General features: G+C 44.7%; 4 protein-coding genes across 4 annotated transcripts in view; 1 reads left to right on the top strand and 3 right to left on the bottom strand.

The window, feature by feature from the left end:
- Nucleotides 1-14,908: 14,908 nt before the first annotated feature.
- Nucleotides 14,909-19,570, bottom strand: LOC132353980 (F-box only protein 27-like). The gene is made up of 4 exons (XM_059905478.1): nt 19,131-19,570; nt 18,795-18,890; nt 16,085-16,220; nt 14,909-15,052 (listed from the first exon to the last, which is right to left on the bottom strand). The coding sequence occupies exons 1-4, from the start codon at nt 19,568-19,570 to the stop codon at nt 14,909-14,911; spliced, it is 816 nt and encodes a 271-aa protein (XP_059761461.1).
- Nucleotides 19,571-25,740: 6,170 nt separating this feature from the next.
- On the bottom strand, nt 25,741-31,304 carry LOC132353979 (F-box only protein 27-like). The gene is made up of 6 exons (XM_059905477.1): nt 30,953-31,304; nt 30,633-30,726; nt 30,461-30,556; nt 27,048-27,183; nt 26,249-26,377; nt 25,741-25,890 (listed from the first exon to the last, which is right to left on the bottom strand). The coding sequence occupies exons 1-6, from the start codon at nt 31,302-31,304 to the stop codon at nt 25,741-25,743; spliced, it is 957 nt and encodes a 318-aa protein (XP_059761460.1).
- An 8,474-nt stretch (nt 31,305-39,778) lies between these two features.
- LOC132353978 (F-box only protein 27-like) lies at nt 39,779-50,752 on the bottom strand. Its single transcript, XM_059905476.1, has 6 exons — nt 50,713-50,752; nt 50,072-50,443; nt 49,819-49,930; nt 49,641-49,739; nt 40,608-40,743; nt 39,779-39,922 (listed from the first exon to the last, which is right to left on the bottom strand). Exons 1-6 carry the CDS (start codon nt 50,750-50,752, stop codon nt 39,779-39,781), a joined length of 903 nt encoding a protein of 300 aa, XP_059761459.1.
- Nucleotides 50,753-63,688: 12,936 nt separating this feature from the next.
- Nucleotides 63,689-64,617, top strand: part of ACP7 (acid phosphatase 7, tartrate resistant (putative)) — a 12,366-nt gene continuing 11,437 nt past the window's right edge. Inside the window, 1 exon segment of the mRNA XM_059905474.1 lies at nt 63,689-63,795. Within this exon segment, the coding sequence (XP_059761457.1) occupies nt 63,689-63,795 (107 nt within the window).

The raw sequence follows: 64,617 nt of genomic DNA, 5'->3' as shown, positions 1-64,617 counted from the left end.
TGGTCTTTCCTCAAGACTGTCCACGGTATTGGCTCTGAACAAGCAGATAGGCTGGCACTCTTTGTTCTGAGCAGGATCTGTTTTTCTTCTTTCTTTCTTTTTTTAATATTTATTTGGCTGCGTCAGGTCTTAGTTGCGACACGCGGGCTCTTCATTGTGGCACGTGGGCTTAGTTGCCCTGCAGCATGTGGGATTCTAGTTCCCCAACCAGGGATTGAACCTGAGTCCCCTGCATTGGAAGGCGGACTCTTAACCACTGGACCGCCAGGGAAGTCCCTGAGCAGGACCTGTTTCTATACAGTCAAATCCAAAGCCTTTCGTCAGTGTGGCTTAATAAAACCCCAGCTTATTTTTTTTAATAAATTTATTTATTTATTTATGTTTGGCTGCGTTGGGTCTTCCTTGCTGTGCACAAGTTTTCTCTAGTTGCGGCGAGCGGGGGCTACTCTTTGTTGCAGTGCACGGGCTTCTCATTGCGGTGGCTTCTCTTGTTGCAGAGCACAGGCTCTAGGCACGCGGGCTTCAGTAGTTGTGGCACACGGGCTCAGTAGTTGTGGCTCGCGGGCTCTAGAGCGCAAGCAGTAGTTGTGGCGCACGGGCTTAGTTGCTCCGCGGCATGTGGGATCTTCCTGGACCAGGGCTCAAACCCGTGTCCTCTGCATTGGCAGGTGGATTCTTAACCACTGTGCCACCAGGGAAGTCCTTAACTGTTTAATTTTCTTTGGACACTCAACAGAAGCTTCTAAAAAGCGAAACCTTCCCAAGTACTTAACTCTTACAATAAATTACAATAGTGTCAAGATCTTTTAAATATTCTAGTACCATTTACTCTGTTTGAAAAACTCCCTTTCACGTTTCAGTGACAAATTACAAGTCTAAAATAAAATATTACTCAATTAGACACTTCAAGTTGGAAGACTTACATTTACAGGACACATTGGTCACATTTTCTCCTATGCCAAATTCTCTTAAACATTTCAAATATATTAAATACCAAATATCCCAGATGATTCTTAAACATAACACAAAAGTATTAATTCTGTGGGTTCACCTGACTTTCTCTGATTGTAAGCCTTCTTGCAACTAACTGGGCATTAAAAGACACTCTTAAGGAAAATTTTACTAGTGAGGTGAGGTTGATTCTTGGCCAGGAATTTGGGACTGGAACAGGAGCTCTGACTTGCTGGTTATGAAAAAACCCACAGGGCCCTTTATAAATAGTTACCAAAACAAAGCGGCTTCACAGGCTACCAAGTTCTTGTCCCCTGGGTTGCATCCCAGGTCGGGGTGTACCATTACCTGCCATGTGTACCATTTCACAGCCAGTGAAATCAGAGGAAGTCTGCGGCACTAGATGGGTTGTTCACATCCGGATTGGCATCAGCTGGTCTGTCGACTGCCCAGCTCTATTCTGCATTCTTTCCTAAGACTCACTGTTGGGCCTGGCCATAACCCCTGGAGATAGTTAAATGATGTCCAGTGTGTTAATGGCATCATGTAGCATCCCTTTGCCTGGCTCTGCTCCTGGCCAGGCTGAAGTCAGGGCTGTGACCCGGAGATGAACAGGGATGTCTTAGAAGGTCCCACAGGGATTGGAGATCAGAGATTTGGAGATTGTCCCTGGGAGGGATCAACTCTCACTATTATGTCAACGGAATGGGAGTGTGGCAAGGGTACAACCAGCCTGGAATTAACCACCCTGGGTGTGGGGGGAGCAGCTGAGCTCAAATTGTTTTTGTTTTTGTTTTTGATTTGGCGGTGCCATGTGGCTTGCTGGATCTTATTTCCCTGACCAGGGATTGAACCCGGGCCACGGCAGTGAAAACGCTGAGTCCTAACCACTGGACCGCCAGGGAATTCCCTAGGTTAAAATTCTTAAAAACCCCAGAGGCCCCATGGCCTGGAGGAGGGGATGCAAGGGGCCGACGTGGAGGAAGATCAGAGATCAGGCTCTTGGGGGGGCGCTGGAGGGGGACAGTGGAAGGGTGGCAGGACGCTGGCCAAGTGAATTCACAGCCCAGCCAAGAGGGGGTGAGGAGGCAAATGAGTCAGCCTGGCCATGAGCACCTACCGCATGCAGCGCCTACTATGTGCGGAGCACCTTTCTGGGTCCTGCTGTCTCCGAACTAGATGAATCATAACTGAGGTGAGAGGTAATCCTGCCCGGGACCACAGCCAGCTGGTGGCAGAGATGGGGCCGATTTTGCATGTATTTTGAAGGGCTCCAGAGCACGTGGGCTTAGTTGCCCCGTGGCGTGTGGGATCTTAGTTCCCCGACCAGGGCTCGAACCCGTGTCCCCTGCATTGGTAGGTGGATTTATTTATTTATTTATTTATTCATTCATTCATTTATTCATTTATTTATTTATTTATTTATTTATTTATTTATGGCTGTGTTGGGTCTTCGTTTCTGTTCGAGGGCTTTTTCCAGTCGTGGCAAGCGGGGTCCACTCTTCATCGCGGTGCGCGAGCCTCTCACTATCGCGGCCTCTCCTGTTGCGGAGCACAGGCTCCAGACGCGCAGGCTCAGTAGCTGTGGCGCACGGGCCCAGCCGCTCCGCGGCATGTGGGATCTTCCCGGACCAGGAATCGAACCCGTGTCCCCTGCATTGGCAGGCAGACTCTCAACCACTGTGCCACCAGGGAAGCCCGGTAGGTGGATTCTTAACCACTGGACCACCAGGGAAGTCCCAGATTGAAATTCTTTATGATTGTTTAAATGTTAAAATAAGGATGCTGCTAAGTGTTCTACGAACCCCAGGACAGCCCCTTACGGCCAAGGATCAGCCAGGCCAAAACGGCAGTAGTGCTGAGGGTGAGAAACCCTGCCCTAGAGACACTTGTGCCCATGACCCCAGAGGCATGTACGAGAACGTTCATTGCAGCAGTGAGTAATAATAGTCCCCAAACTGGAGACAACACGCATGTCTGTCAAGAGTGGAAGAGACGCACATATTGTAGTTTATTCACATAATGAACAAAATTAACAAGCGATAGCTATTTCATCAAAATGGGTGAATCCCACTTCGTTGCTGAATGAAAGAAGCAGGTCACAGAATACATGCTGTATAATTCAAAAGAAAATATATATATATATATATATATATATATATATATATGAAATACATAGATACAAAACACTAAACACACACACACACACACACACACACACACACACACACACACACCAAGAGATTATTACCAAAAATCAAGATGTTGATGATCTCTGAGTAAGCTGGAAGGGGAAAGACGGGGAAGGACCCACAAGGGGCTTCTAAGGCACTGGCAATGTTCTATTCCAGAACTTAGTTGGTGGACACATAAATATTTATTTTATTTTTGTTTAAAAATAAACACACATGGGACTTCCCTGGCGGCGCAGTGGTTAAGAATCCGCCTGCCAATGCAGGGGACACAGGTTCGAGCCCTGGTCCAGGAAGATCCCACATGCCACGGAGCAACTAAGCCTGTGCACCACAACTACTGAGCCTGCGCTCTAGAGCCCTCGAGCCACAACTACTGAAGCCTGTGCGCCTAGAGCCGGTGCTCCGCAACAAGAGAAGCCACCGCAATGAGAAACACGTGCACAGCAACAAAGAGTAGCCCTTACTCGCCGCAACTAGAGAAAGCCCATGCGCAGCAGCGAAGACCCAACACAGCCAAAAACAAATAAATAAATAAATAAATAAATAAAAAATAAACACACATAACATCCACATTTTTGACACGTAGGGTTTCCTAGGAAACAGACTTTGAGGTAGAGATTTGCAGTCCAAACAGCTGGTTTCTGGGAAGAGGTCTCTGGGGCAACATTTATAAGGAAGAGAGGAGGCAGGAAAGGCACAGGGAGAAGTTGACGTGGTTGCAGCAGGGCCTCAGTCCATCCTACAGGGAAACTGGAGTGGATGGCCTTCTGGGTTGTCCCTAATTGAGGCATGGAGTCAGGCTTTTTTTTTTTTTTTTAATGTATTAATTAATTAATTTTGGCTGCGCACGATCTTCGTTGTGGCGTGTTTAGTTGCACATGTGGGATCTACTTCCCCGACCAGGGATCGAACCCGGGACCCCTGCATTGGGAGCGTGGAATCTTACCCACTGGGCCACCAGGGAAGTCCCTGGAGCCAGGCTTTTGTCCCCTCATTGACCAGCCATGGAATATGGGCTGCTCCTAGGAAAGGGACATAAGCTTGAGCGAGATGGTTCTCTTCAGCTGAGGGCATTGCCCAGAAAGACGCTCAGCTCTAAGCCATCAGCTGCCAACACCCCTGACAGCTGGTGGAAAGAATTCCTCCATCCTGAAGAGGGGATTTGGGTGGCATATCATACCAACCAGTCCACTTTCCTACCTATGACAATTTCACATCAAAAAAAAATTTTTTTAATCTACTAATGTGACACACCATATTATCAACTTAAGGGAGATGAAACATTAGATGGAGTTCAACACTCATTTATAACAAAACCTTTGTGACCAACTAGAGATAAAAGGGAGGCATCAGCGTGATATAAGGACCCCACTGGAAACCTTAAAAATATCCAAATTAATTAGAGAAATTCCCTGTGAAGAACAAAAACGAAATTTCAGCCCGTCTGCTGGATTAAAGATCAACATACAAAAATATCATTAAGACTCCTCTAATAATAGCAATGACCAATTAGAAAATATAATTCTTAAAAAAGATTCCATTCTCTTATACAACAGAAAAGTAAGGTGCATAGCCCAAATGCCAAGGAAAGATGTTCAAGTTCATTTTGGAGTAAATTATGAGACTTCATTAAAGGATGACAAAGATGACCTCAACAGGGAGACAGATGCTATGTCATAGAGTAGTTAAGATGAATGAATGAAACCAGACACAAAAGGACAAATATTGTAAGATTCCACTTTTATGAGGTGACTGGAATAGGCAATTTTATAGAGACAGAAAGTAGGATAGAAGTTACCAGGGGCTGGGGGTGGGGAGGAAGAACGGGGAGTTATTGTTTAATGGGTACAAAATATCTATTTGAGATGATAAAAAAGTTCTGGAATGGATATTGGTGGTTGTACAACATTGTGAATGTACCTAATGCCACAGAATTGTATGCTTAAAAATGGTTCATGCTATGTTTATTTTACCACAATAAAATAAAGAGTCTCAGGGAAACAACTCCTGAGGGAACCACGTAAAAACAATTTTTAATGAATTAGATACACATAAATCCATATGGATACATGTAAGAACTGTAATGTTGAGTGAAAAAAACAAGTTGCAAAAGATGAATATGAAAATATGACATTCTCTGTGTTCATTAGAATTTGGGTTTGGCTGTGTAAAATAGACACTCGAAATCATAGTAACTTAAACAAGATATAAGTTTATTTTCAAATGGGACCTAATGAAACTTAAAAGCTCTTGCACAGCAAAGGAAACCATAAACAAGACAAAAAGACAACCCTCAGAATGGGAGAAAATATTTGCAAATGAAGCAACTGACAAAGGATTAATCTCCAAAGTTTACAAGAAGCTCATGCAGCTCAATATCGAAACAACAAACAACCCAATCCAAAACTGGGCAGAAGACCTAAATAGACATTTCTCCAAAGAAGATATACAGATTGCCAACAAACACATGAAAGAATGCTCAACATCATTAATCATTAGAGAAATGCAAATCAAAACTACAATGAGATATCATCTCACACCGGTCAGAATGGCCATCATCAAAAAATCTACAAACAATAAATGCTGGAGATGGTGTGGAGAAAACGGAACCCTCTTGCACTGTTGGTGGGAATGTAAATTGATACAGCCATTATGGAGCACAGTACTGAGGTTCCTTACAAAACTAAAAATAGAACTACCATGCGACCCAGCAATCCCACTACTGGGCATATACCCTGAGAAAACCAGAATTCAAAAAGAGTCATGTACCCCAATGTTCATTGCAGCTCTATTTACAATAGCCAGGACATGGAAGCAACCTAAGTGTCCATCGACAGATGAATGGATAAAGAAGATGTGACATATATATACAATGGAATATTACTCAGCCATAAAAAGAAACGAAATTGAGTTATTTGTAGCGAGGTGGATGGACCTAGAGTCTGTCACACAGAGTGAAGTAAGTCAGAAAGAGAAAAACAAATACAGTATGCTAAAACATGTACATGGAATCTAAGGAAAAAAAAAAAAGGTCATGAAGAACCTAGGGGCAAGACAGGAATAAAGACACAGACCTACTAGAGAATGGACTTGAGGATATGGGGAAGGGGAAGGGGAAGCTGTGACAAAGTGAGAGAGTGGCATGGACATATATACACTACCAAACGTAAAATAGATAGCTAGTGGGAAGCAGCCGCATAGCACAGGAAGATCAGCTCGGTGCTTTGTGACCACCTAGAGGGGTGGGATAGGGAGGGTGGGAGGGAGGGAGACGCAAGAGGGAAGAGATATGGGAACATATGTATATGTACAACTGATTCACTTTGTTATAAAGCAGAAACTAACACACCATTGTAAAGCAATTATACTCCAATAAAGATGTTCAAAAAAAAAAAAGATATAAGTTTATTTCTCTCTAAGGGCAAATTCAGGAGTAGGCTGTGCAGGTTGGGCATGGTGACTCTAGGATCTAAGCTGCTTCTGGCTTCTCATTCTGCCAACATTAATTAGGATGCGGCTGTTGTCCTCATGACCCGCGATGTAACTACAGCCATCACATCTACTTTCCGAGAAGCAGGAATGCTGAAGAAGGTATAGAAAAGGCATGCTGCCCCCCACCCTAAAGTCATATCTTAGAAGTTTCCCATCACTTTCCCTACGTTCCACCAGCTGGCACTTAGTCACATGGCCACACTTGGCTGCAAGGGAAGCTGGGAAATATAGCTTTTATTTTAGGAAGCCTTGTGATCAGAGATATCAAGGGCAGAATGGACATTGGAGGACATCAAGTAGTTAATCTCGCATGGTCCATGACAGAGACTGCTAACTTCATCAGTTTCCTCATATCCATTTTCCCTTTCCTTCTTTTTTTTTTTAAATTTTATTTATTTATTGGCTGTGTTGGGTCTTTGTTGCTGTGCGCGGGCTTTCTCTAGTTGTGGCGAGTGGGGGCTAATCTTCGTTGTGGTGTGCAGGCTTCTCATTGCGGTGGCTTCTCTTGTTGTGGAGCACGGGCTCTAGGCGCGCAGGCTCAGTAGTTGTGGCGCACGGGCTTAGTTGCTCCACGGCATGTGGGATCGTCCTGGACCAGGGCTCGAACCCGTGTCCCCTGCATTGGCAGGCGAATTCTTAACCACTGTGCCACCAGGGAAGCCCTCCATTTTCCCTTTCTTCCTTTTTCTACTAAAAGCCCCCAAGTTTTAGCTGGCCACCCAGCCACAAACTACTTTTCCCAGTCTCCTTTGCAGCTAGATGTGGCCACGTGACTAAGTTCAGGCCAATGGGATATGAGATATGAGTAGAGCTATCGTATGTGACTTCTAGCTCATCTCCTTGAAAACAAACCCAATTTCCCACACTTCCCCTTCTCCCCTTACCCACTGGTTGGGACAGAGCAATTTTAGCAGCTTTCTTGGATCTGGAGATGGAAGACACATGTTGAAGATTGTAGAAATGATAAGTCAAGGATAAGAGCCATCTACCTGCCCCAGACCGCCCACCAACCTATAAATTATTAAATAAGATATGAGCTTCCATGTTGTTGTAGATACTGTGTGTTCAAGTCTGTTACAACAGCCTAGGCTGCATCTTAATTAATATAGAAATTGATACCAAAAGTGGAATGCTGATGTAGAAAATAAAACTCTAAGACATGTGGCATTGTCTTAGTGATCATGCAGCAGGTGGCAAAGACTGGCTATTGTAGGATGAGAACCGGTGACCTTTATTGTGCCAGGAGAAAACATTTTGTAGAACTCTCTTCTTTGACAATGAGGTTAGCAGCCCATTGTTCACCTGAGCTTGTAGCCCTAGGGAACTGGTTGGAAAACTCAGAGTATTGTTGGTGTGTATACTGCCCATTTTTGCTTTTTGCAATATCCTTATAAGAGAGATGAGCTCAGGCAGGAACTGGCCAGTTTGTAAGTAGAGATGGAAGGAACTGGACTCTACTAAGGGATTCTTCTCTGCCTGGGGCCTGTAGTCTGAGATAACAAGGCTCCAGACACTCACCACCTAGTAAAGTTGGACAAGCTAACACTCTGTGCTCCTGTCATTCAGACCCCTTCTCAAAAGCTTGCATACAATGTCTCCATGAGACAGTAGAAGGCAACCCAGATGCAAACATCATATGGAAGATGTTGGCATCACACCCAAGCTATTGATTCAGCTGGCCTGGAGGTTGCGACCCTTTAGTCAAGGGAGAGAGGGTTGGCCTGCTCAAAGAGTCAGAGAGATAAAAAAGAAAGTTCCTCATATTTTAGAACAGCAGCTAGAAGAGATTTGGGGCTGTGGCTACATTCACATAGAACTGAATGGGGAACTGTGAAGAAAAGAGTCAACACAGCTGGCCTGGGGTTTCTATCTTTAGAAGGACCTGCTTACAAGATTGGCTCTTGGGACTTCCCTTGAGGTGCAGTGGTTAAGAATCTGCCTGCCAATTCAGGTGACACAGGTTCGCGCCCTGGTCCGGGAAGATCCCACGTGCCACAGAGCGACAAAACCCATGTGCCACAACTACTGAGCCCACGTGCCACAACTACTGAAGCCCATGCGCCTAGAACCCGTGCTCCGCAACAAGAGAAGCCACCACAATGAGAAGCCTGCACACCACAACAAAGAGTAGTCCCGCTAGCTGCAACTAGAGAAAGCCCGTGGGCAGCAACGAAGACTTAACGCAGCCAAAAATAAATAAATTTTAAAAAAACACACACAAAAAAACTTGTCTTAAGTATCAGTACCATGCAAATATTAAAAAAAAAAGAATGAGGTATACCTGTATTGCCTCCTGGGATACAGGGGTCAGATAGAGGAGGTGTGGCTCTGGATTGGCTCATTAGCATATCAAAGGGAGACTCAGGCTGGGCTCTTCGCTACTGAGAAGAATCGGCCAGCCCTGGGAGGAGTGGTCTCTCCCCAGCCAGAAACGTCTTTTAAAAGCTGTCAAAATGTCATAATGAAACCGAGTGCGGCCCTTTTGTCCCCGTTTCTTGTAAGCAAGACTCCAGCCTTCATGACCTTCCCTGAGTTCCAGAGGGACAGTTGCTAATCAGGGGAGGAGCAGCCAAGAAATCACCTGAGGCGAGATTGAAGGGACCGGAGAAGCTCATCAAGATTACAAGACCAGGACTTCCCTGGTGGTCCAGTGGTTGAGATTCTGCACTCCCAGTGCGGGGGCCTGGGTTCCATCCCTGACAACTAAAGAAAAGATCCCGCATGCATGCCGCAACTAACACCCAGTGCAGCCAAATAAATAAATGTTTTTTTGAAAAAAAGAAAGATTAGAAGACCGAACACCTGAGAGACGAGACTGAAGGAGTGCAGGTCCTACACACACCCTCATCTTTTCAGAGACCCCACCTTTGAATCATTGTTATAAAACCCCTCCTCAGGGCTTCCCTGGTGGCGCAGTGGTTGAGAATCTGCCTGCCAATGCAGGGGACACGGGTTCGAGCCCTGGTCTGGGAAGATCCCACATGCCGCGGAGCAGCTAGGCCCGTGAGCCACAATTACTGAGCCTGCGCGTCTGGAGCCTGTGCTCCGCAACAAGAGAGGCCACGATAGTGAGAGGCCCGCGCACCGCGGTGAAGAGTGGTCCCCACTTGCCGCAACTAGAGAAAGCCCTCGCACAGAAACGAAGACTCAACACAGCCATAAATAAATAAATAAAAGAACGTGAATTTCTTTAAAAAACAAAACAAAACAAACAAAAAAAAACAACAAAAAAAAACCCTCCTCAAATCCTCCCAGGTTGGGACACAGTTTTTCGAGGCAGAAGCCCGCTGTGGCCCCCTTTGCCTGGCAAAGCAATAAAGCTATTCTTTTCTACTTCACCCAAAACTCTGTCTCGAGATTCGATTCGTCACTGGTATACAGAGAGGCTGAGCTTTTGGTAACAGTAATACAGAGAAAACAAACTATTGTGTATGTGTATAAAATACATACGTATTATATATATATATATATATATAATACATATGTACGTATATATATGTATACATTGATCATTGATTTTTTTAAATCATACATGCAGATGAAATACCCAGAAAATACAAATATCCCTTTTCCTTTGAGATATAATTGAGAGGTAATATTGTATTGTAGATTTCCCTTTTTCTTTTCCTCCTTGGAAGTTTACTCATCCCTAGAAGGAAATTCAGCATTCGGGGTTAACATCATGGCCACCTGAATAGGTAGGGTTGCTGCAGCCTCCAGGCCTAAGAGCTGGAATGTTTTCTTTCTTCTTTTTCCTCTGGCTTATCTAAAGCTTCGATCCAGTCTTGGGAATGGCTTTTAACCTATTTTCCTTCTACTTGGAGAGGAGAGAACAATGCAAACTTTTAAACTTTTTGGTTCACCTAAAACCCATCTTTGGGAAGTCTGGCCCTTTTCTCTTCCCACCTAGAATAGGGAGCAACTACAAACTAATATTTATTGTCTTTGACGCACCCCAAACTCCCACCTGGAGGAAAGTGGGAAAAATCAAAGGCATCATCAGGCTGCATTATCTTCTTCACTTCTGGGCCAAAGTTAGCCAGGGGGTCCTGTGGGCCAACTCCTCAGGGGTTGGACCTATTGTTTTAATTGCATAGGTAACTTCTACCTCTCACAACATGTTTTTGAACCCAAGTTCATGAGCTTGACACACAGTGAGGCCAAACAAACGGAAACATCAAAGTTTGGAGCACAGAGAGATTTACTGCAAGGGCCAAACAAGGAGAACAGGCAGCCCATGCTCAAAAGACTTGAATTCCTTGAGGTTTTCAGGGAAGAGTTTTTTAAAGGTAACATTTGGGCTGAGAGCTGCAGGGTGTATGACTTTCTTCTGATTGGCTGGTGGTGAGGTAACAGGGTGGTGTCCAAGGAATCTCAATCATCAGTCTTCTGGTTCTGACAAGTCTGGGGTCTCAGCATGTAGTTGCCATCCTCTGCCTGCATGGGGGCTTTAGTTCCTGCAGAAGAACTCAAAAATATGCATGATATTGTTATGTATATCCCTTGAGGAGGAAGTAGGACTCTGTTTTTTTCCCTGCATTATTGTTCCTTGACTCCTTTTCCTTTCATTCTGCATTCCCTCACTTCCCTAGTTAGTAACTGTTTGAATCTGCCCTTTGGAACTGTTGACAAAAATAGTCAATAAACAATCTATAATAGGAATAGAAAAGAGTTTATTTGAGCCAAACTGAGGACTATAGCTTGGGAGATGCCCTCTCAGATAACTCTGGGGAACTGCTCCAGAGAAGCATGGTTTTCAACACGGTTTAATAACTTGTCAGAACAAAGAACACCAAACAAGTCAGGGATACATTCCTTCAAGGTTTAAAAAAAAAAAAAAAAAAAAAGAAAAGAGAAAAGAGAAGAAAAAGATCAACATGTACACAGTGAGTCAGTATGGCCTTGGCAAGGGAGTCTTATCATGGAAGCAGTACCAGCATTAGCGTCCTAGGAAGGGAGGCATTTAATCTTTATTCTTAATATGGACATTTTTACTTCTGATCAATGCACCTTTTTCTTTAATAATTAAAGCAGATGTACAATGTATTTTTGATAGGTCGTAAACAGGCTGTTTTAGTTAGCATAAAATTTGAGTTACATCATGTATAAGCCACAATGTCTTCCCCAGACCTCAATATGTGAAAATTTCTTTCATCAGAAATCAGGGAAGGTCTAGGAGGCTGAAGCCTTTTCCCTACAAACAAGAAAAGGGGGCCTTGGAAAGACTTTTTACTCGGGAGGGCCCTGCGGGGTCCTCCTCAGTTTCAATCCCCCCTTTTCTTTGATACTCCTTATTCTTGAGGGGAACAGGGGTGGAACAAGAAAAGGGCTAAAGTTTTGGGTAGAGAGATTAATCATGGACTTGGTAAGGGTTACAGTTTTAGGGGGACTCGGTTTCAAACAGAGAGCAGCTCAGCTGTTTCAAACCATGAGCAACTCCATGGCCACCAGGCCCTGGGGTTTCACCATTCCCCACCCCCTCCCTTTCCCCCAAACAGGGTAACCATAATTTAGGTAGCTAGGATCCTTCTAGCAGTGCCACCCCTGCCACAACTGTGCACATGTTTGTGTGGCCCCAAGATTACCCCCATGGTTGGATATTTGCCAGAAGGACTTGGGGGACTCAGCATATAGTTGGACTCACTCCAGGGGTGCAGTAAGGATGCACGGTGGATCCTAAGGGAAAAACACACAAGCAGAGACTGGAAGAATCCATGTGCCTCTTCCTTCTGTCCTCTCCCTTCCCCGGGGGGGTCACGCAGAATGTTCTCTTCTCCCAGCAATAAAAATGCAGTCACATGTGTGTGATGTCCAGGGAATCTCATGAGGGACCCAGCACCCTAGGGTTTCACTGGGCCCTGGACACAGAGGACCCTCTCTGCCTGGCATGTACCAAAATTCCAGGCTCCCCATATGAAAGCAGGTGTTGAGCAGAAACCACAGTGTTTGCACAGTCTAAGAACAATGAGCCTTCTTATCATTTAGGAAATGGTGGGACAACTTCCAAAATTCAAGTTCCCAGATTCCAGCCCACCTTGCAAACAGGCCTTTCAAAGAAGAGAGACAAGCTATGTTAAGCCTTTCTGCTATTTAATCAATGTGACTTTCATTATTCCAATGGTTTTATTGTAGTTATGTAGAAGAATGTCCATATTTGTAGAAAATACACATGAAAGGATTTTGCAGTGATGTTGATGGTGCATCAAGTTGGAAATGTACTAAATGTTTCAGGGGCGAAAAGCTCTATGTGCTATAACTACAATGTATCTTTAAGTTTGAGATTCTGTCAAAATAAAAATATATTAAAAAATACATTAAAAAGAATATATATATATAAAAAAAAAAAAAGAATATATAGAAGAGGGGACAACTGATGGGGATGTGGATTGAGGACTGGCCATAAGTTGAAAACTGTTTCTGGGTAATAGATACATGGAGGTTACAATACTTTTCTCTCTACATTTACTTATATATAGAATTCTCCAAAACAAAATTTAAAAACCCTGTCAGCAAAGATGTCTTCTAAATGTGGTTATTTCTGGAAAGGAAGGGAAATTGCATTGGAGGACGCTTTGTATTTGTCTATAACATTGTGTTTTTACACACACACGCAGAAGATGAGAAATTCAGATAAGCAAAATAGTAGGTACAAAAATCACCTCTATCCACTGTTCACCATTGCAGTAACCCTGTAACGCTTTAGTTCATATTCTTATTATGAATAGATATATCCAGAAGGTAATCCAGAATACAAATACAAGGAAATATATGTATCTAAATAAATATATGTATAAGTTTAACTCTGCATATATGTACACACACCTACAAATATGCATATATGTACAGTACAACACGTAGGAGTATATATGTGAAAATTAAATTATAAGGCTGTTTCTTCAGGCAAATGTCTCCATCTTTCCCTCCCTGTAAATGCCTGTTTCATATTCCTCCTATCCAAATCTCTCCAGTTGACCTAAAATTATCCAAATCACTCCAGAGTTGAAGTGTCCAAACCAGTATCTACTCCAGGACCACACACTACATGTGGTCATGACTCTTAGGTCTGTTTCAACCTGTCGCACTCCCCTTTTGATGATACTGGAAAAACACTAACCCCTCTAGCTGTGTCTCCCTGCCAGGTGGGTGGGGCAGGGTAGTTACATCAAAGGCAGCAGCAGGCTTCACCTGCATTACATCAGGAGACTGGAACTCCTTAGGGATCCTGCAGCAGTGAGGCTAGCCATGACCCCTGGACTGGGGTGAGGACAGCCGGATCCCGCCATTGCATGGTCCTCTCTCACCCTCATCATGACTAGAATGTCACCAATGTGGTGTCACTGTGACACTGTACCCACATCCACCACCTGCCTAATGCTTTTAACCCTAATTGATCATCTTTGACTCCATGATTTCCTTAGGGCTTGGGAAACAGGGTGCTAACACTTCCATGTTCTCAACTGGAGAACACCTTCTACTGGTGTTTTCTTCTGTACAGTTTTCCCTCCTCAACTGGGACAACTCTTTACCAAGTAGTCACCAAGGCTGTAACATTGTATTTCTATTAAAAAGAGCTGAGACACTTTTGGCAAAATGATATATTTATTACCTATGATCGGCAGATATATTGCTCATTTATTCTCTCCATGTTTAAAAAGAATTTCGAAATAACAAAATAATTATATACCCCATACAATTCAGGGTAGGGTTGGGCTCGGGGGACCACTTCATTGTTCACAGGGTGGGCAGAAACCTGTCTCCAAACATGTTTTGAGCTAGTTTATCTTTCAGCTCTGAGCCCTGGTCCCAGTCTTGAAATCACAGAAGGTTGGGGCCTGGAATTTTCTCAGCCATAGGGATAAGGTTCCAGTTAAGACAGGAGGAGAGGGCTTCCTGGAAGGGACCAATAAAGCCTCTGATGCAGAAACAGGAGGAGGCAAGGGCAGAGGGCACTGGGGCCGAGCCAGAGGGGCCTGGCATGGGGGAGGGGGAGGAGCTCTCTCCCGGTCCAGCATTTCGCCGTGCTCACCCCTGCGTCTCCACTCAGTAGAACAGGGGCTGCCTTAGAGCAGCAGCAGCCGGTAAATCTGATGGAGGAACTTTCTCCTAGTAGCTTCCAGAACCTGAAGACAGGGCCCAGTAGGAACTTCGACTGGATTCACGAGATCCCAGGATGTCAGGGAGCTACAAGCCCTTGATTACTGAGATGGCCCTGCCAATGGACCCAGCTTCTGGAAGGCACCGTCAGGTCGTTTTACAAGGACAGCCCACGACTAGGACAGACGGACCCGCACAATCACACCGGAGTTGAACAGATAGATTAAGTACGGCTGAGAACAGAAATCAATATCCCGGACCCAGTGTTCAAAAGACACAAAGTGGACACCTATCCTGAGGTTGGAGAACACGTGGCTGGCCTGTAGGCAGAAAAAGAAGTAAGCCTCATTGTACCATGGCCTTCCCCTCAAAAGCTGAGTTGGGGGACTTCCCTGGTGGCGCAGTGGTTGAGAATCTGCCTGCTAATGCAGGGCACACGGGTTCGAGCCCTGGTCTGGGAGGATCCCACATGCCACGGAGCAGCTGGGCCCGTGAGCCACAACTACTGAGCCTGCGCGTCTGGAGCCTGTGCCCCGCAACGGGAGGGGCCGCGATAGTGAAAGGCCCGCGCACCGCGATGAAGAGCGGTCCCCGCACTGCGATGAAGAGTGGCCCCCGCTTGCCGCAACTAGAGAAAGCCCTCGCACGAACCGAAGACCCAACACAGCCAAAAATAAATAAATAAATAAATAAAGTAGCTATAAAAATTAAAAAAAAAAAAAGCTGAGTTGGGGGCCTTCTGACAGGTGTATTTTCCATAGATGGCTGCAACAATGTCTCCAGTTCCATATGCACTTCTAGAATCACGCCACTCCTCACCCAGGGGTGGAGTCTAATTCCCGTCCCCTTGAATCTGGGCAGGTTTCCTTGTAACCAAGAGTGTGGTGGAAGTGATGATGAGTGATTTTGCCAAGTGACTTCCAAGGCTGGGTCAGAAAAGCAATGCCACTTCTGCTGGTTTCTCCAGAAGCCTCATGGTGGAGTCTTGAGCCACCAAGAAGCAGTCTGATTGCCCTAAAGCTGCCATGTTGTGAGGAAGCACAAACTAGACCAAGCAGAGAGATCCCATAGCCAAGCTCTGAGACTAAACCGAGAGCTGCTTGGCCAGCCACCAGCTGCTGTACACACACTCACACCCCAACATGCCTTCAGCTCCAGCCTGTGTCTGAAATGCAACTACGTGAGAGACCAGAGCCAGAGACTCCCAGCAGAGCCCTACTCATAGAACCCACGAGAGGTGAGAAAATGAGTATTGTTGATATTAAGCCACTAAATTTGGGGGCAGTTTGTTATGTAGCAATAGATCAACATAGGCCCCAATGTCCTTTCCCACCCCCCTGTCAGAGACTCACCTCAAAGGAGAAACTGTTTCTACACTGGGGGATGGGAAAAGGCAAAGGAGAGCAATGATGCAGGACGGCCTGGCTGGCATCTAGATGCTGGACAATCAGCCGATATAAACTGTCAGTGTACTGTTGGTCTGTCCACCTGTGGGAGAAGGGAGACCTTGAAGGCTGGATTCGTCGCCCGATCTCTTTGGGGGTTTGCCTGCTTCACCTGCATGGCTTTCCCATGTATGCAAACCCAAAATGGTGCTGGAGTCCTGGGAACTAGCACCATCAGTGTCACTTGGGAGCTTGACCCCTCTGCATATCCAGCCGAATCCACCTGCACGAAACACGCTCCCCAGCTGGTCTGCATGCACATTCAGTTCAGAAGTAATGACCTAGAGCCGTGCTCTTCAGGGTACCTCCTCCCGTCGTATTATTTCTCATTCTATGCTTCAATGGTGGCAAAAGATGTCATTTCCAATGTGTACAGTGTTCATGTTTTAAGATACAATTTTCTTATCAGCCACGTAGAAGGACCCAGGGGCATCTAAATAAATTGGTGATGGGATATCCAGCAACATTCAAAGAAACAGCGTCCAATGTAGATGGATAAATTTTTGATGTTAGAAGTTAAAATTTAAAAACTTAAGAGTAATGGGCTGTATAAGTACCCAAACAACTACCTTTCACATCACCCCACTTCTTAGAATCAGATGTCCATTCTACTTCTCCCACAGTATTGTGTCCTAATTTAGGATTAATATATTTTTATGTTCTTATGACTTACCTTTCACACTGTTCTGTGCCAATCACACACACAGTCACACACACACAAATAGCCTGCCAATAGGATTTGGTGGGGGCTGGCCACATACACCTAGATAGTCACATAATGGGGGTGAGCCACTCCAGGAAGACCAACAGTATGACTTAGGATGCAGTATGCCGTATCAGTTGACCATGATAAAGCCCCAGCAAAAACTCAGGTGAGCTTCCCCGGTTGGCAATATTCCATGCGTGCTGTCACCCAGGGAGGCCAGGACAGTCATGTGTCCTGACTCTAAGGGAAGAGGGCAATGGAAGTCTGCTGTTGGATACTTCCCCTGGTTGCTGCCCCATGATCTTCCCCTTGACTAATTCTAATCTGTACCTGTTCCCTGTAATCAACTAATTGTATAAGAGTTTTCATTCCGTTTTGCCTTTCTAGTCAATTACTGAGCCTGAGGGTGGTCTTGGAATTGTGCCCCCTAACCTGGCAGTTGGCTCTAAACTTCTCACAGATGTTAATGCCTGGCTCTCTCACCCCAGACACTCCGATTTAATGGGTATGGAGTGTGACCCAGGCATTGGGAGTTTTCAGTGTTCCTGGGTGATGCCTGGCAAAATTTGGGAGTTACTGATTATCACAAAGAAAAGGTACACCATTGCTCGAAGCAACACAAACACGCTACGGTAGTTGGATGAATGAATAAATTAAAAACAGAAGTTAGTTGTAAATACATCTGTGATAGAGGCGGGGCAGGCATGAGCTATAGCAGCCCTGCTCAGCCATTAGTTGGCGCCACAGTGGGCCCCTCCCCTTCTTGTGGATAAAAGGAGCCCAGATTCGGACTGAGGGAAGATGGTTTTCTGAGACTTTAGTCTGTCATCTTCTCGGTCTTCTAGCTTTCCAATTAAAATCGTTATTCCTGTTCCAACAATGCGTCTCCAGATATACTGGCCTGTTCTGTGGCGAGCAGACCGAGCTTGGGCTCCGTAACACATCTGCTGATGAGATGCACATGAGGAAGTGGGAAAATTACGGTGCCTTGAAAGTGAATGTGGTAAGGCCAAAATTTCAAATGGTCACCTTGCCTGTCTCCCGAGAAGTCTTTACATCTGGGGACCATACACTATAGTGAAGGGCTATTTCTGTAAAACGGGAGAAGGACCGAGAGATAGGAATTAGGAAAGCATAGCTATATGATGTTCCCACTATTGATGTGATCTGTAGCTGAGTAATTGTAGAACAGGGAACATAAAAGCATAGAGAATTTGGAATTTGCCTCCCTTAAAATCATCTGGGTCATGTATCCCTTGGAAAGTCTTCATGGACCCCAGTTTCAAGGCCATCACTACAGATCACAAGCTCTGGAGTCAGACAAGTATGAGCCTCATTCCAGGTCCTGCCAAGCCCTAGCTGTGCCACCAGGGGATGTCACCTCCCCTTTCTGAACTTCGCAATTTGATGTTTCAAAACACACTTTCCCACAGGGTCAAGGGTCATGAAGGGTGCTGAAAGAGCTCACACTTCAAAGCACTGGCTAGGTACCTGACATATAACCCAATCTTACAAAGATAGGGAAACTGAGGCACACTGTGATTTGCCCAAGGCCACAAAGCTGGGAAGCCAGGGTTTGAACCTGAGAGGTTCTGGCTCCAGAATCTGACCTTTAGCCAAACTCTCCTATCTTGCCTCCTCCTAAACCAAGGGGCATCTCATTCACAGACAAGACGGAATTGGACCCAAGTCCTCTGTATAGGATCCAACCAGGCATCTTCCAATCCAGGTCCCTTTGGGGGTTAGGGGAGGGGTTCAGGGAATGTACTCTGCTAAGTACTAAAGCTCTGATGGTGGTTAAGTCTCATTTCCCTACCTGCTTTATCCTAAGGGGTTGTTAGGAGGTCTAAATAAAGTCACCCATGCCAACGTCAGCCGTCCGCAAAAGGGTTGTTTTATCATCACACTCACCAGTCAGAGACACAAATCTCCATCTTTCCACTGTCCAGGAGTTCTGGCCACAGACCCTCCTCCTCCAGGTCCAACACTTCCTTTTTGTGACACCACCTAGGAAAGAGGGAGAAAGGTCAAGAGGCCAGGCAAGTACTCACCACCGCCCTGGCCCTTGGGGAAGAGGGACATTCACCTGTAGGAAGACAAGAAGCTGCTCTGCCTATAGGCCCTGGGCGTGACCTCCCAGTTTTCCTCTGCCCCCCAGGCATCTCCTCCACTCAGCGCGGTCCATTTCAGGAAGGCTTCTGTTAAATAAAAAAGGTTTGTGACCAAGTTCCTCGCCAGCCCACTCGCCCAGGGACATGCCTCTTGGCTTTCCTGTGCCTGCCCCTCAGCACCTTCCCACCGGCTCCCATGAGGACCCCTTTCCTGGGCTCCCCACCTTCACCCTTGGGGTTCCGGAGGAGGTTGCGTCCTATGGGTCTGCGCTCACAGAAGCGGCCCAGGACGCAGGGCCTGGGGTCGTCGGCGGGGGGCAGGTAGGTGCTGATGATGGGCCACAGGGCGGCGTGGTCTCGGGCCAGGATGTTCAGCCACAGGGCCTGGCAGTCCACCAGGGCGCACCAGCGCGGGCACACCCGGCGGCAGCGCCCGAGCAGCACGTGAGGGGGCACGTGGCTCAGCACCACCTCGAGCAGCTCCGTGGGCAGTTGGCCCAGACCCAGCGCCTCCTTGGGTTGGGGGTCCAGAGTGGGGACCCTGGTGGGCAGGTCCTTGGAGGCTGAGGCGCACATGGTCTCCTTGCCAGGCCCGGCTGCCTCTGCTGGAGAGCCAGTCTCAAGACATCAGGGAGCTGCAGCTTCTACCAGCCCCGCCCCTGCCAGCCACACCCCAAGACTGTCACCCCCTAAGCCCCCTCAGCCACCTCCCCATCCTCACCACCCCCAGCCCCATCCTCAAGGCCCCAAACTCCCAACCCGTCCTTGCCAGCAGGCGATCTAAGCCCCTGTCTACCATTTGCATCACAGGCCCCGGCAGCCAACCTCCTCTGCGACCTTGCAGACCCCCGAGTCCTACCCTGCATCTCAGCCAGTGCTCCTCGCAGGCAAGCCTTCATCTAGCGTCATGGGCCCCCATCGCTACCTCTGCCCTTTTTATGCGCCCGCCCCTCCCTTCTTAATACCCAACACCACTGCCGGCCACCTCCCCTGCCCCATGCTCCTTCTGACTCCACAGTCTCTGCCCGCCCCTCCTTTCTTACTGTCATGCCCCCTCCTCCCTCTGCCTTGCTCCGACTTACTAGCCAGCCCCTCCTGTGCCCACCTCCTGTATCCTCCAGACCCCCGCCTCCTTCAGGCTGTATTTGGACTGAGAGGGAACTGCCCAACCAAACCTCCCAGAGTAGGGGCCGCCAGGAGCCAGAGTCTGTCACTCTTTGTGCACACCAGTGGCCCCTTGGAGTGTCCCTAACCAGGCTGTAAGGCCCTTGGTGCTGAACAACTGCTGCTATTTCAGTAAGGCAGGAGGCCTCATATCCATTAGCTCCTGTAAAAATGATCACATTTAAGGACCCAGCATCTTGGAGATCATTGCACAGGAGAAAACAGGCTCCAGCAGGAGCCAGATGCATTTCTATCTGACTCCCTAAATGAGTGTTGTAACCAGTAATAACCCCAGTCAACCTTCATGGAGTCTTTTACTACCAGTCAGGGTAGCAACCCCTTGATGTAGGTATGGCTGTGTCCCCGCTTCACAAGTGAGGCCAAGTGACCTACCCAAGCTCACACAGCTAGTAGGTGACAGAGCTGGGATTTGAACTTAGCCAGGCTGGCTCAAGAATCCTTGCTTTTAACCTCTATACCAACTCTATGCAAGAAAAATAAAAGGGGAGCTACCCATATAATTTTCAACATCAGCAAGTAAAACTAGACGTGGATTCTTGCCCACATGGAACTTACCTTCTAGGGGGAGAGACATGGTGAACAGGAGGCATAGTAAGCAAATTATATACTGTTGGGAAATTATTAAAAATAAAATCCCCTGCGACTTCCCTGGCGGTCCGGTGGTTAAGACTCTGCTTCCATTACAGGGGGCACGGGCTCGATCCCTGGTCAGGGAACTAAGATCCCACATGCCACTGGGCTTGGCGAAGAAAAAAAAAATTCCCTGCCAATCCCCCCAAATCCTCTCCACAAATATAGAAGAGAATAAAACAGTTTTTTAAAAAAAAATGGAATAAGCATTAAATCAGACTGTAATTCACATGGGCCATGATGAGCAGTGGACGTGACATGAAAGTTGTGTAGTATGTTAGAAGGTGATCAGTGCTCTGGGAAATAGAGCAGGGAAGGGAAAATGGGGCCATAAGCAGTCTGGGAAGGGAGGCCCTGAATTCTGAGAGATGGATTGACTATTATACGGGCCAAATTTCTTTGCAATATGTACACTGTCAAAAAATTTTTTACTATTGTTGTTTTCTAACATATCCCAAAGTGGAATAGTGTAAGGAGCGCCAACGGTTAACTCCCGACCGATCTGGTTTCATCTCTACTCCCACCCACTTGCTCCCCCAGGCAATTTGAAGCAAATCTTAGAAACCACACCCTTCTGCCCTTGGCAATACATTATTTTTTGATGTAATGTTTAAGCTATGGGAATCTCTTTGATAATGAGATTATTAAAATTGATTATGACCCAATCTTGAGTTCAAAAAGTGGTTTAAAAATAGTTTAAAATCTTCAAGTAAGATTAAAGGGCAGATACTGACAAGCAAATTTTCTTCTCCATTCTTTAATTTCCTCCTCAGAGACAGTCTCTGTTAATTCTTGGAATTACATCCCATGAGGTACTCTGATTAAGAAGGAAACCAAATATAATTGGGTTCCAAAAGGGCTTACCACCCAGAAGATAATGATTAGAGAGTAATAGCTCCCAGAAGAGGAGGGTGTACAAGGCACCCCAGGGGCCTTTTGGGAAAGTTATGGGTGCATTTTGGTGTCACAGTAATGGGAGTGCTATTGGGAAGCCATGCACAGGACAGTGCCACCCAGGGGAGAACTATCGTGGATTCCTCCTCCTAGCCAATGTCCTGTGTGTTTTCATGTAGGAGGAAAGCTCCTGGATGAACAGCCACTCACTGGAACTCTGGCTGGCATCATGTACAATTGGAACAAAGCCAATGCTTGTGAGCACTTAACTTTTAAATGGCCCGGAGGGAGTTCTTTTGACATTCTAGAGAAAGTCAGCTTGATAAAACACCTCTTCAAAATTCTGACCCCAAGAGAATAAAAGTATTCCTCTGAGAAAGCTTGAAATTATAACTCTTATTAGGTCCTTGAAATGTATATTGCATCTATATTTATCAAAGATATTGGCCTGTAATTTTCTTTTTTGGTAGTGTCTTTGTCTGGTTTTGGTATCAGGGTGATGATGGCTTCATAGAATGACTCTGGGAGTGTTCCCACCTCTTCAGTCTTTTGGAAGAGTTTGAGAAGGATTGGTATAAGTTCTTCTTTGTATGTTTGGTAGAATTCCCCAGTGAAGCCATCCGGTCCTGGACTTTTGTTTGTAGGGAGTTTTTAAATTACAGAGTCTATTTCACTTCTAGTGATAGATTTGTTCAAATTATCTATTTCTTCGTGATTCAGTTTTGGTGGGTTGTATGTTTCTAGAAACTTGTCCATTTCTTCTAGGTTATCCAATTTGTTGGCATATGACTGTTCATAGTATTCTCTTATGGTTTTTTGTATTTCTGCAATATCAGTTGTTATTTCTCCTCTTTCTTTTCTTTTTTTTCCTTTATTATTATTATTTTTTGGCTGTGCTGCCCACATGTGGGATCTTAGTTCCCCATCTAGAGGTCGAACTTGTGTCTCCTGTAGTGGAAGCTCAGAGTCCTAACCACTGGACCACCAGGTAATTCCCATTTCTCCTCTTTCAATTCTTATATTGTTTATTTAAGTCCTCTCTCTTTTCTTCTTGGTGAGCTGGCCAGAGTTTTGTCGATTTCATTTACCCTTTCAAAAAACCAGCTCTTGGTTTTATTAATTTTTTTTAGTTAATTAATTAATTAATTTATTTATTTTTGGCTGCATTGGATCTTTGCTGCTGCACACGGGCTTTCTCTAGTTGTGGCAAGCCGGGGCTACTCTTCACTGCGGTGTGCGCGCTTCTCATTGCGGTGGCTTCTCCTGTTGCGGAGCACAGGCTCTAGGCACATGGGCTTCAGTAGTTGTGGCTTGCAGGCTCTAGAGCACAGGCTCAGTAGTTGTGGTGCACGGGCTTAGTTGCTCTGTGGCATGTGGGATCTTCCCAGACCAGGGCTCGAACCCCTGTGCCCTGCATCGGCAGGCAGATTCTTAACCACCGCGCCACCAAGGAAGTCCCAGTTTTATTAATTTTTAAAAAAAAATTTTCTGGGCTTCCCTGGTGGCGCAGTGGTTGAGAATCTGCCTGCCAATGCAGGGGACACGGGTTCGAGCCCTGGTCTGGGAAGATCCCACATGCCGCGGAGCAACTGGGCCCGTGAGCCACAACTACTGAGCCTGCGCGTCTGGAGCCTGTGCTCCGCAACAAGAGAGGCCGCGATAGTGAGAGGCCCGCGCACCGCGATGAAGAGTGGCCCCCGCTTGCCGCAACTAGAGAAAGCCCTCGCACAGAAACGAAGACCCAACACAGCCATAAATAAATAAATAAATAAATAAATTAAAAAAAAAATTTTCTAAAGTGTAGTTTATTTATTTCCTCTTTGATCTTTATTATTTCCTGCCTCGTGATGAGTTTAGGTTTTCTTTATTCTTCTTTTTCTAATTCCTTTAGGTGGTAATGTAGGTTGTTTACTTGAGTTTTTTTGTTTATTTGTTTTTTGAGGAAGGCCTGTTTCACTATGAACTGCTTTTGCTGCATCCTGTAGATTTTGTATGGTTGTGTTTTCATTGTCATTTATCTCAAGGTATTTTTTAATTTCCTCTTTGATTTCATTGTTGACCCATTGATTTTTTAGTAGCATGTTGTTTAGCCTCCATGGAGTCATTATTTTTCCTGTGGTTGATTTCTAGTTTCATGCTGTTGTGGCCTGAAAAGATGTTTAAAATAATTTCTATTCTCTTAAATTTGTTGAGGCTTGTTTTGTGTCCCAGTATGTGGTCTATCCTAGACAATGTCCCATGTTCACTTGAAAACACTGTCTATCCTATTTTGTTTTGTTTTGTTTTTTGATATAATATACTGAAAATATCAAGTAAGCCTAACTGTTTTATTGTATCATTCAGGATCTCTATTGCCAAAAACAGACCTTTCTAGGCAGATAGGCCAAGGTCTGTTAATCCTTTCTGTTATTTCATCAGGCAGTTATTTAATCAATGTGACCATCATGATGCCAATGGTTGTATTTTATTTACGTAGGAGAATGTCCATACTTGTAGAAAATACACATGAAAGGATTTTGCTGTGATGTTGATGGCACATCAAGTTGGAAATGTAATCAGTGTTTCACAGGGGGAAAAAAAGTTCTATGTTCCATTCCTACAACTTCTCTATAAGTTTGGGATTGTGTCAAAATAAAAATATATTAAATATATATATATATATATAGAAGAGGAGAGAATTGATGGGGGATTGGATTGAAGACTGACCATAAGTTGATAACTGATTCTGGGTAATAGATACATGCAGCATACAATACTCTTCTCTCTACATTTGCTTATATTTAGAATTCTCTATAACAAAATAAAAACCCTGTCAGCAAAGATGCCTTCTAAATTTGGTTATTTCTGGAAAGGAAGGGAAATTGCATTGGAGGATGCTTTACATTTGTCTATAACATAGTATTTCTACACACACATAGGAAATGGGAAATTCAGATAAGCAAAATCAATAGGTATAAAAATCTTCACCACTTGAGCACCATTGCAGTAACCCTGTAAAAATTTAGCTCCTATTCTTATTTGTCTGAATATATATATATCCAGAATGCAATCCAGAATACAAATATAAGGATATATATACATATATATGTATATAATTTAAATTTGCCATATATATATACACATACCTACATATATGCACATATGTACAATATAAATAGAAATATATATTCATCCAAATTAAATTATATGGTTGCTTTTTTTGTTGAGCCAATTGTCTCCACCTTTCCCTTCCTGTAAATGCTGTCTCATATTCCTCATATCCAAATTCCTCCAGTTGACCTAAAAATATCCTACAGAGCTAAATTGTCTGAACCAGGACCACACACTACATGTGGTCATGATTCTTAGGTCTGTTTCAACCTGTCACACTCCCCTTTTGATGATACTGGCAAAACACTGTCCCCAGTGGGTGTGTCCCATGCTTATACTGCAGGTGGGTGGGGCAGTTCAGGGTAGTTACATCAAAGGCAGCAGCAGGCTTCATCTGCATTACATCAGGAGACTGGAACTCCTTAAGGATCCTGCAGCAGTGAGGCTAGCCACGACCCCTGGACTGGGGTGGGGACAGCCAGATCCTGCTATTGCTTGGTTCTCTCTCACCCTCATCATGACTAGAATGTCACCAATGTGGTGTCACTGTGACACTGTACCCACATCCACCACCTGCCTAATGCTTTTAACCCTTATTGATCATCTTTGACTCCATGATTTCCTTAGGGCTTGGGAAACAGGGTGCTAACACTTCCATGCTCTCGACTGGAGAACAACTTTTATAGGTGTTTTCTTCTGTACAATTTTCCCTCCTCAACTGGGACAACTCCTTACTGTGAACCAAGTAGTCACCAATGCAGAAACATTGTATTTCTATTAAAAAGACATGAGACACTATTGGCAAAATAATACCTTTATTACCTATGATTGGCCGATATATTCCTGATTTATTCTTTCCGTGTTTGAAAAGAATTTCAAAATAACAAAATAATTTTATACACCATACAATTCAGGGTAAGGCTGGACTCAGGGGACCACTTGATTTTTCACAGGGTGGGCAGAACCCTCTGTCCCCATACATTTTTTTGAGGTAGTTTGACTTTCAGCTCTGAGTCCTGGTCCCAGTCTTGAAACGCCATGGGGTTAAGTTCACCACCCGTGGGGGCTGGAATTTTCTCAGCCATAGGAATGAGCTTCTAGGAGACAAGGGCAGAGGGCACTGGGGCCGAAACAGAGGGCCTGGTGTGGGTGGAAGGTGAGAAGCCCTCTCACGATCCAGTGTTTCCCTGTGCTTATCACTGCGTCTCCACTCAGTAAAACAGGGGCTGCCTTAGAGCAGCAGCAGCCAGTAAATCTGATGGAGGAACTTTCTTATAGTAGCTTCCAGAATCTGAAGACAGGGCCCAGTAGGAACTTCGACCGGATCCAGTAGATCCCAGGATGTCAGGGAGCTACAAGCCCTTGATTACTGAGATGGCCCTGCCAAGGGGCCTAGCTCCTGGGAGGCACGGTCAGGTAGTTTTCAAGGACAGCCCTCGACTAGGACACACAGACCTGCACGATGACACTGGAATTCATCACAGAGATTCCATACTGCTCATTTCTGAATTCCAAGTCCCAGATGCAGCATTCAAAAGACACAAAGCGAACGCCCTTCTTGAGGTTGGAGAACACGTGGCTGACCTGTAGGAAGGAAAAGAGGTAAGCTTCATTGTGACATAGGCTTCCTCTCAAAAGCTGAGTTGGGGTCTTCAGGCAGGTGGTATTTTCCATAGATGGCTGTGACAATGTCTCCACAGGTACTTCTAGAATCATGCCGCTCCTTATCCAAGGATAGGGTCTAATTCCTGTTCCCTTGAATCTGGGCAGGTTTCCTTGTAACCAAGAGTGTGGTGGAAATGACGCTGAGTGACTTTTGCTAAGTGACTTCCAAGGCTGGGTCAGAAAGGCAATGCAGCTTCTGCTGGTTTCTCCAGAAGCCTCATGGTGGAGGCTTGAGCCACCAAGAAGCAGCTGACTGCCCTAAAGCTGCCATGCTGTGAGGAAGCCCAAACTAGACCAAGCAGAGAGATCCCATAGCCAAGCTCTGAGACTAAACCAAGAGATGCTTGGCCAGCCACCAGTTGTATACACACTCACATCCTGCCCTGTCCTTCGGCCCCAGCCAGTGTCTGAAGGCAACTACATGAGAGAATGGAGCCAGAAGCACCCAGCAGAGCCCTACTTATAGAAACCACGAGAGGTGATAAAATGAGTTCTGATGCTATTAAGCCACTATATTTGAGGGCAATTTTTTATGCAGCAATAGATTATCATAAGCCTCACTGTCCTTTCCCACACCCCAGAGACTCACCCGAGGAGAGACGCTGTTTCTCCACTTCCAGATAGGAAAAGGCAAAGGAGAGAAATGATCCAGGATGGCCTGGTTGGCATCTAGAAGTCGGACAGTTAGCTGATATATACAGTCAGTTCTTTGTTGGTCCTTCCGCCTGTGGGAGAAGGGAGACCTTGAAGGCTGGACTTGCCTTCCCATCTCTTTGGGGGTCTGCCTGCTTCACGTGAATGGCCTTCCCATGTATGCAAGTACAAAATAGTTTTGTGATCCCCGGGACTGACACCATTAGTGTCACTTAGGAGTATGGCCCCTCCGCATACCCAATGAATCCGTCTGCACTAAACTCTCTCCCCAGCTGGTCTGCATGCACATTCATTTCAGAAGTAATGACCTAGAGCCGTGCTCTTCAGGGTACCTCCTCCCATATTATTTCTCATTCTATATTTCACTGGTGGCAAAAGATGTCATTTCCAATGTGTACAACTGTGATGTTTTAAGATACAATTTTCTTATCAGCCATTTACAAGGATCCAGAGGAATCTAGATAAATTGGTGATGGGCTATCCAGCAATATTCAAAGACACAACATCCAATGTCCTTCAACGGTAAATGGATAGATTACGGTATATTCATGTAATGGAATATTATAAAGCCAGGAAAGTAAACTAACTGCAGCTACATACAATTATGGATGAATTTACAAATGTGTTATTGATTGAAAGAAGCCAGATACAAACTATATACTGTATGACTCAATATGTATTAAGTACCAAAACGGACAAGACTGATCTATGGTGACAGAATTCAGGATGGTGCTACCCTTGGGTTGAAAGTGATGGGGAATGGTGCATGAGGGATGCTGAGGGTGGGGTTTGCTGGCAACATTCTGTTCTTGATTTAGCGAATGTATTCACCTCGTAATAATTCACTGAGTTGCACAACCAAGACATGTGCATTTTTGATGTTAGAAATTAAAAATTTAAAAACAAGAGTAATAGGTGGTATAAATACACAAACAAGTAAGTATCTCCTTTTACAGAGATTTCACATCACTCCACTTCTTGGACTTAGATGTCCATTCTACTTCTCCCACAGAATTTTGTCCTAATGTAGTACTAATGTATTTTTAAATTCTTCTGACTTACCTTTCATACTGTTTGTGCCAACCCCCCCACACACACACACACTCAAAGAATATAATTAGAAATTTAAAATTTTTCCTGTGACCATAAAACTCTAAGCATTAACATTTTTTCTTTTGGATTAAATTATTTCCTACTAGCGATTCCCAGACATTGCTGCAGATTGGAATCATCTGGAATCTTGAAATGATACCTTATAGAAAAGCATTTAGACCTGTCCAAAGGTAACGTCTTTGCTGTCCACTACTGGGAGGTAATCTCTGGACCCTTGGACTGTTATGTCTGACGGGAGTATCTTTGTTCACCTGGGGACCTTGGGTCACATTGAATAGCCTGCCAATATGATTTGGTGGGGGCTGGCCACATCCACATAGATAGTCTATAATGGGAGCAAACCACAGCAGGAAGACCAACAATGTGGTTTAGGATGCCTCACGCAATATCAGTTGACCTGGAGGCTGAGATGAAACACAGGATAAAGCCCCTATAAACTCAGGTGAGCTTCCCTGGTTGGCAATATTCCATGCGTACTGTCACCCAGGGAGGCCAGGACAGTCATGTGTCCTGACCCCATGCGGAGAGGGCAATGGAAGTCTGGTATCCCCTGGATGCTGCCCTGTGATCGTCCCCTTGGCTAATTTTAATCTGTATATTTTCCATGTAATAAACTAATTGTATAATAGTTTCCATTCAGTTCTGTCTTTCTAGTCAATTACTGAGCCTGAGGGTGGCTTTGGGAATCCCCCAAACTGGCAGTTGGAAGGTGGTCTTGACATTGTGCCCTTTAACTTCATAGTTGGCTCTAAACTTCTCACAGATGTTGATGCCTGGCTCTCTCAGCCTAGACACTCTATTTAATTGGTATAGAGTGTGACCCAGATATTGGGAGTTATAGATATTTTGGGTGATGTATGACAAAACTGGGGAGTCACTGATTATTACAATCAACTGGTACACCATTGCTCAAAGCCACACAACCATGCTACAATAGTTTGATAAAGGATTAAATTAAAAACAAAAGTTGATTGGAAATACACCTCCTAAAGATATGGATTTGCAGAGGGAGGAAGTTTACGGTGCCTTGATTGAAAGTGAATGTGGTAAGGCCAAAATTTTAAATGGTCACTTTTCCTGTCTCTCAAGTAGTCTTTACATCTGGGGACCACGTAACACAGTGAGGGGCTTTCATTTTCTGTAAAACTGAAGAAGGATTGTGAGATAGGAATTGGGAAAGGATAACTATATGATGCTCCCACTATCGATGTGAACTGTAGTGAGTTGTTTTAGAACAAGGAACATAAAACTGTAGAGGACTTGGATTTTACCTTGCTTAAAATCATCTGGGTCCTGTATCCCCTGGAAGGTGCTCATGGACCCCAGTTTCAAGACCATCACTACAGAGCACAAGGGTCAGACAAGTATGAGTCTAATGCCAGGCCCTGCCAAGTCTTAGCTGTGCCACCAGGGAAAAATCACCTCCCCATTCCAAACTTCTCAGTTTGAGGTTCCAAAAATAACTTTCCCACAGGATCAAGGATCATGAAGGGTACTGAAACAGCTCAAACTTCAAAGCACTGGCTTTGTGTCTGACATATAACCCTATCTTATAAAGACAGGGAAACTGAGGCACACTGTGACTTGCCCAAGGCCACAAAGCTGGGAAGCCAGGGTTTGAACCTGAGAGGTTCTGGTTCCAGAATCTGACCTTTAGCCAAACTCTCCTACCTTGCCTCCTCCTAAACCAAGGGGCATCTCATTCACAGGCAAGACTTAGTTGGGCCCAAGTCCTCTGTATAGGATCCAAACTGGCATCTTCCAATCCAGGTCCCTTTGGGGATTAGGGGATGGGTTCAGGGAATGTACTCTGCTAAGTACTAAAGTTATGATGGTGGTTAAGTCTCATTTCCCTACCTGCTTTATCCTAAGGGGCTGTTAGGAGGCCTAAATAAAGTCACCCAGGGACTTCCCTGGTGGCGCAGTGGTTAAGAATCCACCTGCCAATACAGGGGACATGGGTTCAATTCCTGGTCGGGGAAGATCCCACATGCCACGGAGCAACTAAGCCCGTGTGCCACAACTACTGAAGCCAGTGTGCCTAGACCCCGTGCTCCTTAACAAGAGAAGCCACAGCAATGAGAAGCCAGGGAACCACAACGAAGAGTAACCCCAGCTCTCCACAACTAGAGAAAAACCCACAGCGCAGCAACGAAGACCCAGTGCAGCCATAAATAAATAAATAAATAAATAAATAAATAAATAAAAATGGGCTGTTTTTGTCATCACACTCACCAGTCAGAGACACAAATCTCAATCTTTCCACTGTCCAGGAGTTCCGGCCAGAAGCCCTCCTTCTCCAGGTCCAACACTTGCTTCTTGTGATACCCCCTAGGAAAGAGGGAGAAAGGTCAATGAGGACCAGGCAAGTACTCAACAACCGCCCTTGGGGAATAGCGACACTCACCTGCAGGCAGACAGGAAGCTGGTCAGCATATAGGCACTAGGTATGACCTCCGAGTTTTCCTCCTCCACCGCCCAGCCGTCTTCACTGCTCAGCACTGTCCATTTCAGGAAACCTTCTGTTAAATGAAAACGGTTTTTCCCCACGTTCCTTGCCATCCCACCCGCCCAGGGATAAGTCCCCTGGGGTTTCCCGCGGGGACCTGCACCTCCCGCTCCTCCCTTGGGATCCAGTTCCACGCCACCCACGGAGTCCAAGCGCCCCCCGCATCCGGCCCCTCCCACCTGCTCCCTCGAGGAGGACCCCTTTCCTGGGCTCCCCACCTTCGCCCTTGGGGTTCCGGAGGAGGTTGCGTCCTATGGGTCTGCGCTCGCAGAAGCGGCCCAGGACGCAGGGCCTGGGGTCGTCGGCGGGGGGCAGGCAGGTGCGGAGGACGGGCCACAGGGCGGCGTGGTCTCGGGCCAGGATGTTCAACCACAGGGCCTGGCAGTCCACCAGGGCGCGCCAGCGCCGGCACACCCGGCGGCAGCGCGCGAGCAGCACGTGAGGGGGCACGTGGCTCAGCGCCATCTCGAGCAGCTCCGTGGGCAGCTGGCCCAGACCCAGCGCCTCCTCGGGTTCAGGCTCCAGCGCGGAAACACCGACTAGCCAGTTCCTGGAAGCCGAGGCACCCATGGTCTCCTCTCCAGGCTCGGCTGCCACTGTGGGAGAGCCAGTGTCAAAACGTCAGGGACCTGCAGCCATGACAGCCCGCCCCTGCCAGCTACACCCCAAGACTGTCACCCCCCAAAGCCCGTCAGCCGCCTCCCCATACTCACCACCCCCGGCCCCATCCTCAAGGCCCCAGGCTCCCAGCCCGTCCTTGCCAGCGGACCACTGCAGCCCCCTGCAGCCAACCCCCTCTGTGGCCTCACTGACCCCTTGGAGTCCTACCCTGCATCTCGGCCAGTGCTCCTGGAAGGCGGGCCTTCACCTTGCTTCATGTGCCCCCATCTCTAAGTCTGCCCTTTTTATAGGCCTGCCCCTCCCTAACACCCAGCACCACCCACACCCCTGCCCCTCCCCCTGCCCCTCCCCCTGCCCCACCCCCTGCCCCACCTTACCTGTCTCCCAGTCTCTGCCTGCCCCTCCCTTCTCACTGTCGTGCCCCCTCCTCCCTTCACCTTGCACTAATTTACAAGCCAGCCCTTCCCCCCTCCCACCCCCCGTATTCTCTAGATAACCCCTCCATCGGACTGTATTTAGACTGGGGGGTTAATATGGAACCGAATGCCACACGGAAGACGTTGTCGGACGTTTATGAATACAAATGTTCTAGAAATTATATGAAGTTCCTAAAATTTGAAATATCCTGTTATGTGGTCAGTCATAATCCTAGTTATTATCTTAAAATGTTGTATGTCACAGAAACAGCCAGATTTCCTTGACAATTGCATTGTAATCGGTCTTCAACCATGCTTTTTAAGTCTTTTGTCATTCATAGATAGTTATTGTCTTACTCTGATGCTTTTACAAACATGCTTGTAGATGACTTGCTTTTACACTACGAAACTAAATTAGACTTGGTAGCAAAGGGACTTTCACTTTGTATGATGGTTATTTCAGAAATGACTCTCTTATTTATTTTTATTTATTTATTTTTGGCTGCGTTGGGTCTTCCATTGCTGCGCGCAGGCTTTCTCTAGCTGCCGCGAGCGGGGGCTACTCTTCGTTGGGTGCGTGTGCTTCGCATTGTGGTGGCTTCTCTTGTTGTGGAGCACGGCTCTAGGCGGGTGGGTTTCTGTAGTTGCGGCGCTCCGGCTTAGTTGCTCTGCGGCATGTGGGATCTTTCCGGATCAGGGATGGAACCCGTATCCCCTGCACTGGCAGGCGGATTCTTAACCACTGCGCCACCAGGGAAGTCCCAGGAATGACTTTTATGGACGGCTTCTGAGGAAGTGGTAATAGGGTCTCCTTTAACTGTCTCACCATTAGTTGAGTCTCTTCTAAACTCTCAGCACACTCAGCACAATTCTATAAGCGAACTAACTTCTTATGAAGTATTGTTGCTTTCTGCACCTAATACTACCCTGATTTTCCTTTTTCTTTTTTTTTTTTTTGGCTGCACAGTGACAGACTTTTAGTTCCTGACCAGGGATCGAACCTGGGTGCCCGGCAGTGAAAGCACCAAGTCCTAACCAGGGAATTCCCTGGGAATTCCCAATATTACCCTGGTGTGATGTAATAACATCAATCTTGCAACTTTGCTTCCAGCATCACAGCAAGAAAAAAATCATGATTGCATTTTGTTAACAGATTATATTCTCGCTCCCAGGAATGACTTACAAGAAGTCCCTGTTGATAATGCTGATGTAATTAGATTTACAGATGGGTCGTACTTAAGGGATGAGCAGGGACATTACCGAGCTGGATATACAATAACGCCCACAGTGGACATAATTGAAAGCTCTTATTTACCAGAAACAAAGTCAGCACAACATGCCAAATTAATTTCCTTAACTCTAGGATATCAATTAGTTAAAGACCAGGTAACAAATACTTATACTGACAGTTACTATGCTTTTGTAGTGGTACACAACTTTGGAATGCCATGAAAACAATGAGGCTTTTAACAACTTCTGGGCAACCTATAAAAAAGATAGAAAACAGGATGCCGAGTTACTAATTGCTATATAACTGCAAAAGCAGTTAGCAATTATTAAAACACCAGGGCATTCCAAATCTGACACTATGGAAGCTAAAAGGAATCAGCTTGCTGATGCTGCAGCCAAACAGTTAGCTTTAAACATTCATCCTGTCCAGCCTTGAAAATGTCCACTCTTCTCCATTAACCCTGCTAATCCAGTAAAAGATTTCTTTCTACAGGTTCAAGAAATCACCACTAATGAAGAGAAACAGATACGGCAACAAAAAGGAGGTATTTTGATCCCACCACACAAATATGGTTTAGATATGATAAAACAAAACAAAACAAAACTTACAGTGTCTATTGAAGCCCAATTTGCCAATACTCCAGCATGTACATTCTTTACCCCACTGGGCATCTGAGAAAACGGTTTTATGGGGAAAACAATATTTTGGAAACTTTCACCCATGATGGTTCAAAGGAAACATATTACATTATTGGCAGGCCTTATTGACATACTTAAAAAAAATTGGGGGACTTCCCTGGTGGTCCAGTGGTAAAGAATCCGCCTGACAATGCAGGGAACACAGTTTCGATCCCTGGTTGGGGAACTAAGATCCCACATGCCGCGGGGCAGCTAAGCCCGTGTGCCACAACTATTGAGCTCACGCACCTCAACTAGAGCCCACGAGCCACAAAGTACAGAGCCCACACACCCAGGAGCCTGTGCACCACAACTAGAGAAGAGAAAACCCGCATGCACCAACTAGAGAGAAACCCGCGCACTGCAATGAAGAGCCCGCGTGCTGCAGCGATAGATCCCACATGCCTCAATGAAGATCCTGTGTGCCACAACTAAGACCCAATGCAGCCAAAAATACATTAAAAAATAAATAAATAAAATAAATAATAAATAAATCTTTAAAAAAATTGGGATCTACTTTTACAAAGAGCTCCCAGGAGGTGGAAAGGATCATGGATTATAACCCAGGGATTTTGCTTATTGGAAAGGACATCAAATAAAAGATTCTTTGCAGCCATGATGGAAAGAAACTTTTCAGATATTATTAACTAATCCATGCACAGCCAAACTGAGACACATTAATTCAAGGATTCACATCTCTCATTCTCCACCTGAATGGACTTTGATGGCTGTTTCTAGCACCTGACTTCAACTAAGACAGGCATCACCAAGTTAGGAAGAGAAGATGACAACAGCAGTAGCAGACAGCTGACCCAAGAGTCTGGGCCAGGCCTGAAAGACCCATCCTACCAGTTCAAATGTACTGTTACCAAAAGTCTGTCTTGAAATCAAAATTAAAAGTTGTTTTTTTATTTCTAGCCATGTTTTTGCCCCAAAACCCTTTAGTAATGCTATCACAAAGTATTACTACTGGGGGCAATTTAACTGATCGTTGGATTTGTCATTAAATTCCTCTGTCAATAAGGCCAATAGAAGCCCCTCATAATTCTCATCATTGACTTTTCAGATGTTCCTGTAATCTACAAAAAGTTTCCCCATCAGGATATAGCTCCAAGTCTACTACATTCAATTAATTTATACAATTCTGAAGTTTCTGGGATGAGACTGTGATGTTGCAAAAGCAAGTAGCTCTTGATTTTTAAAACTGCTTTGTAGGGGGAAGTGTGCTAGAATCCAGACAATGTTGTACTTTCATATCAGATGAGTCCTCTAATATACCCATCTAATGACTCTCATACAAAATAAAAATTTCTACATTGAAGAACCCACTTTCTAGTCTAAATGAAATCTTTGGTAAATGGTTCAGTTTTGGGCATTCATGCCTTAAATCTCTACTTCTGACTTTGTTACTGTTATTGGTTCTGGCGATTGTGTTCTATATCATTTATAGAGTAATAATCTCTTGTACATCTCAGTGTATATATATTCAAAACTCCAACGAAAATAATGATGTCTAAATGACTTGAAACTATTGATCATATCTATTGTTCTATATAAAGGGGCATGCACAATGCACATACAGGGTAAAATTGGCATAAGTCCTATTGGAACTGACTGATAAAACTGACTATCAGTCCTTGTGAAGCATTCTACTAGCATAACCCCTAAAAGGAAAAGAACTGGGCTGTTAAGACTGGCAGCAGGGCTTCCCTGGTGGCGCAGTGGTTGAGAATCTGCCTGCCAATGCAGGGCACACGGGTTCGAGCCCTGGTCTGGAAAGATCCCACATGCCGCGGAGCAACTGGGCCCGTGAGCCACGATTGCTGAGCCTGCGCGTCTGGAGTCTGTGCTCCGCAACAAGAGAGGCCGCGATAGTGAGAGGCCCACGCACCGCGATGAAGAGTGGCCCCCGCTCGCCGCAACTGGAGAAAGCCCTCGCACAGAAACGAAGACCCAACACAGCCACAAATAAATAAATAAATAAATAAAATAAAATAAAATAAAATAAGTTAAAATATTACCGATAAACAGAACTAGTATTTAAAAAAAAAAAAAAAAAAAAAGACTGACAGCAAAGGACATGATGGATCCAGGGCAGGTAAGCAACCACCATGGCATCAGAGGCCAAATATTTGATCACCTAACGCTTTCTTTTGGAATATTAATGATCAAAAGGGGGAAAATGATGAAATAAAATCTATATTTTGAGGCAGGAAAAGAAAAAATTAAACATAAAATTGTCTCTGTGGTTTTTTAGGCCTCCTGCCTCCCTAATGTGGGATGTGTATATGCATTACACACAGAGCTCCCCAAAGTGCTTGCTCAACCGAAAGGTCAATTTTTTTTCTTCTGATGCTGGTAATGTAACTTTCTAAAAAATAGCGTTCTTTCCCAGCTCTGTAGGGGGTCATGGTGAGTAGCTGCTTGCTTTGTACATTCTTACCTGGACTAGGTACCCTTGGTGGACTTTATGTAAAATATCAGTATGTTACACTGATGTGTAATGCTTTGTCTAGAAAATGTGTACGACTGTACCTTTGACTTCTAAAAGGCAGAAGAGTTCTCAGAGCTTTGTGAGAATCTGCTTCCTGGGTTATAATCCTCAGTTTGGCTTTTTTGCATTTTCATCTACAGGTGCAATTAATTGGAGCTCTCTTACCTGTGGGAGTGATGACATGGTACTATCACATTGGAAAATTGTTTGGCAGCACCTACTAGAGCTGAATATATACCTACACCATGACATGCATTCATCTAAAACAATAAAACAGCCAGTTACTTAACTAGGAAAACAAAGCAGTGAAGAATTCAGAAGCAGTGAAGAATTGCAGTTTGGGATATGAAAATATGGTGAATCACATGCAAGTCCTCTAAAGCAAAGGAGAAAGAATTCTTTTATAGAGAAGAGGGCATGTTTGGAGGGACTGTTATAAACAAAAAGTCCATTGGAGGAAAGGAGATGTTCTAAGTATAGAGGCTTTTTCATTGGCTGAGTTGTGACAGTCTCTCATTGGCCGAGCTGTTGCCAGGCAAGGAGAAAATCTTTCTTCCTCCTGCTGGCTGTAGTAAAGTAGTGTCACTTCCTGCCAGAGATGCAAGGTAGGTCTCTTCCTTATGGGATCTGACATGGAGGGGTACCTGTGTGACAGCTCTCCTTTCTGGCCTCCCAACTCCATTTTATTTTATTTTTATTTTTTAAATGTATTACTTATTTATTTTGGCTGTGCCAGGTCTTAGTTGCAGCATATGGGATCTTTAATGGTGGCATGCGTGCTCTTAGCTGCAGCATGCATGTGGGATATAGTTCCCTGACCAGGGATCAAACTGGGCCCACTGCATTGGGAGTGCAGAGTCTTACCCACTGGACTGCCAGGGAAGTCCCCCTGACTCCAATTTAGCGAGGTTTCTCTTTGTTAATTTTCACACGCGCAGTTGTACTCCCAGGTATGAGAAATGTGTGCACATAAAGATAGATACTAGAGGACTTCCCTAGTGGCGCAGTGGTTAAGAATCCACCTGCCAATGCAGGGGACACGGGTTTGATCCTTAGTTGGGGAAGATCGCACATGCCACAGAGCAACTAAGACCGTGCACCACAACTACTGAGCCTGTGATCTAGAGCCCTCAAGCCACAACTACTGAGCCTGTGTGCCACAACTACTGAAGCCCGTGCACCTAGAGCCCATGCTCTGCAACAAGAGAAGTCATTGCAATGAGAAGCCTGAGCACCGCAACAAAGAGTAGACCCCGCTCGCCACAACTAGAGAAAGCCTGCCAAAGCCAGACCCAAAGCAGCCAAAAATAAATAAATTAAAAAAAAAAGATAGATACTAGAATGTTCACTGCAGCTTTATTGATCAGAGACTCAAACCAAAAATGAACCAATGTCCACCCACAGCAGATGAATAAATCAAGAGTATTCAGCAAAGAGAAGAAACAAGCTACAGCCACTTGCAAAAACATGGATGGACTTTAGAAGCCTAAGGTTAAGGGAAATAAACCAATGCAAAGGAGTAAGTGCCATGTGATTCTGTTTAAAATACCTCAGGAAAGACGCCATCAGTGATGCTAAAAGTCAGGACAGCAGTTACCCTGAAGGCACAAGAGGCCGTGTCTGATTTCTCAGTCAGTGGCTGTTTATAGATGGGATCGGGTTACACTTTTCTGTGTGCACATTATACTTCAATAAAAACTTAAAACACAAACATAAAAAAAAAAGTGAGCTTGTTTCAAAGTTAAAAAAATTTAAATTCCATAAATGATCCAGCAATCCCGCTTCTGGATAAATACCCAAAAGAATTGAAAGCAGAGTCTTGAAGAGATATTTTTACACCCATATTCACATAAATATTCACAACAGCCATAGGTGGAAGTAACCCACGTGTCCCTTAACAGGTAACTGGATAAACAGAATGTGGTGTTTACACACAGTGGAATATTATTCAGCCTCAGAAAGGAAAGAAATTCTGATACATGCTGCAACATGGACTTTGAGGACATTATGCTAAGAGAAATAAGCCAGACACAAAAAGACAAAAATTGTATGATTCCACCTATAGGAGGTTCCTAGAATAGGGAAATTCATTGAGACCAGGTAGAATGGTGGTTGCTGGGGGTTGAGGTGGAGGGAATGCAGAGTTATTGATTAATGGGTCCAGAGTTTCCACTGTACAAGGTGAAAAGAGTTCTGGAGATGGGTTGCACAACAATGTGAACATACTTAACATTATTAAACTCGAAAATGGTTAAGATGGTTAAATTTGACATTTTACAATTTAAGAATATTTTTTATTAAAAATTTTTTAAAATTCGATTTACAAAATCTTAAGGTGGCTCAGAATAAATCCAACAAAAGATATGCAATATTTTATGAAAAAATTTATAAAACTTTATTGAAGGGCATTAAAGAAGAGTTAAGTATTGACACACAAGAGGACAAGATCTCCAGGTAACAATATGGACTAATCCAAAAGCACATCCTCAGGGCAAACATGAAGCTTTGGGTTGATGAGTACAATATATCATTTCCATAAAACTTAAGAACACATAAAAAAAATGCTATATAATAATTGTGAGACAAACATATGTAGAAAAAGGAGAACGTAACCCAAAGCGTGTGCCTTCCCTGGACAGTGGTTGGGGGTGGGGAGTGGCATTGGAGGGAGGGGGCAGATATGGAGTGTTTGGTTTGTCCCAGCTAAGGTTTGAGACCTGGCAGTCTTGGCTTCAGAACTGATGCTAACAGTTCCTCTAGGCTCCATGCCAAGTTCACGGACTGCTGGTGGAGAAGGGCCTGGGGCTCAGGGCACCTGCCTCCACCTGACCCCCAAGAGCCAGCTCCTGGCTGAGACTGTCTTCCTCCGGTCACTGCCGTGATCAGATGCCCCACACAGCAGGTTAGAGGCGGGCTCAGGAGTCTCCTCCCTGTGGACCGGGGTTCAGCTCTGTGACTTTGGGCAGGCTGCTGCCCTCCCCAAGCTTTTTTTCTCATTTTGTAAACTGGGATGGTAGCAAGGCCTACATCAAGGGGGAGTTGAGAAGAGTTGATGAAATAGTGCTCCTAAGATGAGCAGCAAAGTGCCTGGGATGGGAGGGGGCACTGTTATTACTGATTTATTATTATCATTATGCTCCCTGGGTGAAAGGGTCAAGAAAGGTTGGCCGTCATCCAAGGAGAATCCCCATAGCCCTTGACCTCCCCATCCCATGCAGAGACGGAGTCCGCATCAGAAGTCTACTTCTCTAGGGAAATGGCAACCGCATCCCCACTAACACCAACCTCTCCACGGGGTGGCGCAGTGCTGGGGTTCAGACCCCTCTGAGCTGGGCAAGTCACTTGCCTTCTATCAGAAGCTCAATTTCTTCCTGAATTTTCTGTGGGCAGTCACATTTGTTTCCAGAGGCGGACAACAATTTCCTGACATGGCCCATAACTGTCACCCCTCTGCAGCCCCATGCAGAAGAATCTAGACCCTCGACTGGACCCAGGAGATCCCAGGATGCCAGGGAGCTACAAGCCCTTGATTACTGAGATGGCCCTGCCAATGGGCCCAGCTCCTGGAAGGCACGGTCAGGTAGTTTTGCAAGGACAGTCCGCGACTAGGACAGATGGACCCGCACAATCACACTGGAGTTGGGCAGATAGACTCCATAATGTTCAGACAAGAACTCCACGTCCTGGACCCAGTGTTCACAAGACACAAAGCGGATGCCCTTCTTGAAGTTGGAGAACACATGGTTGACCTGTAGGAAGGAAAAGAGGTAAGTCTCATTGTGCCTTCAAACACTGAGTTGGGGGCCTTCTGACAGGTGGTATTTTCCATAGATGGCTGCGACAATGTCTCCACAGGTACTTCTAGTTCCACATGTACTTCTAGAATCACGACACTCCTCTTCCAGGGGTGGAGTCTACTTCCCATCCCCTTGAGTCTGGAGGGGTTTCCTTATAACCAAGAGTGTGGTGGAGGTGATGCTGAGTGACTTTTGCTAAGTGACTTCCAAGGCTGGGTCAGAAAAGCAATGCAGCTTCTGCTGGTTTCTCCAGAAGCCTCATGGTGGAACCCTGAGCCACCAAGAAGCAGTCTGACTGCCCTGAAGCCACCATGCTGTGAGGAAGCCCAAACTAGACCAAGCAGAGAGATCCCACGGCCAAGCTCTGAGACTAAACCAAGAGCTGCTTGGCCAGCCACCAGCTGCTGTATACACACTCACACCCCAACATGCCTTCAGCTCCAGCCTGTGTCTAATGCAACCACATGAGAGACCAGAGCTAGAAACTCCCAGCAGATCCCTACTCGTAGAACCCATGAGAGGTGAGAAAATGACTGCTGTTCATATCAAGCCACTAAATTTTGCGGCAATTTGTTATGCAACAATAGTTCATCATAGGCTCCACCATCCTTTCCCCTCACCCCTCTCAGAGACTCACCTCAAAGGAGACATTGTTTCTCCACTGCCGAATGGGCACAGGCACAGAAGAGAAATGATCCAGGATGGACTGGTTGGCATCTAGAAGTTGGATAATTCGATGATATATATTGTCAGTGCCTTGTCGGCCAGCCCACCTATGGGAGAAGGGAGAGCTTGAAGGCTGGACTTGCCACTCCATCTCTTTGGATGTCTGCCTGCTTCACCTGAATGGCCTGTGCATGTATGCAAATCTAAAATGTGGTCCCCAGGACAAGCACCATCAGTGTCACTTGGCAGCTTGGACCCTGTGTATACCCAATGAATCCACCTGCACTAAACACAAGCTCCCCAGCTTGTCTGCATGCACGTTCATTTCAGAAATAATGACCTACACCACCAGAGCCTCCCATCAAGCCTCTTAGATAGCCTCAACCACCAGAGGGCAGACAGCAGAAGCAAGAAAAACTACAATCCTGCAGCCTGTGGACCAAAAACCACAGTTACAGAAAGATAGAGAAGATGAAAAGGCAGAGGGCTATGTACCAGATGAAGGAACAAGAAAAAACCCCAGAAAAACAACTAAATGAAGTGGAGATAGGCAACCTTCCAGAAAAAGAATTCAGAATAATGATAGTGAAGATGATCCAGGACCTCGGAATAAGAATGGAGGCAAAGATTGAGAAGATGCAAGAAATGATTAACAAAAACCTAGAAGAATTAAAGAACAAACAAACAGAGATGACCAATACAATAACTGAAATGAAAACTACACTAGAAGGAATCAATAACAGAATAACTGAGGCAGAAGAACGGATAAGTGACCTGGAAGACAGAATGGTGGAATTCACTGCTGCGGAACAGACTAAAGAAAAAAGAATGAAAAGAAATGAAGACAGCCTAAGAGACCTCTGGGACAACATTAAACGCAACAACATTCGCATTATAGGGGTCCCAGAAGGAGAAGAGAGAGAGAAAGGACCAGAGAAAATATTTGAAGAGATTATAGTCGAAAACTTCCCTAACATGGGAAAGGAAATAGCCACCCAAGTCCAGGAAGCGCAGAGAGTCCCATACAGAATAAACCCAAGGAGAAACACGCCGAGACACATAGTAATCAAAGTGGCAAAAATTAAAGACAAAGAAAAATTATTGAAAGCAGCAAGGGAAAAACGACAAATAACATACAAGGGAACTCCCATAAGGTTAACAGCTGATTTCTCAGCAGAAACTCTGCAAGCCAGAAGGGAGTGGCATGATATACTTAAAGTGATGAAAGGGAAGAACCTACAACCAAGATTACTCTACCCGGCAAGGATCTCATTTAGATTTGATGGAGAAATCAAAAGCTTTACAGACAAGCAAAAGCTAAGAGAATTCAGCACCACCAAACCAGCTCTACAACAAATGCTAAAGGAACTTCTCTAAGTGGGAAACACAAGAGAAGAAAAGGACCTACAAAAACAAACCCAAAACAATTAAGAAAATGGTCATAGGAACATACATATCGATAATTACCTTAAACGTGAATGGATTAAATGCCCCAACCAAAAGACATAGACTGGCTGAATGGATACAAAAACAAGACCCATATATATGCTGTCTACAAGAGACCCACTTTAGACCTAGGGACACATACAGACTGAAAGTGAGGGGATGGAAAAAGATATTCCATGCAAATGGAAATCAAAAGAAAGCTGGAGTAGCTATACTCATATCAGATAAAATGGACTTTAAAATAAAGAATGTTACAAGAGACAAGGAAGGACACTACATAATGATCAAGGGATCAATCCAAGAAGAAGATATAACAGTTATAAATATATATGCACCCAACATAGGAGCACCTCAATACATAAGGCAACTGCTAACAGCTATAAAAGAGGAAATCGACAGTAACACAATAATAGTGGGGGACTTTAACACTCCACTTACACCAATGGACAGATCATCCAAAATGAAAATAAATAAGGAAACAGAAGCTTTAAATGACACAATAGACCAGATAGATTTAATTGATATATATAGGACATTCCATCCAAAAACAGCAGATTACACGTTCTTCTCAAGTGCGCACGGAACATTCTCCAGGATAGATCACATCTTGGGTCACAAATCAAGCCTCAGTAAATTTAAGAAAATTGAAATCATATCAAGCATCTTTTCTGACCATAACGCTATGAGATTAGAAATGAATTACAGGGAAAAAAACGTAAAAAAGACAAACACATGGAGGCTAAACAATACGTTACTAAATAACCAAGAGATCACTGAAGAAATCAAAGAGGAAATAAAAAAATACCTAGAGACAAATGACAATGAAAACACAAAGACCCAAAACCTATGGGATGCAGCAAAAGCAGTTCTAAGAGGGAAGTTTATAGCTATACAAGCCTACCTAAAGAAACAAGAAAAATCTCAAGTAAACAATCTAACCTTACACCTAAAGAAACTAGAGAAAGAAGAACAAACAAAACCCAAAGTTAGCAGAAGGAAAGAAATCATAAAGATCAGAGCAGAAATAAATGAAATGGAAACAAAGAAAACAATAGCAAAGATCAATAAAACTAAAAGTTGGTTCTTTGAGAAGATAAACAAAATTGATAAACCACTAGCCAGACTCATCAAGAAAAAGAGGGAGAGGACTCAAATCAATAAAATCAGAAATGAAAAAGGAGAAGTTACAACAGACACCGCAGAAATACAAAGCATCCTAAGAGACTACTACAAGCAAATTTATGCCAATAAAATGGACAACCTGGAAGAAATGGACAAATTCTTAGAAAGGTATAACCTTCCAAGACTGAATCAGGAAGAAACAGAAAATATGAACAGACCAATCACAAGTAATGAAATTGAAACTGTGATTAAAAATCTTCCAACAAACAAAAGTCCAGGACCAGATGGCTTCACAAGTGAATTCTATCAAACATTTAGAGAAGAGCTAACACCCATCCTTCTCAAACTCTTCCAAAAAATTGCAGAGGAAGGAACACTCCCAAACTCATTCTATGAGGCCACCATCACCCTGATACCAAAACCAGACAAAGACACTACAAAAAAAGAAAATTACAGACCAATATCACTGATGAATATAGATGCAAAAATCCTCAACAAAATACTAGCAAACAGAATCCAACAACACATTAAAAGGATCATACACCACGATCAAGTGGGATTTATCCCAGGGATGCAAGGATTCTTCAATATACGCAAATCAATCAATGTGATACACCATATTAACAAATTGAAGAATAAAAACCATATGATCATCTCAATAGATGCAGAAAAAGCTTTTGACAAAATTCAACACCCATTTCTGATAAAAACTCTCCAGAAAGTGGGCATAGAGGGAACCTACCTCAACATAATAAAGGCCATATATGACAAACCCACAGCAAACATCATTCTCAATGGTGAAAAACTGAAAGCATTTCCTCTAAGATCAGGAACGAGACAAGGATGTCCACTCTCACCACTATTATTCAACATAGTTCTGGAAGTCCTAGCCACGGCAATCAGAGAAGAAAAAGAAATAAAAGGAATACAAATTGGAAAGGAAGAAGTAAAACTGTCACTGTTTGCAGATGACATGATACTATACATAGAGAATCCTAAAACTGCCACCAGAAAACTGCTAGAGCTAATTAATGAATATGGTAAAGTTGCAGGATACAAAATGAATGCACAGAAATCTCTTGCATTCCTATACACTAATGATGAAAAATCTGAAAGAGAAATTATGGAAACACTCCCATTTACCAATGCAACAAAAAGAATAAAATACCTAGGAATAAACTTACCTAGGGAGACAAAAGACCTGTATGCAGAAAACTGTAAGACACTGATGAAAGAAATTAAAGATGATACCAACAGATGGAGAGATATACCATGTTCTTGGATTGGAAGAATCAACATTGTGAAAATGAGTATACTACCCAAAGCAATCTACAGATTCAATGCAATCCCTATCAAATTACCAATGGCATTTTTTACGGAGCTAGAACAAATCATCTTAAAATTTGTATGGAGACACAAAAGACCCCGAATAGCCAAAGCAGTCTTGAGGCAAAAAACTGGAGCTGGAGGAATCAGACTCCCAGACTTCAGACTATACTACAAAGCTACAGTAATCAAGATAATATGGTACTGGCACAAAAACAGAAACATAGATCAATGGAACAAGATAGAAAGCCCAGAGATTAACCCACGCACCTATGGTCAACTAATCTATGACAAAGGAGGCAAAGATATACAATGGAGAAAAGACAGTCTCTTCAATAAGTGGTGCTGGGAAAACTGGACAGCTACATGTAAAAGAATGAAATTAGAATACTCCCTAACACCATACACAAAAATAAACTCAAAATGGATTAGAGACCTAAATATAAGACTGGACACTATAAAACTCTTAGAGGAAAACATAGGAAGAACACTCTTTGACATAAATCATAGCAAGATCTTTTTTGATCCACCTCCTAGAGTAATGGAAATAAAAACAAAAATAAACAAGTGGGACCTAATGAAACTTCAAAGCTTTTGCACAGCAAAGGAAACCATAAACAAGACAAAAAGACAACCCTCAGAATGGGAGAAAATATTTGCAAATGAATCAACGGACAAAAGATTAATCTCCAAAATATATAAACAGCTCATTCAGCTCAATATCAAAGAAACAAACGCCCCAATCCAAAAATGGGCAGAAGACCTAAATAGACATTTCTCCAAAGAAGACATACAGACGGCCACGAAGCACATGAAAAGATGCTCAACATCACTAATTATTAGAGAAATGCAAATCAAAACTACAATGAGGTATCACCTCACTCCTGTTAGAATGGGCATCATCAGAAAATCTACAAACAACAAATGCTGGAGAGGGTGTGGAGAAAAGGGAACCCTCTTGCACTGTTGGTGGGAATGTAAATTGATACAGCCACTATGGAGAACAATATGGAGGTTCCTTAAAAAACTAAAAATAGAATTACCATATGACCCAGCAATCCCACTACTGGGCATATACCCAGAGAAAACCGTAATTCAAAAAGACATATGCACCCGAATGTTCATTGCAGCACTATTTACAATAGCCAGGTCATGGAAGCAACCTAAATGCCCATCGACAGACGAATGGATAAAGAAGTAGTGGTACATATATACAATGGAATATTACTCAGCCATAAAAAGGAACGAAATTGAGTCATTTGTTGAGACGTGGATGGATCTAGAGACTGTCATACAGAGTGAAGTAAGTCAGAAAGAGAAAAACAAATATCGTCTATTAATGCATGTATGCGGAACCTAGAAAAATGGTACAGATGAGCCAGTTTGCAGGGCAGAAGTTGAGACACAGATGTAGAGAATGGACATATGGACATCAAGGGGGGAAAACTGCAGTGAGGTGGGGATGGTGGTGTGCTGAATTGGGCGATTGGGATTGACGTGTATACACTGATGTGTATAAAATTGATGCCTAATAAGAACCTGCAGTATAAAAAAACAAACAAAACAACTAATACTAAACTTTCATTGGGTTATTTGTATGGAAATATGTTAATATAAATGTTTCAGACATTACATGAAATTTCTAAAAATCTTATATTTGTATTTGTATGGAAATATGTTAATATAAATGTTTCAGACATTGCATGAAATTTCTAAAAATCTTATATGTTCTGGTATAATGTTATAAGTAATAATCCTAGTTATTACTTTAAAATGTATATCTCAGAAATAACTAATTTTCTTGTCAACTGCATTATTATGAACTTTCATCAAATCTTTAACCGTGGTCATTTTTAAGTCTTTTGTCATTTACAGACAGTTCTGGATGTGCTCTGATGATTTTGCAAATATGTTCCTATAAAAGGGTTTCATCTTCAAGAAATTCATGGAAAAGACTCTGACAAGTACAGGTTTCTGGTAACTGACTGTACTGCTGAACTGAATGAATAAGCATTTTCAGAACTCTAATGAAAAACTGATGAACTCATAAAAGTGCTAACAAAAGATCAAGATGAAAAAAAAAATTAATTGCATGGGACTGAGTGAACTGATGAGGATGAGTATAATTTGTGTGACTTTCTGTCTGAATTAAAAAAAAAAAAATCCCACAAGGACTCAGAGGCAAAGAATATACAAATCAATTTTCACTGCAAAGTAAAGGAGCTGTTACAGTGAAGGATTACTGGACTGAATGTCAATATTATGACATAGTATGAGTGTGTTTCATGTTTGGTAATTGCAATCATTGTTGCTTTTGTTGTGGTCATCCATGTACAATGCTTGGTGTCAGTCTATTTATCTCTTGTAAAAATAAAATACAGTGTGTGTGTGTGAAAAAAATAAAAAAAATTAAAAAAAAAAAAAAAAAAAAGAAATAATGACCTAGAGGGCTTCCCTGGTGGCGCAGTGGTTGAGAATCTGCCTGCTAATGCAGGGGACACGGGTTCGAGCCCTGGTCTGGGAAGATCCCACATGCCACGGAGCAGCTGGGCCCGTGAGCCACAACTACTGAGCCTGCGCGTCTGGAGCCTGTGCCCCGCAACGGGAGGGGCCGCGATAGTGAAAGGCCCGCGCACCGCGATGAAGAGCGGTCCCCGCACCGCGATGAAGAGTGGCCCCCGCTTGCCGCAACTAGAGAAAGCCCTCGCACGAACTGAAGACCCAACACAGCCAAAAATAAATAAATAAATAAAGTAGCTATAAAATTAAAAAAAAAAAAAAAAAAAAGTACTAACCATGTGCCACAAACTCAGGAATGACAACAGAACCACAGTGGTAGGGAGTTGATTTAAAAAAAAAAAAAAAAAGAAATAATGACCTAGAGCCGTGCACTTCAAGGTACCTCCTGCCATAGGCTTGTCCAAATGTATGGTCTTTGCTCTCTGCTTCTGGGATGTAATCTCTGGACCCTTGGAATGTTATGTGTGACAGGACTAACGTTGTTTGCCTGGGGACCTTGGGTCATACTGGACAGCCTGCAAATATGATTTGGTGGGGGCTGGCCACGTCCACATAGATAGTCTATAATGGGGGCAAGCCACTCCAGGAAGACCAACAATGTGGTTTAGGATGCCTCACTCAATCAGTTGACCTGGAGGCTGAGATGAAACATATAATAAAGCCCCTATAAACTCAGGTGAGCTTCCCTGGTTGGCAATATTCCATGCGTACTGTCACCATTGGAGGCCAGGACAGTCAGGTGTCATGACTCCACGGGGAGAGGGCAATGGAAGTCTGGTGTTGGATGCTTCCCCTGGATGCCGCCCTGTGATCTTCCCCTTGGCTAATTTTAATCTGTATCTTTTCCCTGTAATAAACTAATTATATAAGAGTTTTCATTCAGTTCTATGTATTTCTAGTCAATTACTGAGCCTGAGGGTGGCTTTGGGAATGCCCCTATCTGGAAGTTGGAAGGTGGTCTTGACATTGTGGTGGTCATTAACTTTGTAGTTGGCTCTAAACTTCTCACAGATGTTGAGGCCTGGCGCTCTCATTTTAGACACTCATACTTAATTGGTATGGAGTGTGACCCAGGCATTGGGAGTTGTAAATATTTCTGGGTGATGTATGGCAAAACTGGGGAGTCACTGATTATTACAATCAACTGGTACACCATTGCTCAAAGCCACACAAACATGCTACAATAGTTTGATAGAGGATTAAGTTAAAAACAGAAGTTGATTGTAAATACATCTTCTAATGAGATGGATTTGCAGAGGCGGCAGTTTATGGTGCCTCGATGGAAAGTAAATTTGGGAGACTTCCCTGGTGGTCCAGTGGTTAGGACTCCACGCTTCCACTGCAGGAGGCACGGGTTCCATACCTGGTCAAGGAACTAGGATGTTTATGTTTTGGCGTGGAGTGGCCAAAAAATTAAAATAATAGGGACTTCCCTGATTGTCCAGTGGTTAAGACTCTACACTCCCAATTCAGGGGGCCCGGGTTCAATCCCTGGTCAGGGAACTAGACCCCGGATGCCGCAACTAAAGATCCTGCAGGCAGCAATGAAGATCCTGTGTGCTGCAACTAAGACCTGGCACAGTCAAATAAATAAATATTTAATAAATAAATAAATAAAAATAAACAAACAAGCACCTGGGTTTCCAAATTCCTCATCCCTCATTATCAGGTTGGGCAGAGAATGTACCATTTAAAAAAAAAAGTTAATTTGGTAAGGCCAAAATTTCAAAGGGTCACTTTGCCTGTCTCTCAAGTAGTCTTTCCCTCTGGGAACCACACAACACAGTGAGGGGTTTTCTTTTTCTGTAAAACTGGAGCGTTATGAGATAGCAATTGGGAAGAATAACCAGTGATACTTCCACCATAGATGTGATCTGTAGCTGATTAATTTGAGAACAGGGAACATAAAAGAGTAGAGAATTTAAAATTATCCGGGTCAGGTATCCCTTGGAAAGTCTTCATGGACCCCAGTTTCAAGGCCATCAGTACAGAGCACAAGCTCTGGAGTCAGACAAGTATGAGCCCCATGCCAGGTCCTGCCAAGCCCTAGCTGTGCCACCAGGGGAAGTCACCTCCCCTTTCTGAACTTCGCAATTTGATGTTTCAAAACACACTTTCCCACAGGATCAAGGATCATGAAGGGTGCTGAAAGAGCTCACACTTCAAAGCACTGGCTAGGTACCTGACATATAACCCAATCTTACAAAGATAGGGAAACTGAGGCACACTGTGATTTGCCCAAGGCCTCAAAGCTGGGAAGCCAGGGTTTGAACTTGGGAGGTTCTGGCTCCAGAATCTGACCTCTTAGCCAAACTCTCCTATCTTGCCTCCTCCTAAACCAAGGGGCATCTCATTTACAGAGTTGGACCCAAGTCCTCTGTATAGGATCCAACCTGGCATCTTCCAATCCAGTTCCCTTTGCAGGTTAGGAGAGGGTTCAGGGAATGTACTCTGCTAAGTACTAAAGCTCTGATGGTGGTGAAGTCATTTCCTACCTGCTTTATCCTAAGGGGTTGTTAGGAGGCTTAAACGAGGTCACCCATGCCAACATCAGCGCTCAGCAAAAGGGCTGTTTTATCATCACACTCACCAGTCAGAGACACAAATCTCCATCTTTCCACTATCCAGGAGTTCTGGCCAAAATCCCTCCTTCTCCAGGTCCAACACTTGCTTCTTTTTGTGACACCACCTAGGAAAGAGGGAGAAAGGTCAAGAGAACAGGGAAGTACTCACCACCGCCCTGGCCCTTGGGGAAGAGGGACTTTCACCTGTAGGCAGACTGGAAGCAGATCTGCAAAGGGGGCCTAGGCATGGCCTCCCAGCTTTCCTCCATAGCCAGGGCACCACAACCGTGCACAACCATCGATTTCTGGAGGACTTCTGTTAAATAAAAAAAGTTTGTGACCAAGTTCCTGGCCAGCCCACCAGCCCACGGAGAGAACCCATGGGTTTCCCATGAGGCCACGCCACTCCAGACCCTCCCACAGGTTCCCTTGAGGATGCTTTTCCTGGGCTCCCCACCTAGGTCCTTGGGGTTCCGGAGGAGATTGCGTCCTATGGGTCGGAGCTCGCAGAAGCGGCCCAGGACGCAGGGCCTGGGGTCGTCGGCGGCGGGCAGGCAGGTGCTGACGATGGGCCACAGGGCGGCGTGGTCTTGGGCCAGGATGTTCAGCCACAGGGCCTGGCAGTCCACCAGGGCGCGCCAGCGCCGGCACACCCGGCGGCAGTGCCCGAGCAGCACGTGAGGGGGCACGTGGCTCAGCACCATCTCGAGCAGCTCCGTGGGCAGCTGGCCCAGACCCAGCGCCTCCTCGGTTTCGGGCTCCCCAGCGGGGACTCGGGCAGGCAGGCCCCCAGAGGTCGAGTTGTCCATGGTCTTCTCACCAGGCCCAGCTGCAACGTGGGAGAGCCAGTGTCATACTTCAGGGTGTCAGGGACCTGCAGCCTCTACCAGCCCCGCCCCTGCCAGCCACACCCCAAGACTGTCACCCCCTAAGCCCCCTCAGCCACCTCCCCATCCTCACCACCCCCAGCCCCATCCTCAAGGCCCCAAACTCCCAACCCGTCCTTGCCAGCAGGCGATCTAAGCCCCTGTCTACCATTTGCATCACAGGCCCCGGCAGCCAACCTCCTCTGCGACCTTGCAGACCCCCGAGTCCTACCCTGCATCTCAGCCAGTGCTCCTCGCAGGCAAGCCTTCATCTAGCGTCATGGGCCCCCATCGCTACCTCTGCCCTTTTTATGCGCCCGCCCCTCCCTTCTTAATACCCAACACCACTGCCGGCCACCTCCCCTGCCCCATGCTCCTTCTGACTCCACAGTCTCTGCCCGCCCCTCCTTTCTTACTGTCATGCCCCCTCCTCCCTCTGCCTTGCCCCGACTTACTAGCCAGCCCCTCCTGTGCCCACCTCCTGTATCCTCCAGACCCCCGCCTCCTTCAGGCTGTATTTGGACTGAGAGGGAACTGCCCAACCAAACCTCCCAGAGTAGGGGCCGCCAGGAGCCAGAGTCTGTCGCTCTTTGTGCACACCAGTGGCCCCTTGGAGTGTCCCTAACCAGGCTGTAAGGCCCTTGGTGCTGAACAACTGCTGCTGTTTGGGTCAGACACCTGGGCAGGAGGCTTTGTATTCATTAGGTCATATAAAATTCTCTTCACCTTTAAGGATCCAGCCTCACTAGCTTGGAGATCATTGCATAGGAGAAAACAGGCTCCAGCAGGAGCCAAATGCATTTCTATCTGACTCCCTAAATGAGTGCTGTAACCAACAATAACCCCAGTCAAGCTTCATGGAGCCTCTTACTACCAGTCAAGGTAGCAACCCCCTGAGATAGGTATGGCTATGTCCCCACTTCCCAGGTGAGAAAACTGAGGCCAAGTGACCTGCCCAAATCAAACAGCTAGTAGGTGACAGAGCTGGGATTTGAACCTAACCAGGCTGCATCTAGAATCCTTGCTTTTAATCTGTATACCAACTCTACCCAATAAAAATAAAATGTGTGCTACACATATAATTCTTCAATATCAGCAAGTAAAACCAGACATGGTGTCTTGCCCACATGGAACTTACCTTCAAGGCGGAGAGATATGGTAAACAGGAGACAGAATAAACAAGTTATATACTGTTGGGGAAATCATTAAAAATAAAATCTGCCAACCCCCCAAATCCTCTTCACAACTGTAGAAAAGATTCAAGGAGTTTTATTATGGAATAAACATTAAATCAGACTGTAATTCACATAAGCCATGATGAGCAGTGGATGTGACATGGAAATTGTGTAGTGTGTAGTGTAGGTGATCAGTGCCATGGGAAGCAGAGCAGGGAAGGGGAAAAGGGCCATAAGCAGTCTGGGTGGGGAGATCCTGAATTCTGAGAGATGGACTGACTATTATATGGGCCAAATTTCTTTTCGGTACATACACTGTCAATAAAATTATTACTATTGAGGTTTTCCAACATATCCCAAAGTGGAAGAGTATAACGAGCTCCAGCAGTTAACTCCCAACCCATCTGGTTTCATCTCTACTCCCACCCACTTGCTCCCCCAGGCAATTTAAAGCAAATCTTAGAAACCACACCCTGCTGCCCATAGCAGTACATTTTTTTTTTTTGGCCATGCTGCAGAATGTAAATTGGTGCAGCCGATATGGAAAACATTATGAAGGTTCTTCAAAAACTAAAAATAGAGTTGCCATATGATCCTGCAATCCCACTCCTGGGCATATATCCAGAGAAAACTATAATTCCAAAAGATACATGCACCCCAATGTTCATTGTAGCACTATTTACAATAGCCAAGACATGGAACCAACCTAAATGTCCGTCCACAGATGGACAGATAAAGGATAAAGATGTGGTACGTATATACAATGGAATACTACTCAGCCATAAAAAAAGAATGAAATAATGCCATTTACAGCAACATGGATGGACCTAGAGATTATCATACTAAGTGAAGTAAGTCAGAAAAAGATAAATACCATATGATATCAGTTATATATGGAATCTAAAATATGACACAAATGAACTTATCTATGAATAGAAACAGACTCGCAGATATAGAGAACAGACTTGTGGTTGCCAAGGGGGAGGGGTTGGGGGAGGGAAGGATTGGGAGTTTGGGATTAGCAAATGCAAGCTATTTTATCTAGAATGGGTAAACAACAAAGTCCTACTGTATAGCCCAGAGAACTGTACTTAGTGTCCTGTGATAAGCCATATGGCTAAACAAACAAACAATAAAACCCCAAGAAGAAACCAGTAACAATCACAATAAATCCGTGTTAGTGAGATTGTGGAGTGATGAAATAAAATGTATATTTTGAGGCAGGACAAGAGAAAATTAAAAATAAAATTCTCTCCGTGTGCTTTTTTGGGCCTCCTCTGTCCCTCCCTAATGTAACGTGTGCCTGCATTATGCAATCAACCAGAGCTCCTCAAAGATGGCAGTGCCTGCTCAATTGTAAAGATCATTTTTTCCCCTTTCTTCTGACGTTCGCAATGTACCTTCCTGAAGAATAGAATTCTTTCCCAGCTCTGTGGCGGTCATGGTGACTTGCTGCTCGTTTTGTACATTCTTACCTGGACTAGGTATCCTTGGTGAACTTTATGTAAAATATCATATGTCATTTTGTTGTACAATCCTTTGTCTAGAAAATGTATATGACTGTACCTTCAACTTCTAACAGGCAGAACAGTTCTCAGAGCTTTCTGAGAATCTCCTTCCAGCATTATAACCCTGTTTGGCTTGAAGAAAATTCCTTTTTTTTTTCTTTTTTAACTTGAGAGTTTATTGAATTTTCATCGACATTTTCTTGGCGTAGTCTGCAGGATATCGGAGACACCCACCAAAGGACACCAGGAGCCCCCCACCCTGAAACTTTGAGCTCCGCCAGCTTCTCGGTATTCCTCAGGTGCTTCTCCAAGTTCTCCTGATATCCAGACATCATTGCTTAAATGCTGTCCTGGATTTTACTCCATCTCTTTTTCTTGGGACTTGGAGTCCTGAAGGGGTTCAGGTACATTTCCTAGGCAAGGACCTAGGGGGAAATCTGGAGCGAATTGGGTTGTCTTGTCCTTTTTTAAAATTTGGCTTAAATTGGAAAGATTATGTGTATATGGTCTGAACAAACTGTTTGCTAGTGAAATGAGACACTGAGTCTGCTCAGCTCTGAAGGAAAAGGGACAACTGCTCCTGCTGGCCACGAGGTGGTCTGAGGTGACTGAGAACCTAGGGGAAGTGTCTGAGAATCAATCCTCGTGACCTGTAGCAGTCCCACAGAGGATCCCACTACAATCATTAAGTAAACTCTGCTTGTCATCGGGGCATAATAAGGGCTGATCATGTTGTGCCCCGAGCACCCCTGGCAGTTTTAGACCACTGGAGGGAGAAACTGAGACACGTAAGAGAGTCGAACCAACCCAAAGATAGAACTCCCTTGGTGAACAAGACTCAGAAGCAGCACGCATTCGCTCCATCACAACCGCCCTCAGAAAGTTGTTCAGATCATATCTGAATTAGGCTGCCAAATTAATAATGGGAAACTGTGCCTCAAAGGCCAAACAGCTCCTGGATGGGCAGCCACTGGCGGGAACTCTGCCTGGCTTCATGTACAATTGGAGCAAAGCCAATGCTCGAAAGCACTTATCTTAACGCTTAAATGGCCAGGAGGGAGCTCTTTTCACATTTTAGAGAAAGTCAGCTTGATAAAATACCTTTTCAAAGTTCTGACCCCAAGAGAATAAAAGTATTCCTAGGAGGGACTTCCCTGTTGGTCCACTGGTTAAGACTCCACGCTCCCATTGCTTGGGGCCACAGGTTCGATCCCTGGTTGGGGAACTAAGATCCCGCATGCCGTGAGGTGGAGCCAGTTAAAAAAAAAAAAGTATTCCTAGGAGAAAGCTTGAAGTTATAACGTTTATTACATCATTGAAATGTAAACACAGCCCACATCATCTGAGAATACAGCCTTAGCTCAGTTAGTAGAACTTAAAACTGAAAGGAAGGAAAAAAAGGGAAAGAGGCTTTTTAAGTTCAAGCAGGAAAATTATGAGGTCGCTGTGTCTGTCTGGATGTATCTATGTCTGTGTGTATGTTATAAATATGCTACGTCCCTACCTCCAGACGGTGTTATCAGAATTAATTTGTAAAAGAGCTCTGTTTAACGGACTTAAAAGCAAGTGCTTACAAAGCAAATATTTCTGAGTGTTACCAAAAACTAACCCAAATTTTTAAAAGATCACGTGATCTAGAATTAATCTTTAATGACCAAAAACAAGTTTAAATTGATGGTTTAATTAATATAGACATGTCTTTAGAGTCATCAACATTAAGTATAATACTTTTATTGTAACTAGGGTTACTGAAAGTCAATAAGCTCATGTTATTTATGTTATAAAATTTGTCAACAAATAATTAATGGTATGATGATATTTTCACAAGTAATAAAATAGAGATAAATGGAATAAAAGCTTTTGGGTGATGCTTTAAGAATAATATGTTTTATTGTATGTCTACCTGCAAACAATTTCTCCAGATTTTTGGCAGCTTGAAACTTTAGAGTTCTGCTAACTCAAATTAAATGTTGGAAATTCATTGAAGGTCTAGATCATTTTTAATAAGATAAAATACTAAAACGTTAATTGCTAAAGAAGTCTTTGTTTACCTACTCTTGACCTCTTATTACAGAGAGACTAAATATGTTTGAAACTATTAATAGATATGTTTTGTGCTTTATTGAAAGATTGTACTATGAAATGGCATATATTTCTAGAAATTAATTTTTAAAAGGGAATACCGAGAAGAGAGTTTTATGCACGATCAAGACTAAGTTTAGATTGAATTTAATTAAATAAATGAATTTTAATATTAAAGGTAAAATGATGTAAAACTAGAATTTGGTTTTTTCTCTGTTGAGAGGACAAAGTTTTCTTGAAGTATGGATCTGCTTTTGAGAACAGATTGTAAAGTTTCTTTACCAGTGACTTCCTGCGCTTGCCTTTGAGATCTTTTATTTTCATTTTGGTTATATGTATTGGTATTGCCTCACAGTGACTTCTGATCCTATTTGACCAAATTTAAAACATTTTGATATCTTTGACAAACTTTCTCAAATCAAATTCTAAATGAAGTTCTTTTGACCTCCAGCTAACTCTGGGATGCTTCAGAGGGCCCCTGAACATCCCAAAGAGAGGTATTAAACTAGTTAGGTATATTTGGTATATTAAATGACCTGGGAAACAATGTCAAATGAGTAATAATAAATCTGAAGTTACATTGTAAAGGTAAATATTATTAATATAAATGTTCTAGAAATTATATGAAGTTCTTAAAATTTCAAGTGTCCTGGTATGATGTCAGTCATCATTCTAGCTGTTATCTTAAAATGTTGTATGTCACAACAAATTTCTTTTTCAGTCTTTTGCATATATAGACAATTATTGTCTTACACTGATGCTTTTACAAAAATGCTGGTAGATGACTTGCTTTTTTCTTTTTAAGGTTTTTGCTTAAATTATTTATTTATTTATTTATTTATTTGGCCATGCAGTGCGGCTTTCAGGATCTTCCCTGACCAGGGATCAAACCTGGGCCCCCGCAGTGAAAGGGCCAAGTCCTAACCACTGGACTGCCAGGAAATTCCCAGATGACTTGCTTTTATGCTTCAAAACTAAATTAGACTCAGTAGCAAAGGGACTTCCACCTTGTATGATGGTTATTTCAGAAAAGGCTCTCTTCTGGAAGGCTCCTGTAGAGTAAGCTACAGCCATGTGCAACAACATGGACGGACTTTAGAAGGCTATGGATAAGGGAAATAAACCAGATGAAAAGGAGCAAGTGCCTTTTCTCACTCTGTGGCTGGTTATAGACGGAGTCGGGTTACACTTTTCTGTGTGTACATTATACTTCAATAAAAAGGTAAAACAAATATATAAACAAAAAATGAGATTGGCCCCAAGCTGGTTATTGCTGAATCTGGGCAATGAGGACATGAGGTTTGATTATGCCATTTTCTCTCCTTGTGTGTGTGTGTGTTAAAGTTCAAAGTTCAAAAAAATTAAATTCCATGTATGATGCAGCAATTCCACTTCTGAGTATCTAACCAAGAGAATTGAAAGCAAGGTCTTGAAGAGATAGTTGTACACCCATGTTCATAGAATTATTCACAACAGCCAAAAAGCAGAAGTAACCCACGTGTCCCTCGACAGATGACTGGATAAACAGAATGTGGTGTTTACACACAGTGGAATATTATTCAGCCTTAAAAAGGAAAGAAATTCCGATGCATGCTGCAGCATGGACCTTGAGGACATTAGAGAAATAAGCCAGGCACAAAAAGACAAAAACTGTATGATTCCACTTATATAAGGTCCTTAGAGTAGGGAAACTCATAGAGGCCAAGTAGAATGGTGGTTGCTGGGGGTTGCAGTGGGGAGACTGATTAATGGGTCCAGAGTTTCAATTGTACAAGTTGAAAAGAGTTCTGGAGATAAGTTACACAACAATGTGAATGTACTTAACATCATTAAACTCAAAAATGGTTAAGATGGTGAAATGTGACATTTTACTACTTAAGAATATTTTTTATTAAAAAAATTTTTAAATTCAATTTACAAAATCTTAAGGTGGCTCAGAATAAATCCAACAAAAGATATGCAATACTTCATGAGAAACTTTAAAAACTGTTATTGAAGAGCATTAAAGAAGAGTTAAGTATTGACACACAAGGGACAAGATCTCCAGGTAACAATATGGACTAATCCAAAAGCACATCCTCAGGGCAAACATGAAGCTGTGGGTTGGTGAGTACAATATATCATTTCCATAAAACTTAAAAAATAAAACAATGGTATATAATAATTGTGGGCCAGGTACTTCCTTGGTGGTGCAGTGGTTAGGAATCCGCCTCCCAATGCAGGGGACGCGGGTTCGAGCCCTGGTCCGGGAAGATCCCACATGCGGCGAAGCAACTAAGCCCGTGAACCATAACTACCGAGCCTGCGCTCTAGAGCCCGTGCTCCGCAACGAGAGAAGCCACCGCAATGAGAAGCCCGCGCACCGCAACAAAGAGTAGCCCCCGCTCGCCACAACTGGAGAAAGCCCACACACAGCAACGAAGACCCAACACAGCCAAAAATAAATAATTAATTTTTTAAAAAGATTTAAAAAAAAATAATAACTGTGGGCCAAACATATGTAGAAAAAGGAGAACGTAACCCAAAGCGTGTGCCTTCCCAGGACAGTGGCTGGGGGTGGGGAGTGGCATTGGAGGGAGGGGGCAGATATGGAGTATTTGGTTTGTCCCAGCTAAGGCTTGAGACCTGGCAGTCTCGGCTTCAGAACTGATGCTAACGGTTCCTCTAGGCTCCATGCCAAGTTCAGGGACTGCTGGTGGAGAAGGACCTGGGGCTCAGGGCACCTGCCTCCACCTGCCCCCGGAGAGCCAGCTCCTGGCTGAGACTGTCTTCCTCCGGTCACTGCCGTGATCAGATGCCCCGCACAGCAGGTTAGAGACGGGCTCAGGAGTCCCCTCCCTGTGGACCGGGGTTCAGCTGTGTGACTTTGGGCAGGCTGCTGCCCTCCCCAAGCTTTTTTTCTCATTTTGCAAATTGGGATGGTAGCAAGGCCTGCATCAAGGGGGAGTTGAGAAGAGCTGATGAAATAATGCTCCTGAGGTAAAGGGATGTCACCTGACTCAGACGTTCACAGGCGTCCTCTGCTGCTCGTAGGAACAGACCTTGGAGGCAGGAGGAGAGAGAGAGATGATACAAGTGTCAGGAGAAGCAGGTAGACTGGACCAGGGCAGGGTCACTGGGGAAGGGCCAAGTGGACGGGTCCTGAAAAGATCGGTAATCGGAGCTGACGGGATTTGTGGAGAAATGGATGTGGGTTGCAGAGCCACCCTGAGGGTGTGTGGACTTTCAGGCTAATATTTTTTTCTATGGAGTCCCTGTCTATCGGATGATTTGATGGAAAAATGTGTTACAAAATTCATGGACCCATGTGAGGTATAGTGGTTTACCAATGAAGGTTTAGAATAATAGGTAGAGAAGAGGTACTTAGGTATTTGCTTATCTTTCAACCCCTGCCAGTGAGATTCTTTGGGATGTCCAAGTACCTATTGCCAGATGTGTCATGTCTGGCTAATTTAATAGCCCTCATCATCACCCAAAAGAGGCAGTGATGCTGTTATTACTCACTGTTCTTGCCTGTGCTGATCTCAAAGGCCATTTATTTAGCTCTGCTGACATTGGTACTCATGACACTGCCTCATCCATTGGGTCATCGTGACCACCAGCTTCTGGTGACTCTCAAAGGTTTGACTGGGCTTCATTGATCATGACCACAAATGCAATTCTTAACCAGAGAATGCAGGAAAGTGTGAGCGGGAATTTCTCTGCTTGTGTTAAAGGATCATGTGTGGGATTAATAGGGTGGATGTAGGACTTGTCTTCTGACCAGCTCTTTCTTACACTCTTTAGGCCAGAATCCCTGCATTACTAGAGTCTTTCAACCCTGACCATGTCCTTGCTTCCATAGGAGGCAGGAAGGAGGCAGGAGGGAGTTTGTGGAAACCTGGGAAGATTTGTTTCCTCACCTGGGTGGTGGGTACACAAGTGCGTTTGTCATAATTCATTAAGTGGAACATTTATGTTTCAGGTACTTTTCTATATGGATGTCATATTTCATAATAAAAATAGTTAAAAATGACTTGGAAAAGTAGGTTCATCATAGCCTTATCTTACAAACTGGGCAGACTGGAGGTCTAGGGTATGATAGTAATTGGAACGGATGTGTGTGGCACTTGCTCTGTGCTGGGCACTGTTCTAAGTGGTTTATATCTATTACCTGGTTTAATCCTCACAACAACCCTTTAAGACAGTTACTATTAATATCCCCATTTAACAGATGGAGAAACTGAGGCACAGTGAGGCTCAATAATTTCCCTAAGCTGGTCAATGCTTGAGCTAGATCTAAATGCAGGCCATCTGGCCCCAGAGTAGATGCTCTGTTCACCACACAAGATTCTTCTCTCCAAGGAGGGAATAAGAAATAGGGAAATGGGAGTATATTTCTCAAAACACAAAGGTATCTAAAAAGAGAAACTAGAAATGATTCTATGGCTGTCCCAAGAGTAGGGAAGGGCCATGTGTATGATCAGGACAGGGGAAAGGGGCCGTAAGTGAGCTATGACTCCTCTTCCACTACATCAGGGACAAAAAGGTACAATCCCAGTAGGGTTTTTGTTTTTTTTTTAAATCTTTTGGCCGGGCAACGAAGCATGCGGGATCTTAGTTCCCCGACCAGGGATCGAACCCGCACCCCCTGCAGTGGAAGTGCAGAGTCTTAACCACTGGACAGCCAGGGAAGTCCCCCAGTGGAATTTTTTAACCTGAGTTGGCAGATGGAATTCAGGGGCTGCATGAACTTGTATTGGAAAAACAATTTTCCTTTGACAACCCTTCAACTCAATGGTCCTCAAAATGTGGTTTGGGACCCAAACTATTTTTATAATAATACTAATATGTGTTCAACCTTTTCACTCTTTGGAGGCTACCTGACCTGTGATGACATCATCACTGTGATAGCTAATGAAATGTATGCACGTGTATTCTTGCGTTTTAAAAATTTCCCAGTTTGGACTTCCCTGGTGGGGCAGTAGTTAAGAATCCACCTGCCAATTCAGGGGACATGGATTTGAGCCCTGGTCCGGGAGGATCCCACATGCCGCAGAGCAACTAATCCCATGCGCCACAACTACTGAGCCTGTGCTCTAGAGCCCGTGCTCCGCAACAAGAGAAGCCACTTCAATGAGAAGCCCGCGCACTGCAGTGAAGAGTAGCCCCTGCTCGCCACAACTAGAGAAAGCCCGCGTGCAGCAACAAAGACCCAATGCAGCCAGAGATAAATAAATAAATAAATGAATACCTCCCAATTTTGGGAATTCCCTGGTGGTCCAGTGATTAGGACTCAGTGCTTTCACTGCCAAGGGCCCAGGTTCAATCCCTGGTCGGGGAACTAAGATGCCACAAGCCGTGCAGCACAGCCAAAAAAAAAGAAAAAAGAAAAAAACACTTCCCAGTTTTATTTTCTTACGTGGTAAATATTAAAAGATATAACCCACACATACCAAAGCTCTCTGGGGTCCTCAAAAATTTTTAAGAGGGTAATGTTTATGAACTGTTGCTGTAATTGAAATTTACCAGGTCCTTCTGCCATGGTGGGTGGGGGTGAGTGTTGGAAGGGCCAACCACAGGACAGTTAGCAGATTTCTGGCTTTGTCATGAGAAGAAATTACAGCTGTTTTCAAACCCCACTTTAGTCGTCACAGGACTCTCAAACATCGTCTATACACTCAACAAAATTTCTAAATTACTATAATTTTTGGACCTGTCCCTAGATCTTGAAGTTTAATGCACTGATAAAGAAGTACATATATTACCATATTACATATCCAAAAAAAATCGTGTACCCGTAATTCAATAACATCCGTTTCCTTTGTATCCTGTGTTTTTTTTTTTTCTTTTTAATGCATGTAAAAATATGGTTTGGAGAAGGGCTTCACCAGCCTGCTATAGGTGACTTTAGCAAAAAAAATGTTCGTAACCACAGCTCCTGGAAGACCACCAGAAAAACTAGAACTAAGGGGAAGTTAAAATTGCTGAGGGTGAGCAGGGTCTTTTTTTTTTTTTTTTTAAAGGAATTCCTTTATTTATTTATTTATTTATTTTTTATTTATTTATTTTTGGCTGTGTTGGGTCCTCGTCTCTGCGCGAGGGCCCTCTCCAATCGCGGTAAGTGGGGGCCACTCTTCATCACGGTGCGCGGGCCTCTCACTATCGCGGCTTCTCCTGTTGAGGAGCACAGGCTCCAGACGCTCAGGCTCAGCAGTTGTGGCTCACGGGCCTAGCTGCTCCGCGGCACGTGGGATCCTCCCAGACCAGGGCTCAAACCCGCGTGCCCTGCATTGGCAGGCAGATTCTCAACCACTGCGCCACCAGGGAAGCCCGTGAGCAGGGTCTTGAGGGTATTTGAGTATGGCCAAGAGAGTTGCTTTTTATTACATTTTAAGCTGTAATGGAGACTCCAGAAGGTGGGGGAAAAAATCCAAACAGTGCAAAAGCCCATCTTGAACCACCCCTACACCCTCAGTGTCAGTCTATGGAATCAGGGTCCCCAGTTTGCAGACACTGCTATACCTAAATTGACAAAGCCAAATCGTGGAGTCATTTTATCCGCAGACAGGAAGACGAAACAACTAAAACCTGGACCCTCTGACTTTTCCTGCTGCTCTGGGAAAATACCCAAGGGTATTTTGCAGCAAGCCACTCACAACCTTTAAACAGCTCACAAAGGTTCACAGAGAAAATTCTCACTTGCTCCCACCTAGACCCCAGGGCAATTTCTGGAACTCATGCATTAATAATAATAAAAATAACAGCTGATTCTTATCCAGCCCTTACTCTGGGCCAGTCCCTGTTCTCAGCGTGAAATTTCATGTGTCAACTGGTTTAATCCTCACAATGGCCCATAGTGCCCATACTGTTACCACCCTCATTTCACAGGTGAAGAAACCAAGGCCCAGCGAGGTCGAGTAGCCGGCCTCGGGCGCACAACTCAGAAGCAGCGCTGTCATTCGGTGCACTTTGATTTTCTGTTTTCAGCATGCCCGGGGGCCTGAGGAGGAACCGGCGGGGACTAAGCTTGCAGGGTGAGGAAGGCGGAAGCAACTGCCGAGAATACAAAGCAGGCGCCGCGGGAAGGGATGGGAGAATGTCCCCACATCCACCTCGGTCGCAGGCGCAGGTGCCAGCACACCTGGGTACCTCGGGATCCGGCAGGGCCAGAGCTGGGGCCCGGTGTCAGTGCCCTGGGGGCTCCGTAGCTGCGGGGTGGGGCTCCTGGGGGACGAGCATAGACCTCCTGTCCGGGCGCTCACCTGGAGGCCGGCTTGGAGGTGGCGGCAGCAGCTTATCAAATTTACCTAGGTCCCCCTTCCCTCGCCCAGCCCGGGGAGGCGGGGGTAGGTGGGCGCGTGGGCATGGGCCGCCCAAGACCGGCCGGACCTGTGGAACCCGGGGCCCCAGCTGTCTGGGGAGGCCGTCACCTGGAGAAGGCAGGCTCTTCCGGGGCTGGGATAGCTGTGGGCGGCGGGATGTCTCAGCGCCTACAAACTCATAAAATACCGCTGTCGCACTGGTGCCCCGAGACGCACATGCTGGGAGTTGGCGCCCCAGAGGGTGAGCCAGGGACCTGGAGGGAACCTCCAGCCCCAGCTCCCGGCCCCCTGACTGACGGTCCCGGCCTGGCTCTGCCCCAGCAGACAGGCAGGTCCTCGATGAGCTGGAGACCGAACTGGAGCGGGAGGGGAAGGGCTGGGGAGAAGGAGGGTGGGTATACAGGTGCAGGGCCAGGGGAGACAGGTGGAGATGGGGAGGAATTGGGGTCACTAAAGGCAGAATGGGATGCTGGGTAGGGGGCAAGGAAGACGGGGCTGCTCCAGGTGGGGTGGAATTCTTGGGTGGTCTGGGGATGGAGGGGGGGATTGGGGTTACTACGATGGAAATGGAAGGTTGGAGGTTGGAGTAGAGGGCAATGAGGTCTCTGAGGGCAGGGTGGAATGCTGGGGATGGGGTTGCCAAAGGCAACTTCCTACACTGAGACCCCCCAGCCCCACTCCCAAGCCTCTTGCATTGAGAGTGAGCGGTGGATAAGAGCAAGGGCTCTGGAGCCAGGACCCCTGGGTTCCAATCCCCGCTCCACCACACCTGAGCCATGCAACTGAATCACTTCATTGCTCAGCTTCCTCACCTATGATATGGGGCTGATGGTCACAGTGACCACCACACAGAGGAATGTCGTCAGGCTTCCATGAGTTAATCTATGTAAAGTGCTTAGCAGCCAGCGAGGCTCAGAGGGCATTTGCCTCTCAGTAGTGATGATTGTTTTTGTTTTTTCTCCGGCATCTGGATAACCATCCCTGTGAAGACCTCCCTGCCATCCTCCCTCCCTCCGTGTGACTTTGCCTGATTCCCCTTCTTTCCCCATCCTCCCCAGCCGCTCCTGCTGTTCTGAAGGGATCTGACACACTTTAGACCCTTCCCCTTCCCCCTTTCTGCTCCCCACCTTCCCTCTACCATGTGCTCCCTTTGCCCCTGCTGGTCCTGCTGCTGTCTGCTCCTCTTTTTCTCCCTGGGGGTCCAGGGGTCCCCAAAGGCTCCCAGCGCTGCCCCTGTCCTACCCAGGTAAGTGTCTGCGACCTCTCCCTGGGCATTTCCCAGTGAGGCTCAGGAATCCCACACTGATTGCTATGGGAGTCTAGGCTGGTGGTTCTTCCTGAGCCTCATTTGTCCACCTCTGTTAAATGGGAATTATAAGCAGCGGCGCATCTGGCTGTGTGGGAAATGATTCTGGAGCCCAGCCCATAGTAAGCGCTCTCCTAAGGGGGCTGCTGTTGTCCTCGCTCATTGTGTTCCCACAAAGGTCCCTCCTGGTCCTTGATCTTAGGGTGGAAGTGCAAGGAGGTAGTAAGACCTTGGACTCTGGACCCTCTGCACCCAGACTTCCTGGGTTTTAACCCCAGCTTTGCTGCTTACCTGCCGTGTGAACTTGGGCAAGTGACTTAACCTCTCTGGCCTCAGCCTCCTCATCTGGAAAATGGGGTAATATTAGTGCGACCTCACAGTGAGGAGTAAGTGAAATATCACCTGCGAAGCAGCAAAAGGGAACTTGACGTGTGGCAGTGGTTGTCACACGTTTTTGTCTCAGGACGCTTTGGCACAGCTAAAAAAATTATAAGAACCTTAGAGAGCTTCAGTTTATGTGAGTTATATCCATAATAGCTGCCATAACAGAAACTAAAACGGAGGCATTTAAAAATATTGGTTCAATCATTAAAAATGAGCAATAATAAACCCATTCAGTAGTAAGGTAGATGACATTTTTCATGAAAAATAACTACACTTTAAAAAAGAAAAGGAATATAGTGAAGAGAGGCATTGATTTATATCTTTTTAAGTCTCCTTAATTACTCCTCCTATCTGTGACAATTCCTCAGTCTTTGCTTA

The sequence above is a fragment of the Balaenoptera ricei genome, chromosome 19 (genome assembly GCF_028023285.1).
Source record: "Balaenoptera ricei isolate mBalRic1 chromosome 19, mBalRic1.hap2, whole genome shotgun sequence".
Lineage (NCBI taxonomy): Eukaryota > Metazoa > Chordata > Mammalia > Artiodactyla > Balaenopteridae > Balaenoptera > Balaenoptera ricei.
This window is presented reverse-complemented; position numbering and strand designations above follow the sequence as displayed.

Excerpts from the sequence above, each read along its gene's own strand:
- LOC132353979 (XM_059905477.1), bottom strand. The coding sequence starts at position 31,304 with ATGGGTGCCTCGGCTTCCAGGAACTGGCTAGTCGGTGTTTCCGCGCTG. Across the intron at positions 30,727-30,952 it reads CCGGAACCCCAAGGGCGAAG|TGCTGAGCAGTGAAGACGGC; the intron begins GTGGGGAGCCCA and ends TGAAATGGACAG. Across the intron at positions 26,378-27,047 it reads GAAACAGCGTCTCTCCTCGG|GTCAGCCACGTGTTCTCCAA; the intron begins GTGAGTCTCTGG and ends TCCTTCCTACAG.
- LOC132353978 (XM_059905476.1), bottom strand. The coding sequence starts at position 50,752 with ATGAAGGCTTGCCTGCGAGGAGCACTGGCTGAGATGCAGG. Across the intron at positions 40,744-49,640 it reads GAGATTTGTGTCTCTGACTG|GTGGGCTGGCCGACAAGGCA; the intron begins GTGAGTGTGATG and ends CTTCTCCCATAG. Across the intron at positions 39,923-40,607 it reads GAAACAATGTCTCCTTTGAG|GTCAACCATGTGTTCTCCAA; the intron begins GTGAGTCTCTGA and ends TCCTTCCTACAG.
- LOC132353980 (XM_059905478.1), bottom strand. The coding sequence starts at position 19,570 with ATGTGCGCCTCAGCCTCCAAGGACCTGCCCACCAGGGTCCCCACTCTG. Across the intron at positions 16,221-18,794 it reads GAGATTTGTGTCTCTGACTG|GTGGACAGACCAACAGTACA; the intron begins GTGAGTGTGATG and ends CTTCTCCCACAG. Across the intron at positions 15,053-16,084 it reads GAAACAGTTTCTCCTTTGAG|GCCAGCCACGTGTTCTCCAA; the intron begins GTGAGTCTCTGA and ends TTCTGCCTACAG.